Below are 72,089 nucleotides of genomic sequence, written 5' to 3'. Positions count from 1 at the left end.
AAAACCTTGACTCATATGACCTGATGGAAAGTGAAAGTGAAGTGAGCAGAAACAGGAGAACATTGCATACAGTAACACCAATATTATAATGATGATGGATTGTGAAGATCTCAGTTGTTGTCATCAAGACAATGATTCAAGACAGTTCCAAAGGACCCATGATAAAAAATGGAATTTGCCTCCAGAGAAAGAATTGATAAACTTTGAGTGCAGGATGAAATACATTTTTTCATTTTATTTTTCTTAGGACATGTGTGTTAAGGGAGAGCTTGATATATGGTTTGGGAGGGTGCCCACTTAAAAAATTACCAGGCTCTGATGAATCTTTTAAAAATAGAGGGATTTATTGAGTGACTGGCCAGGAGCCAGGTTCAGATGAAATCTTCCCCTTGGGGAGAAGGGGTTCAGGATTTTTATACCTTAAAGGAACAGAGACTACATGATCCAGAAAGGAAGGTGGGGAAGGGGACCAACAAAGATTAGGTGATATTCTCATGTGAAATGCCTTGGTGTCTGGGATAGAAGCATAGGCGCATGTCATTTGTGACATATTAAGTGCTGATCATAAAGGAGGGTTGCATATCTCAGAGAATCTAATGATATTTGAGAGGCAAACAGAAGGTACACATCCATGCTAAAACCCTCATTATAAAACTAGGGGAAATTCAACTAAAACAGATGGAAATGTATCTTTTGGAGAATTCTTTGTTTATGCAGTTGTCTCTTTGGTTGCACTCAGTCCACTTTCTCCCGCCACTAGCATTCCTGGGGTCCAGTGCGGAATTCCTCATTTTTTAGAGACTTGGGGTCCCCCATGGGACCCTGCACCCCTGTTCTACTTGTAAGTTTTTTTTGCAACATAACTAATATGTAAATATGCTTTGCATAGCTTTACAAGTGTAGTCAGTATCTTATCACTTGCCTTCTCAAGGATTGAGGGTGAAGTTAGAGGTAGGGAGGAAATTTAGAACTCAGAAAAAATGAATGTTAAAAATATATTTAAGAAAACTCCAAGGATCCTGTGAGGTAAGGATTACATGCATTATTATTCCCATTTTGATGAAGGCTGGTCATGAGCAACGAGGAGCAATAATAAGAATAGGTCCCTCATACTCTGAAATCTTGCATTTCCTACCAGTTATCATTAGTTAAACACTTAGTCAATTAGCATTAGTCAAGCATAAATTGCAACATCAATCATTAGTTCAGTAGTGTACCATGCTGGACCATCAGCCTTGTGCCTAATCTGATTTATTAATCTCTTGTATTGTTCTATATTTACTTTAGTTCTGAACTGTTAGACATAATTAATAACCAGTAATGGTCCTCTAATGTGCTGTATCCCTCTCCCTGCTCCCATCATTGAAGAAAACATTCCAGAAGGGTAGCTAGAACTCTCCCACGATAATCTCCCATGATTAACAATAACAAGGTGGACAACGGGAGCACATGGGATATGTGCACCAAGGACTCTGATATTCCAGAAGGATCCCCCAACCCTGGGGGATTAACTCCTTTTTCCTAGGTATGTGTCAAACCCCAAAACACTTCCACCTGGATTTGATCATGCTCGTTTTCCAGGTTTTTTGGGAAAGGAGAAGACTTCTCTGGAATGGACCCTTATCAGTATGCAAACCTTGATCCAAACCTGGGGTTGCTACTCCATAGTTGGGATTGCAATTACACATCTAGGCCAATAAATCAATGGCTCAGTTTTTTTAGGTTTGTTAATCTCTCCAACCTTGTGCCACATTCCAAGAATTAGAATTGCCTTGGTCCATATGACTAAACTCCTAATCTATACATTTGTTTTACTAAATAGATTTCTTTTCTTGTTCCTCTTATTACCCTCTCAACTTGTTCTGGACTTTCTCTGGACTTTGGAATCATTTTTCTATTGATACCTTATCCTAGAACACCTTGAGTTATCACTCTACCTGCCTCCCTTCTCCCATTCTGTTTCTTCCTCTTCCTCCCCATCCATCTTTCTGGGTTTCTCTGCTTCTCTCTATCTTTCTCTTAATATGTCTAGAGATACATGGATATATCTGAGTGTATAGATATGTAAAGGTTTAAATAATATCTATCTAGTTCATACTTGTGATTCCAGTAATATGAGGTTAGAAACTCATCTGTAACTTAAGAAATTTAGAGTTGTTGGGGGGCATCAAGAGATTAATTTATTTGCCCATTATTGTGCAACTAATACCAGAGGCAGAATTTGAACTCAGATGTTCCTGACTCTATCTCTGGTCCTCCTATCAGTCATGGCTATGTATATCATATGCCAAAAAGTAGTTTTCATATATATAGTAAGTAATTAAGATGATACAATTAATCTTACAATGCAAATGTGATCTCCTCTGGTAACACTGGAATTTTAAAGAGGGTCTGGGTTGAAGCAATGTGTTATAATGCATAGACAGCTGGTTTTGGGTTATGAAGACATGATTTCAAGTCTTGCTGTGTGACCACGAGCAGTTAACTTCCTTGTACTTCAACTTAATTAGCTGTAAAATGGGGGGCTTAGACTAGATCAACTCAAAGATCTTTTCCAACCCTAAATCTATGATTCTATGAATTTTTTCAGGTTCTTCTTTATCCAGTCTATTCTAATGATGTATGAACTAAATTTGGTATTTTGTTTGGTTTCAGTAGACTAATTATAACCCCCCCACCACATGCTCTTATTGATCCTTGGAATGTGGGTCAGTTTATATTATTGTCAAATTTCTTAAATGTAGTATTAAAGACTCCCTTGATCAATAAATATAGAATATAAGACTGAAAGAGAAATGTAAATTCTCTACTTCTATTTCATGACTACTTAAGCTATTCTATATAAATGAATAACAATTTTAAAAAAATTCTTGCCTTCCATCTTAGAATCAATACTCTGTATTGATTCCAAGGCTGAAGAGCAATAAAAATAATAGACAATGGGGGTTGAGTGACCTGCTCAAGATCATAAATCTAGGAAGTGTCTAAGGCCAGATTTGAACCTAAGACTTCCCATTGCCAGGTCTGGCTCTCTACCCACTGAGTCACCCAGCTGCCCCCTGAATATTAGTTTGATGCTTAAAATAGGACCACAGTCATGCCCTTCATCATACCTTACCTTTTTTCCCTTAAAATGTAACTTTTTCCATCAATTAGCAAGCATTAGTTTTCTTTTTTTCAAACCTTTCCCCCTCTTCTCTTTAACAAATCACCCTCCTTAAAGTTTTTTTATTTTTTTTTTGTTTAGAACTAATTCTCAACTAATCTATCCTTTTGTCTTCTTATTCTTTCTCTTTTCCCCTTTCCTTCTTGTTTCCCTGTTTAATGAGATGTATTTCAATACCTTGTATTTGTGTATCTGTCATTTTCTTTGACCAGTTCAGATGAAAAGGATGTTCAGGTATTGCCTGATCCCCACCTTCCCAAAACTTTTTGTTTGTTTACACATTCTTTTACTTTCTTTTTTTTTTAAAGGAAAGGTTTTTTTTAAAACCCTTATCTTGGGATAAGAACTAGAGAATGGGCGTTAAGTGACTTGCCTAGGGTCTCACAGCTAGGAAGTATCTGAGTCCAAATCTGAACCCAGGACCTCCTGTCTCCAGGCCTGGCTCTCAATTCACTGAGCTGCCCAGCTGCCCAGATTCTTTTACTTTCTAATCCTGATTATGAGACCATTTTTACCACCTTTCTTCTCCCTTTCTGCTACCTCCCACACTTTTCCCCTACTTGTACTTTCTTCTTTTAAGATAAAAAATTTAAGCTAATCTCAAACTCTCTGTCTTATTAGTATCTCTATAATCCTTGATAAGGACAGGTTTCTGAAGATGTAGATGTTTCAACTCCTCATATTGGAATATAAATAGATTATCTATTTAGTTAAACTTTTATCTCCCTCCTTGTATTTTTCTCAGTTTTGCTGGTAAGTTATCTTGGCTATAAGCTTAAATTTTTGCCTTTTGGAATATCCTATTCCAAGATCTCTGTTTTATTTGTAGTGATGGCTGCTAAATCTTGTGTAATACTGAATTTTTTGGACTTGGATTCTTTCTTTCTTTCTGCTTGCCAATAGTTTTTCATTGACTTGCAAGCTCTGGATTTTGGTTGTAATATTCTAGGGAGTTTTCATTTGGGGGTTTCTTTTAGGAGGTGAATAGTGGATTCTACTTTTATTTTGCCCTCTGGTTCTATGAGATCTGGATGGCTTTCTTTTATGATTTCTTGAAATATTATATTTAGATACTTTTCTGTTCATGATTTTCTGATAGTCCATTGATTCTTAAAATATCTTTCTTTAATCTTTTTTTAGGTCAGTGGATTTTATGAAATACCTTATATTTTCTTCTATTTGATTTAGTCTTTTGACTTTTTTTGGGATATTTCTTGTTGTTTCACAGAGTTGTTAACCTCCAGTTAGTTATTTCTAATTTTCAGGCAATATTTCCCCCCTCTGGGTAAGATTTTATGCCTTTTTGAGCCAGGTTGCTAATACTTTTCTCTATTTTTCCTTCTAGCACTTCCATTCCATTTATAAAAATATTTAAAACTATTTTAAAAATCATACTTCATTTCTTCCTGGAATTTTAATTAAGCTTCCACTGAAGCTGTGTTTTTCTTTGAGGCTTTGCTTGTATTTAGCTATTTTGAAGTCATCTTCTTCTTTTGGATTAGTATCTTTGTCCAGGGCAAAATCTGATTACTTCCCTCTTGTTCTGTTCTCTGCAAGGTCCTGACCTGGATTTCAGTCTGAGCCACATACCTGTGGATTTGATCCTGGTTATAGTCCTACTAGATTGCTGCTTAACTCATTCACATCAGCTACCTGGAAATTCTATTGGTTTGGAGTGACTTAACCATCACTTTCTTTCTGGTCTGGGTTTCGTATCTTAGTTATTTTTCTGTAGGTTTTAGACTTCCCTAAAGGCTGAAAATGAGACACTCATACTATTTAAATCCTGGGGTCTGAGTCTCACAGCTGCTGTTTGCTTTGCCTTCAATACATAGCTTAGGGCCAATGATTGCTCATACTTAGGAAAACCACGTCTAGGTATAGGCCCTCTTCCTAGTCAACTCTAAATCTCTTATCCCTAAACAACTAGTTGGCACTTACTTCTACACTCTACATAAAGTCAGACTTCTGTGTATATATGGGAACTCTTCTTACTCGGGTGAACAGTTTTACCATTTGTTCAGTTTCTTGGCTAGACCATGTCTTTCTTCATCATCCACATATTTCTCAGTGTCTCTTTTCTCTATGTTCACCTGGGATGGAAAAATGATTCCTTGTGATTCTTTTCCCTTGGACTCTGTCTGGTATATTTTCTAGATCTTTGTAAAGGAGTTTTGTGATAGAGTTCAACTCTACTTCTCACATCTTACCTCTTCCAAAATCTGTTTCTTACCATATATGTATATTTAAAATCTTCCCTTCTGTCTCTGAATCATTACTAAGTATCAGTTCAAAGGCAGAAGAGTAGTAAGGGCTAGACAACTGGTCACATAGCTAGGAAGTGTCTGAGTCTAAATTTGAACCCAGGCCCTTCTGTCTCCAGGTCTGACTCCCTATCCACCATCTACCTGCCATTACCATATGTTTTAATGTGCTTTCCAGTTGCTTCTATTAGACAGTTTCTTTTTTGAGTACTATTTTGTTTGCTTTCTGTTCTTTTTGTATATAAGCCAGTGTTTCTCTATTCGCAGAAAATTATTTAAGGCACAGTCATGGTCTTTTCTCTCTCTATTCTTTTGTTGTTAAACTATTTTTGTCCCCATCCTTTAGTCATCATTTCTTTGTTCCCAAATGTATATCTCTATCTCTAAACTCCCTCAAGTTCCAGGACTATTACCAACTGAGCACAGAATATCTCACCTTGGGTTTCTTGCCATGACTCAAAACTGTACAGTTCCACCATTGAATTAATCAACTTCCTCTTGACTTCGTTATTTTTGTTAATTGGATGATCAGAATGCCATCTGAAAATTAACATATGAAGCCAGTCATTAGACTTCAATATTCTCTCTTTGAAGGTATCTCAAAGGATATATACAAATAACGTGGATTTATTCCCTGATGTTAACTTCAGTGTTTTAAAAATGCCCCCTCCCAAATCCAATTTCTCTTAGCACATTTTATTTGTTCTAAAATTATTTATCTCAAAGTTTGAGAAAGGAATAACTTAAAAAAAAGACCTATGATTTCATTAGCACAGAAATTTCCTCTACCAAGGAAAATCATTATTCTTTATTACCCTATTTAATGATTTCCATTAATTTTGGTGACCAAAAGAAATCATCACTCAGTAGTCAATCTTTTGTGATAATTTATTCAAACTTGGCTAATTCCTCAAATAAGAGACATTGAATATATTACAAGGCCTCTACTCAAAGCTTTTCCATATTGTTAAGGTTTAAAATATCTTGGCCCCACTAATATAGCCTTTATGAACCCTGGATCCTTGCAATTGCTCAATGAGGCATCAAAGTGAGAATTTAGTAGGGGATCCTTTCTTGTAGAATATTAGGATTTAATAATAATAGTTGACATTTGTATCATACTTCAAGATTCATAAAGCAATTTCATTATAATAACCCCTGGAGGTAGGAACAGGAGGAAGGGAGCAGGCTGGACTGCATTTGGGAAATTATTTGGTAAATTCAATGATTGCAGGCTATTTTCTGACAACAACCACATGTTTTTCATATTAATATTCTTCCAGTGATGCTCTATGGCTACGAATGAATCATTGAACTGTATAATCTCTGAAGAATTACAGTTGAGGCTGAACCAAAGGACAAAGAAGAAATATACAGTGAATGTAAAATGACTGCAACTTATTACTAATAATGATTTTTTAAAAACTAGTACCTTCTATCTTAGTATCAACTAAAAGACATAAGAGTGGCAAAATCTAGGCAATTAGAGTTAAATGACATCTAGAGTCACATAGCGAGGAAGTGTCTGAGGCCAGATATGAACCCAGTTTCTCTTGACTTCAGGCCTGGAGCTCTTATCCATTGTGCTACCTAACTGCACTAATAATGACTTATATTTAAGAAACAGATAAAAAAATTAACCAGGAAATGTATGACTAGTAAAGGACCATTATGCATTGAAAAAAAGGGTTAAGGCACTGTCATTTTTATTATATTGGCTTATCCTACCCATGAGCGATTAATATTTTTTCCCAATGATTTGTTTGTCTTTATTTTTGTGTACAGTTATTTGTAGTTGCATTTAAACAGTCTTTGTATGTATATTATTAGGAAGTAGACTCCCAAGTATTTCATATGTTCTGTAAATATTTTAAATGGAATTTCTCTTTCTATCTCTTCCTGCTGGGTTTTATTAGTGTTATCTAGAAATATTGATGATTTGTGTGGATTTATTTTATATCTTACAAGTTTGCTGAAATTATTGTTTCAATTAATTTTTTATTTGACTGTTTAGGTTCTGTTAAGTGTAGCATCATATCATCTCCAAAAAAGTGCTATTTTTGCTTCTTCTTTACTTGTGGTTATTACCTCATTTTCTTTTTCTTATCTTTTGCTATGCCAAAGGATTACTTTTTCAAACTAAAAAAGTAGTAAATTTCATATGGAAAAAAGTCACTTCTCAATAGACACAATAAAAAGAAATGGGAATAAAGGGACCCTGTTAGTGCCAGATCACAGATTATAATTTAAAGCAGTAATTATCCAAACTCTTTGGTAGTGGTTAAAAAAAAAACAACAGAGATTGATATCAATGTACTAGGTTAGGTACAAAACCTACAGAAGTAAGTGTATCTGTATCCTTATATTCAATAGAAACACTCAAACTATTGGCATAAGGATTCATCATTTGGCAAAAAACTGCCTGGAAAATTGAACAGAAGTATGGAAGAAATGAGATTTAGACCAACATATTATACTTTGTGCCAAAATAAATGCCAAACGGGTCTGAATTCTATATGTAAAATATTACATGACAGACAACCTAGAGAAATATGGAAACAATTATCTATTAGAACGGTGTATAGGAGAGAAGTTCATGACCAACCAGGAGATAGAGAAGATCTTAGAAAATAAAAAAGATATTTTGGATTCCATAAAATTTAAAAAAAATTTTGCACATACTTAATGTTGTCAAGATAAAAAGGGAAACAATTAGCTGGGAAAAATATTTTCAGCATGTTTTCCTGATAGCTATCTCGTTTTAAAAATATATAAGGAACTGATTCAAATTTATAAGAATTTGAGTCAGTCCCTGACTAACCTGCCCAGCAACATCTTGGGGAAACCAGTTTATTTTTTTCCATGAGTCTGTTAATGATCAGGTGCAGCCAGTGCACTTATCAGATATTCTCCTGGGCATAGGAATCTCTGTGTATTTCCTGATTCAGGGCAAAGTCATTTGTGTAGTCACCATCAACAGAGCATCTGATGCAGGTGTTTATTATTATTCTACTTCACGGGTTCCATTATTTTGGCAGAGGAGTAGGTAGACTCCTTTCTTTTAGGTTGTATTTTAAAAAATGTTCATGGCAAAATAACACAAAATGCTCATGGCAAAAATACTTTTAAAAAATGGTCTAAGTGTTAGAGCAGTTCATGCCTGTTTTTTGGGAGCCTTACGACAAAAATGCTTCAAATTACTAATTATTAGAGAATGCTAACTAAAATAATTCTGAGATCTTGCCTCATATGTATCAGCATGGCAAAGATGCCAACAAAGGAAAATTATAAATGTTGGAGGAGTTGTGGGGGGGAAAGGCACTTTGATGCATTGTTAGTGGACCTGTGAAGGAGTATTAGGCATTCTGGAAAGCAATTTGGATTTATACAAAAAGCTATTAAACAATGCATATCCTTTCATCCAGTTATTTCACTGCTAAGCCTATGTCCCAGAGAATTCAAAGAAAGATGAAAAGGTCTTATATGTAGGAAAATATTTCTAGCAATTCTTTTTATAATTGCAAAAAATTAGAAACTAATTATATGACATCACATCAAGAATGGCTAAATAAATTGTGGTGTATACATATAATGGAGCATTATTTTACTATAAGAAATGAGATTATAGATGATTTCAAAGAGATATGGAAATATTTATAATAACCAGCCCAGAGTGGGTAAATAGAACTAGGATAATGATATAATATAATATTAAAATTTTTAAAAAAGAATGGCTGTGGAGACTTTCATAAACTGATGAATAATAAAATGTAAAGAACTAAATAATTTATATAATACAGAACAGATAAAGAACTTTGAAAACTATGATAACTAGGATCAATACAGTATTTCCACAGTTCCAGAGGACTGTTGATTAAATATGCTACTCATTACAGAGAAATGATGGATTTAGGGTACAAATCAAGACAGGGATATTTTTTGTATAAAACCACTGAGAGAATTTGTTCTACTTGACTATATATATATATATATATATATATATTCATTACAAATAATTTATTTTCTTGTCCTTTTTATTTTCCCTCCAATGATACTGGGGATATGTGGAGAGAAAAACAGATGTCTGTTAATTACAAAACATTCAAAACTTGAGAGGTGGGGTGTTGCTCCTGATGTGGAATATTTAAAGAACTTTAAGATGAAGTGACTATATTATTAGTTTTAATTAATTGTTTTACTTTGTTATAAGAAACATCTTTATGGATTAGGGTAATTTGTTAATGTTGGTAATGGGAAAACAAAACCCATCAATAAAATGTTTACTTTTTATTTTTTAAAAGAAAGCAAGTAGAACAAGTAGACAATCTAATTGCTGAACTGGTACTTATGGAATCTTGACTGAGTTTGAGGAAGGCCTTCAGTATGTTTATCATCTATAAAGGATTTATAGGAAGATGTGGACAAGACTGAGAGTGTTGCATGAGTACTACTGCATAAAGTACCCACATCAATGAGATCATGAACCTATTGAAATATTGAAGAATAAGACAGGGTATAGCTAAAGTATGGAGATCTAATTTTTTTTTATGATAAAGACATGATTTCATTGATTTAAGGAGATCCTGTGGAGGAAACTTTGTTGACCAATGCAGATGAACAACTCTTATGACATCCTATGGAGTAGGAGAATTGCCTAGTGCACTGAAACTTACCCAGTGCCATCCAGCCAGCATGTGTCAAAAGTGGGGATGACAAAAAAATTCTTGATTCCAAGACTGGTTTTCTAGATACTGCACTATGCTGCCTGTTTATTAGTGTAATAAAATTATTTTCGCAAATAGCATAACTTAAAAGATTTTATAGAATCTTACATTTTAGAACTCATTTAATCTGACTACTTTATTAAGAAAGAAATTTAGTGATGCTAAAACACAATGTCAAGGTCACACAGATAGCTAATAATGAAAACTTGAACTAGATACCAAGTTTCTTACTTTTAGTCCAATGTTCTTTCTACATATAAAAACTCTCAACATTTATATTATATATGTATTCTAAGAGGGATTTCACATTTTTTTCTTATTTGATCCTCAATTCCATTTCTTTCACTTAGTAATAGCTATCATTTATATAATGTTTAAGATTTATTAGGGGTTTTATATGATTTAATTTGATTCTTATACAGCCCTGTTAAGTAGGTGACATTATTATTCTCATTTTACAGATGAGGAAAATCATGCTCAGAGATGTTATGTGACTTGTTGACAGTCATAAAGCTAGTGTTTGAGGCAGGTTTTAACTGAGGCAGTTTCTTAACTCTCAAATTCTGTGCTCTGTTCATTGTAGCATTTAAGTCACTGGGTACAAGTGATAAAACACATGTGATAAGACACATAAGGGAAGATATATTTTCATAAAAAGCTCATGATATAGTTAGTGGGTTACTTGATTTTTGAGGGGAAATGAGATTTTATCAACTTGGTTTGGGGTGGGAGACAGTCTTCTAGAAGGAAGTAGTGGTAAATTTGCCTTTAAAGAATAAATAAAATCTCTGATATCATCCTTTTAATTGCTTCTCTTGAATAATTCCAGAATCAAATCTCTTTCAAGATTCAAGAGACTTTAAGGCAATAAGAGAACATTCCAGGATTTTTCTGCTTGTGATTTCTGTTGGTTTAGTTACTGATACAGTCAATTATGCTGATGATTTTCCTCATATTAAACCAGCCTTGCAGAGTGCTGGGTTCTCCTTGCTAATATCTTATTTAAATTTTTTTGCATCTATATTCATGAATGAATCTGGTCTATAATTTTCTTTCTCTGCTTTTGCTCTTACTGGTAGGATTCCTTCTCTACCTATTTTCCCAAATATTTTATGTAGTATTGGGATTCATTATTCTTTAAATGATTAATAGAATTTCACTTGTGAATCCATTGGGCCATGGAGATTTTTTCTTAGGAAGTTCATTGATGGTTTATTCAAATTTTTTCTGATATGGGATTATTTAAGGATTCTATTTCCTCTTTTCTTAATCTGGGCAATTTGTATTTTTATAAATATTCATCTGTTTCACTTAGATTGCCAGATTTATTGGCATATAGTTGGTCAAAATAGCTCTTAGTGATTGCTTTAATTTCTTCTTCATTGGTGGTGAGTTTATCCTTTTCATTTTTGATATTGATTATTTGATTTTCTTCTTTCCTTTTTAAAATTAAATTAACCAACACTGTATTTTTTCATAAAACTAACTCCTAATCTTATTTATTAGTTTAATGAGTCTCTTACTTTCAATACTGTTATTTTCTCCTTTGATTTTTAGGATTTCCAGTTTAGTCTTTAAATGTCATTCTCATTAAGGAAATTATTAATTATTTCTATAATTTGTTCATTGACTCACCATTTTGAAGCATTAGGTTATTTAGTTACCAATTAATTTTTATCTTATTTATTTATTTTATTTATAATTTAAATTTTTTATTTTGAATATTTTCCCATAGTTACATGTTTCATGTTCTTTCCCTCTCCCCCCAAACCCCTTCACCCCCCTTTGGCCAATGCATAATTCCACTGGGTTTTACATGTATCATTAAGGCCTAATTCCATATTATTGATACTTGGACTAGAGTTATCATTTAGTATCTACATCCCCAATAATTTCCCCATCAGCTCATGTTTTCAAGCAGTTGTTTTTTCTCTATGTTTCTACTCCCACAATTCTTCCTCTGAATGTGGCTAGTTTTTGTTCTCATAAGTCCCTTAGCATTGCTCTGGATTCTTGCATTGCTGCTAGAGTCCATTATGTTTGTGCCACAGTGTATCAGTCTCTGTGTACAATGTTCTCCTGGATCTGCTCCTTTTACTCTGCATCAGTTCCTGAAGGTCATTCCAGTTCTTGTGGAATTCCTCCAGTTCATTATTCCTTTGAGCAGAATAGTATTCCATCACCAGCAGATACCACAATTTGTTCAGCCATTCCCCAATCGAATGGCATCCTCTCATTTTCCATTTTTTTGCCACCACAAAGAGTGCTGCTATAAATATTTTTGTACAAGTCTTTTTCCTTATTATCTCTTTGGGGGAATAAACCAAGCAGTTCTATGGCTGAATCAAAAGGCAGATAGTCTTTTAAAGCCCTTTGGGAATAGTTCCAAATTGCCATCCAGAATGGTTGGATCAATTCACAACTCCACCAGCAATGGATTAATGTTCTAATTTTGCCTCCAACCATTCACTGCTTTCCTTAGCTGTCATGTTAGCTAATCTGCTAGATGTGAGGTGGTACCTCAGAGTTGTTTTGATTTAAATTTCTCTAAATATAAGAGATTTAGAACACTTTTCATGTGTTTGTTGATAGTTTAGATTTCTTTATCTGAAAATTTCCTATTCATGTCCTTTGCCCATTTATCAATTGGGGAATGGCTTGATTTTTTTGTACAATTGATTTAGCTCCTTATAAATGTGAGTAATTAGACCTTTGTCAGAGTTTTTTATTATAAAGATTTTTTCCCAATTTGTTGATTCCCTTCTAATTTTGGTTGCATTAATTTTGTTTGTACAAAACCTTTTTAATTTAATGTAATCAAAATTATTTATTTTACATTTTGTAATTTTTTCTAATTCTTGCTTTGTTTTAAAATCTTTCCTTTCCCAAAGATCTGACAAGTATATTATTTTGTGTTAACCTAATTTCCTTATATTTTCCTTCTTTATATTCAAGCCATTCACCCATTCTGAATTTATCTTGGTAGAGGGTGTGAGATGTTGATCTAAAACTAATCTATACCATATTTTTTTTCAATTTTTCCCAGCAGTTTTTGTCAAATAGTGGATTTTTGTTCCCAAATCTGGCCTCTTTGGGTTTATCATACACTGCCTTGCTGATGTCACTTACCCCAAGTCTATTCCACTGATCCCCCCTTCTGTCTCTTAGCCAGTACCATATTGTTTTGATGACCACCACTTTATAGTACAGCTTAAGATCTGGTACTGCTAAGCCACATTCCTTCATGTTTTTTTTTTCTTATTATTTCCCTTGATATTCTTGGTCTTTTGTTCTTCCAAATGAACTTTGTTATAGTTTTTTCTAATTCTGTAAAAATTTTTTTTGTAGTTTGATAGGTATGGCACTAAATAAGTAAATTAATTTGGGTAGAATGGTCATTTTTATTATGATAAGTCATCCTACCCATGAGCAATCAATGTTTTTCCAATTGTTTAGATCTAGTTTTAATTGTTTGGAAAGTGTTTCGTAGTTGTGTTTGTATACTTCCTGTGTTTGTTTTGGTAGATATATTCCCAAGTATTTTATATTGTCTAGGGTGATTTTGAATGGTATTTCTCTTTCTAACTCTTGCTGCTGAGATGTGTTCGAAATATATAGAAATGCTGATGATTTATCTCCATTTATTTTTTATCCCGCAACTTTACTAAAGTTGTTGATTATTTCCACTAGTTTTTAAGTTGATTCTCTAGGATTTTTTAAGTAGACCATCATATCATCTGCAAAGAGTGATAGCTTAGTCTCCTCATTGCCTATTTTAATACCTTCAATTTCTTTTTCTTCTCTAATTGCTACTGCTAGTGTTTCTAGTACAATGTTAAATAATAGAGGAGATAATGGGCATCCTTGTTTCATGCCTGATCTTATTGGGAATGCTTCTAATTTGTCCCCATTGCATATGATGCTTGTTGATGGTTTAAGATATATACTGTTTATTATCTTTAGGAAAGGTCCTTCTATTCCTATACTTTCTAGTGTTTTCAGTAGAAATGGGTGTTGTATTTTGTCAAAGGCTTTTTTAGCATCTATTGACATAATCATGTGGTTTTTAATCGTTAGCTTGTTGATATGGTCAATTATGTGGATGGTTTCCCTAATATTGAAACATCCTTGCATTCCTGGTATAAATCCCACCTGGTCATAATGAATAACCCTTGTGATCACTTGCTGGTGTCTTTTTGCTAGTATTCTATTTAAGATTTTTGCATCTATGTTTATTAAAGAGATTGGTCTGTCATTTTCTTTGTTTTTGATTTACCTGGCTTTGGAATCAGTATCATATTTATGTCATAAGAAGAATTTGGTAAAACTCCTTCTTTGCTTATTATGTCAAATAATTTGTATAGTATTGGGATTAGTTGTTCTTTGAATGTTTGATAGAATTCATTTGTGAATCCATCTGGTCCTGGGGAATTTTTCTTAGGGAGTTCTTTGATGATTTGTTCAATTTCTTTTTCTGATATGGGATTATTCAAGTATTCTATTTCTTCTGCTGTTAATCTAGGCAATTTATATTTTTGTAAATATTCATCTATATCATCTAGATTACTATATTTATTGTCATATCATTGGGCAAACTAGTTTTTAATAATTGCCTTAATTTCCTCTTCATTAGAGGTGAGGTCTCCCTTTTCATCTTTGATACTGTTAATTTGGTTTTCTTCTTTCCTTTTTTTTATCAGATTGACCAGTACTTTGTCAATTTTATTTGTTTTTTCAAAGTACCAGCTTCTTGTCTTATTTATTAATTCAATAGTTCTTTTACTTTCAATTTTAGTAATTTCTTCTTTGATTTTTATCTCTAATTTAGTTTTCATTTGAAGATTTTTAATTTGTTTGCTTTCTAGTCTTTTGATTTGCATACCAAATACCAATTCATTGACCTCTGCCCTCCTCAATCTGTTAATATATGCACTCAAGGATATAAATTTCCCCCTAACTACTGCTTTGGTTGTATCCCACAGGTTTTGGTAGGATGTCTCATCATTGTCATTCTCTTCAATGAAATTATTAATTGTTTCTATGATTTGTTCTTTAGTTAACTGATTTTGGAGAATCATATTATTCTATTTCCAATTAGTTTTTGATTTGCCTTTCTCTATGTCCTTACTAATTATAATTTTTATTTCATTATGGTCTGAAAAGGTTGTATTTATTATTTCTGCTCTTTTGCATTTGTTTGCCATATTTCTATGTCCTAGTGCATCATCAATCTTTGAGAATGTACCATGTGCTGCTGAAAATAAAGTGTATTCCTTTTTGTTCCTATTTATTTTTCTCCATATATCTATTAACTCTAATTTTTCTAGGATTTCGTTCACCTCTCTTACCTCTTTCTTATTTATTTTTTGGATTGATTTATCTAGATCTGATAGGGAAAGTTCAGGTCTCCTACTAGTATTGTTTTACTATCTATTTCCTCCTTGAGCTCTGCCAGTTTCTCCTTTAGAAATTTGGATGCTATACCATTTGGTGCAAAAATGTTAAGTACTGATATTTCCTTATTGTCTATACTGCCTTTTATCAGGATGTAATTACCTTCCCTATCTCTGCTGTTATTTTCTTTTTTAACTATTTCCCACTTTTCTTGCCAAATCTCTTCCACCTTTCTCATGATCTCATATGGGAGCTCTTCAAGAGCTTGTGACCAATTTTCATTTTTCTGGGAGGGTTTGGATGTGTTTACATGTTGCCCTCCTCTGCTGTCTGTTCTGTGGTCTGTTTTTTTCTACGTAAAAAATGATCTAGAGTTTAGTGGATTTTTCTTGTTTCTTTTGTTGCTTGGTTTTTCTTGAGGCTTGCTAGCCATTACTCTGTTGTTTTTTGCTTCCCTCAGAAGTCTGGATGAAGAGGGCAGGCTCTCTGTGTATGGAGCTATGGAATAGTTTTTGCCTGAGGCTACTTTTTGAGTCTGCTTGTGATTTCTTCTGTATGCCGCCCCAGCCCCACTCCCCACTCAGTGCCCAAGGTGTGCACTCTTCAGCCTCCTGGGGTTTCAGGTCTAGCTGCTCTTGGGGGGTGCTTTTGATCTGCTGCCAAGAACTTATAGATTGTTCCCCACTGCTTTATTTCTAGGGCACTGGCTATGAATCCTGCCCCATAGGTAGGGTGGGAGTGGAAGCTAATTTACACCCTTATAGCATGGAAATGCCCAAATCCCATGTACCTTCGATGCTGCACCCTATTGTGGAGTCTCTTCACTCATCTGAACTTGGCCTTTTCGTTCTTTTTGAGGTATCATATAGGTTGGTGTTGGGGAGGGTAAAAGTTCTGCAACTACTCTACAGCCACTTTAACCCGGAAGTCTCTGGTTTTTATTTTTTAATAGAGCTTTATTGATTATAATTTTTATTGCATTATGATCTGAAAAGTTTGTGTTTATTATTTCTGCTTTTCTACATTTGGTTGTGACATTTTTATGCCTTAATACATGTTAAATTTTTGTGGAGGAGTCATTTATTGCTGAAAAGAAGGTATATACTTTTCTATTGCCATTCAATTCTCTCTAGAGATCTAATAGTTCTAACTTTTCTAAGATTTTGTTAATTTCCTTTGCTTCTTTCTTATTTTTTTTTGTTTGATTTATCTAGTGTTAAAGGGGAAGTTGAGGCCCCCCACTAGTATAGTTTTACTGTCTATTTCCTCCTGAAGTTCATTTAATTATTTCTTTAAAAATTTAGAGGCTATAGCATTTAGTGCATATATGTTTAGTCTCTATATTACTCATTGTTTACAGTACCTTTTAGCAAGATGTAATTTTCTTCCTTCATTATCTCTTTTAATAAGATCTATTTTTGCTTTTGTTTTGTCTGAGATCATGATTGCTACTCCTGCTTTTTATTAACTTACTCTTTTTTTATTGCTCTATTCCTTACCCTTACTCTGTGTAAGTCATGTTACCTCAAACGTGTTTCTTGTAAACAATATATATAGTAGGATTATGGTTTTTAATCCATTCTGTGCATATCCACTTCCATTTTATGGGTGCGTTGATTACATTCCCATTCATTGTTATTGTTATGAATTGTGTATTCCCCTCCATCTTATTTTCCCCTTTTGATCTTGCTCTTTTTCTTTTTACTCTTTCCCTCCTCATCAGTGTTTTGTGTTTTATCACCCCCTCCCACTTTCCCATCCCTAATATTACCACCTCCTTCCCTTGTCTTATCCTCTCTTACTTCTCTATAGGGTAAGATAGGATTCTATATCCAAGTGAATGTAGTTGTTTTTCCCTTTCTGAGCTAGTTTCCATGAGAGTAAAGTTTAGTCATTGTTGGTCACCACTCTCATCCTCCCTTCCACTGTAATAATGTTTCACACCTCTTTAGGTGAGACAATTTACCCCATTCCATCTCTCCCTTCCCTTTTCTCTCAGGGTAATCCTTTCTCGTCCCTTGATTTTTTTTTCAAATGATATCCTCCTAATCTGTTTACTTCTACACACTTTGCCTCTTTCTAACTGTTCTACTATTGATAAAAATGTCTAATTACAAATATCCTCTTTCTTTGTAGGAATACATATAGTTTTACCTTATTGAGTCCCTTAAATTTTCTCTTTCTTATTTGCCTTTTTAGAATTCTCATGGGCCTTGTGTTTAGACTTCACGTTTTCTCTTTAGTCTTGTCTTTTCACTAGGAATGCTTAGAAAAAATCTATTTTATTGAATGACCATTTCCCCCCCTGAAAGAATATACTCAGTTTTACTGTATATGTGATTCTGAGTTGTGAAGCTGGATCTTTTATCTTCTATAATATCATATTTAAAGCCTTTATATCCTTTAATGTGGAGGCTGCTAAACTCTGTATAATCCTGATGGTAGCTCCAGGGTATTTGAGTTGTTTCTTTCTGGCTGCTTTGAGTACTTTTTCTTTTGCTAGGTGTTCTTGAATTTAGCTATTATGTTCCTAGGAGTTGTCATTTGGGAATGTCTTTGTGGAGGTGCAGATTCTTTCAATTTATATTTTAATCTCTCATTCAAGAATATCAGGGAACTTTTTTTGATAATTTCTTATATTATGATTTCCAGGATTAAAAAAAAATTTTAATCATAGCTTTTAAGTAGTCCCATAATTCTTAAATTATCTCTCCTGGATCTATTTTCCAGGTCAGTTATTTTTTCATTGAGATATTTCATGCTTTCTTCTCTTTTTTTCCATTCATTCATGGTTTATTGTGTAAGAAATAAAATGGATATAAAAGGATAGATTTAAAAATATTAGGGTATTAAATGATTTATTGGTAGCCATTAGAAAATGAAGTCATTAACCTCTAGCTGCCCAATTCTAATTTTTAAGGAATTTTTTTTAGCATGAGCTTTTGAGCTTTCTTTTACATTTGGCCCTTGCATTGTTTTCATTTCTCTTCCCCATTTTTTGAAATCCTTTTTGACATCTTCCAGAATCTGAATCTAATTCATATTTTTCTTTGAAGTTTTTGCATGTGTTTGCTTTGCTTTCATTGTCCCCTTGTGTGTCCTGTACCTTGATCTTTGTTGCCATAAAACTTTTCTATGGTTAATTTTTTTCATGTTACTCATTTCCCCAGCCTTTTTCTTCAGTTTGACTTTCATATTAAAGGTAGACTCTGTGCTCAGGGAGGATAGGACACTCTCTTAAACTTCAGTTCTTCTTGAACTTTCTCCTTATTTCTTTACCCTTCTCCTTATTTCTGGGTTTCTGTAAGTTTCAGATCATCCAAGATGGTATGATTACCTGTGGGCTGGGAGGTCTGGGAGCCACTTCCCAATGCTGATTCAATCACCTCCTGAGACTGCTGATGGCTCAAATTCTAGCCTGAGGCTTGAGTGTAGGCTTTTGGTTTCATTCTAGGCTTGATCAGATCAGGCACACTGCAGAATGCCTTGCCCTTGGCCTCTATCTTGAATTTTGGCAAGGGCCTATCAGGCTTGTGCTTCCCTAAGCCAGTACTCTGGGGAGTACACCTGCTGGGATCCAGGGACCTAACTCTGGATCTATACTCACCTGGAGTGCCACACACTCCAAATTAAGATTCAGGTCCTTACCATAAGCCTGGGCTGGGATTACTGGTCTTACTCTTGGCCCACACAAATGGGGAAAGCAGTACAGACATCCCTGGGCTCAAATTCAGGACCTCGTTGCAGGTTTGCTTCAAACTTTATGGGATGTGTGCTGGGTTGCACTGCTGTTCACTTAGGCAGAGTCTGAGGGTTTGAATGTTGATTTGGACCCAGGTTCAGAACCTGGCACAGTAGATGGTGGGGTGGGGTTTGCTGTTGGCTTGTTCCTTACTCCTCATTGTAGCCTCCTACTCCCTGTGCTCTCCTCTTACTTCAGTAACACAGAACCTCTCTGCCTATCTTTCAAGTTGTTCTCTGCATGAAAATTTCTTTACTTTGTCTCCTAGTTGATTCTTTCATGCCTCACTTTGTGGCATTATTTTAAGATTGTTTGGAGAGGACTGTCCTGGTGATTTCAAGCTTTCCCTGCTTCTACTCTGCCATTTTGGCTCTGCCCTTGTTTTTAATTATTAAACATTCATTTTTTTCCTTCTCACTTTTCCATCCAATGGAAAAAAATGATAGAAAGAAATAATTTCTGAAATCCTGTATCACATGAACATTCTCCTACAATGGTCATGTCCAAAAACTCTTTTCTTATTCTTTTTTTACCCTTACCTTCCATCTTGGAGTCAATTGGCTCCAAGGCAGAAGAGTGGTAAAGGCTAGGCAATAGGGGTTAAGTGACTTTCCCAGGGTCACACAGCTAGGAAGTGTCTGAGGCTAGATTTGAAATTAGGACCTCCCGTGTCAAGGCTTGGCTTTCAATCCACTGAGCTTCCTAGCTGCCCTGCTCTTTTCTTATTCTGAATGCTATTCTATCATCTCTCTGCCAAGAAGCAGGAAGTATGAAAGTTGATCATTTAATTCATAGGAACTCATCTTTCAGAATTGTTCATTTTTACAATATTGATTTTAGAGTATAAATTGTTCTGTTCTGATCTTTTTACTCTGCATCAGTTCAAAAGTCCGTCCTTGACTCTTTGAAATCTTTTCCTTCCTTTCTTATATCATAATGTTCAGGCATTTTTCAATCATGTGTGACTCTCCATGACCCCATTCTTGGCAAATATACTGGACTGGTTTAACATTTCCTTCTCTAGCTCATTTTATGGAAGAACAAACAGAGACTAATAGGGTTAAGTGACTTGTCCATGGTTACCCAGATAGTAAATGTCTGAGGCCAGATTTGAATTCAGGAATATATATTTTCTTGACTCCAGGTAGGTACTATCCACTTTGCCTCTTGGCAGTCTATTATAACATAACAAAGTTATATTATATTCACAATTTGTCCAGCCATTCCCTAATTGATGAGAAATCACTTCGTTTTAATTTTTTTCCCCATCATGAAAGATCTGCTAGGAAATTTTTTATGTATAGTATTTTTTCCACTTTCTCTGAATTCTCTGGGATATAGGACTAGCAGTATTACAACTGGGTCAAAAGGAATTTTAGAATTATAATTTTTGTCTGTTTTGTATTCTGTGAGCTTCTCTAATATTTGTTTTATCAGGAATTCTTCCTCTATCCAAAGAGTTGATTGACAATATTTTCCTTCTTTCCCTAATTTATTTATTTTTTATACAATTAGAACTTATCTGGGTATAAAATGTGGTGTTGGTTTAAAGCTAATTTCTTCACTGTTGTCTAGTTTCCTAAACAGCAATTTAAAAAAATCAAATAGATGGTCTTTGTTCTTATAGAACATAGGTTAATTTTGTTTGTGTTTATAGAATATGGCATAAAGAACAAAACTATTATGTTAATTTATTTCTGTAAATTGTATATCTCATTTGTTCACTGCTTGATATCTTTATTTTTTAACAAGAACTAATTGTGTTGAGAATTACTGGTTTGTAGCATTGTTTGAGTATATAGGGACAGCAAAGTGGCTCAGTGGATAGAAAGTCTAGGCTGGAGTCAGGTAGAACCAAGTTCAAATCCAGCCTCAGACACTGACTTGCATTGTGATCTTAACCCTGTTTGCTTCCATTTCTTCATTTGTAAAATGAGCTCAGAGGATGATTTTAAGGCAGAAATTGTGGTTCTTTAGTAATCATGTCTCATACTTGTTTTCAGGGCTGTATTTGCAGAACCAATAAAGCCATTGCCTTCCTGGTCTCCCATAACCTAACAAAAATAATCAAATTACAATTTGATATTTCTGTTTGTATGAATCTAGATTTTTTTTCAAGGCAACTAAGTGCAAAGAGGATAGAGTTCCAGACCTGTCATCAAGAGGATCTGAGTTAAATCAGATGCTAGCTGTGTGACCCTGAGTAAGTCACTTAACTCTGTTGGCTTCAGTTTTCTCATCTGTAAAAAGAACTGGAGACAGAAATGCCAAACCTCTCCAGTGTCTTTGTTTGGAAAACCCAAAGAGGTTTACAAAAAATCTGAAATGATTGAACAACAGCGACAAAAACAAAGATTTTTTTAGTGAACTTGAGTAGTCTTTTTTTAAAACCAGTACCTTATTTTGACTGCAGTGACCTCCTTCATAGTTTGAATTTCTAACTGAAGAAATGAGGTTGTTAGATACAGATTGTATTATTGTTATTTTCATTATTATTGTTGTTGTTTTTGCTATATTTATTGGCTACTAAAACTGCAGTGCAACCTCTGTTTTGGGAAATTCCCTTCATAAGTATAAGGAGCTTTTGTGTTAAATGTGGTTTATTATAATCCTTTTTTTGCTTAGCAAGTTAATAATTTTCTTTGAAGCATTGCCTCTTCTAGCCTAATAAATCTGCATGCTAAAAATTCAGTTGGTTATTTTTTTTTCTATAACTTCTACAAAAGACCCATCAAATCTTTGGTCTAGGTCATTCTCAGGATATTTATTAGCTTTTAAGTGGAGAAATTCAAGAACTAGATTTATGTAATCAGGAAAATTATCACTCAGATAGTCTTTTCATGAATTTAGGGTCAACTGATGTACCAAGATCTTCAAAAATACTTGAATAATGGAGACCTTATAAAGTCTAACACAGAGCTTTTTTTCCCTTTCCTTACATAAATAGAATAATACAGCCTCAAATTACGCTGCTTCCATAGACTCATACTATGATATTAATAGATATTGGTGTTTGTATAGATATGAAGAAGACTGGCCAAAGAACATCAATTCAATTGGCCTCTCAGGACATATCCTTTCTCTGGTATAAGATTAAAAATTAATATCCAACACTCCAAGTATTATATATTTAATAAGACTTATTAATAATCACTAAAGTAAAGGAATAAAAAAGTAATTATCTAACAAAATAAAACCATGTGCCCAAGCTAATCTACCAGCTCAAAAAGCCTGCTCCATCAAAGCTGCAACAGGAAGACAAGTGGAAGAGAGGCTGAAAAAGGGAGAATTTATATCTTGACTACGCCAGCACATAATGACAGGAGAGTGGGATGCTGGAAAATGGAGTTCAAGGGTAAAAGATTTCTAATTACACATTGGTATTATCATGGTGACTCTAGCACCATTCATGCTTCCTATATATGCTTTGGTTCATTTTGAAGAGTAATCTTGTATATGCTAAAAGCCAAAAAAAACTCCTTTGACATCCTTCTTGTCCTCATCATAAACAACATTTATAGAGTACTTTAGTAGGTACCAGGCATTGTATTAAATCACTTTAAAATTATTATATCATTTGAGCCTCACAACAACCCAGGAAAGAAGGTGCAATTATCCCTGTTTTATAGATGAGGAACTTGAGGCAAACAGAGGTTAAGTGACTTGCCCAAGGTTACACAGGGTGTGATGTGAAATTTGAACTCAGATCTTTCTGACTCCAGGCCTGGTGCTCTATTTATTGTATCACCTAGCTACCTAATATAATAATTCACAATACTTTCATTGTCAGAAATATCAAGATAGTAAAATAAAAAAAAAGTAATTTGTTTGAATACTTTTATAGCAGCATTGCATGAAATTGTAAAAAAGTGGAAACAATTTATTCAACAATAGGAGAATGACTAAATCCATTCTGATACATTAATGTAAAGGAATACTATTGTAATACATGCTCTAGAAGTACTCTCTTACTGATTGGATGGATTCCCTGAAGCAGAACTACTTGTCATTCTTAGGGTTCTGGGGAATGGTCCTGAGGGACTGGGAAAGAGATGTCTTTCTCTGATTCTGTAGCTCAGGAGCCTCCAGCAATATGCTTTTCTTTCATGGTTATCAACTTAAATTCATTAGTTAGACAGACTTAATTAACTTTTAGAAAAGAAAATTTACTAAAGTTCTATAATAAGAACAGCTGGTATAAAATATTTCCTTCTGCCTCATGTATGATATACTTATATAAGCCCCATAGGGCATGACCAAGTGTCTTAACCAATCTGAATTGGTTTTTCCCAATCTGCTGTCACTAGAAAGGTGCCCTTATTCACAACTAATTCACATCTTTGATTGACTGGTTAAATCCTCAATAGTCTTCCTTGATAGAGGATCAGGCTTAGATTGGCTGGGGAGAATTAATTGGTTCAATTAACCCCATCTTTACATTAAAATAGAATTAAAACCCAGCTATTTAGAATTTTTTAAAAAGTAGGAAAGATATTTATGCAATGACAATGTGAAAAAAAGTTGAGAATGAAGTATATATGAACTATTATCATATGGAGGAAAGGGAATGAATATAAATATACAAAAATGTCCTGATTGGAATTTGGACCTAATGACTCCATGATACTTTTGAATTAATGTTTATTAATATATGTATATAATACTAAGAAATTTCAGTTTTATGGAGTTCAATATTGAAAAACACAATTTTCAAGCTTAAAATGCTTCCAGAAGCCTTTCAGTTACAAATCTACATATTTGAATGAATGAATAAATCAACATTTATTAAATACTTACTATTGTTCTAGGCTCTGTGGACCTAAATACAAATTCAATGACAGTTTCTGTCCTTAAGGAGCTTCTAGTCTAATTTGCAGAGATAAAACATAGAAGGGAATTTCTGACAGATAGGTAATTAATTTGTTTTGGGAAATTCCAGAGATGGTAAATGGGTCATTAAATGGGTCATACTGCAGTAGATTCATATACTTTTTTTCAGAGAGTATTTATTTGATTATGGTTCCAGAACTGGAAAGCTGATGGAGGAAGGGAGTAGGGTATGTAGTCTGAAGCCAGTCTAGCCATAAGGATGCCAGTGAAGGACTCATCAACCAGAACAGCCTGAGCCTCATGGGAGTCTGGAGCTAAAGGTTTTAAAGGTTGATATATGAAAATATAACATTCTTTATGTAAATTTATGCAAGGAACTAGTTTCCTGTATATTCAGAGCACATAATGAGATTCAATTTCTTTTAGCAAGTGAAACAATTTTTGTTTCATAATCAACTTAAAATATTTTGATCATTGTTTGCAGTTTTTCTTCCTATTTGATTTTTTGGGTAAAATTTATACATATGTGATCTAGATGAAAATTTATTAGTCAGCTCATATCCACCCTTGACAATTATTTCAGGTAGCTGTGTGGTGGAAATGGTGAAATAGTATTTGGCTTATGAAGTAACCTTCAGTGGATATTTCAAAGATAATTCTTAGCAAATTAGATTTTGAAAACAGGTAATAGAGATTACCATCTGAAAACAGCCATCAAACCATAACATGCTTGTGTGATGAAAAAGCTGAGCAAAGGACTACAATTTTACCTGAGAAAATCAAAGTTGCATAAATCAAAAGGCAACTCATAGGTAAAGCTGTCTGGTCATAAATATTAGTAGTTCTTTAAAAAAATTGAAAAGAGCTAGTCATTCTGTCTCAGGAGTTATATTGATTGACTTTAGTGGAGGGCATCTTACACTCAAATCATCAGAAGCATTCTATTCAAAATTACTTGAAAGACTATTCATTCTCAGGCAATGCACACCCTCTCCTCATTTAGTTCAGATAACAAAATCCATTTCTCTCATTAAGAAAGAGAAAGTAAAAAAAAATACAATATTTACAAGGATGAATATAATCCATACTGTGTCTGAACCACTTTTAGGGTAAGATCGACAAATAATTTTAAAATATATCTGGAACCTGTCAAAATATCATCTTCTTTTATTTCAAATAAATCTTTGTGGATTTAAGAAAATATTACCTTATTTTCTCAATGTCTCCTTCCCCAATCCTGACCAATGAACTATACCTTATGAAACACTATATAGAGGTTCTTAACCTAGAGTCCATAAACTTAAAAAAAATTATACTTTGATATGTAAGTGTTAAAATGAATGGTTTGGCTAAATATATGAAAATTATACATCTTTTATTTACAAAAAAGGTGGAAAGAGTAAAAGCAGAGGAATATAAAAGGGTAGAGAAGACATTAACCTATCTAACTAAATATTGTTCCAGTGCTTGGCTCAGCTAGGACTTGTTAATCTTCAACTGGAATTAAACTCTCTCCAGAAGACAGGAAGGAAAAGCCAGTTTATCCACTCATCCAAGTTCCATCCAAGAGGCAAGTCAAGACAATGACTTGAGCACAAGGTGACTCCTGAGGCCAACTTTCTTCTTTGAGCCAACCTTCTTCTTGAAGCCGACTTCCTTCTTGGGGTCGACCCTCTTCTTGGAGTCCACTCCCTTAGCCTCAGAAGTTCAGGGCCTTTTATAGTGGCTTCTTGTCTCCTCCCCTCTTCACAGGGGCCAATCACAGCTTTCAAATAGTCTAGCACTGCCCAGCGGCCAGTGTTTGTGGTAAACAGTTCTGTAACTTCTGGAGGGATGAATAGTCATTGAAAGGCTTCACAGTTTCTGAGGGTGTGAACCCTTAAAAGAATTCACAAGTTTCTGACTATTTGAGTTAGGAAAAAGAGTGGAACTCTCCAAGTATCTTGCTGTCTTCTCACTTAGTACTAGGTAGGGTGTGAATTCACTAAGTGGTTTGTGAGCTCTTCCACCTAGTTCAAACTTGTACTTAAATTAGTGTTAACCAAGATTAGCTCCAACTAGGCAAAGAGAATAAAGGATTCCCTTTCACAAGTGTGAACTCCAAGAGAACCAAGAATTCCCTTTTACAGACATAATTAGTTTTCTTTGTAATCCTATGTATTTTGCTTTATACATTTAAAAACATTATTCTGACAGGGGTCTGTAGCCTTTACCAAACTGGCAAAGGATCTATGACATAAACCAAGGGAAGAATTCCTGCTTAATAATGAAGAAAAAGAAAGAGAGAGATGAGTAAAATATTAATTGCTTACACTATATCAGACATTATGTTAAGTATTAGAAACACAAATAGAAGTAAGCAAGACAGTTTTTGCCCTCAGAGGGCTTGCATTTGATTGACATAAAAGAGAGCTAGAAGAAGTGAGGAATCTGAATTTGGTGATATGATGTGGAGAGGGCCAGATTCAAAGTTCTAGTTCCTAGTAGGGTAAGGTAAAAACTTGCCTTTCAGAGCTGAGAGACTGAGGGTCCATATTCAGGGTTGTAGTGTGAAGTAGATGAAGATGATACCTGAAGTTCAGATGGCAGAATACTCAGCAAACTAAATGTATTAATCAAGTTTAATAGTAAATGAACTTTTACATTCATAATTCACACCTTTGCAAAGAAGAGAGGGAAATATGCTCTCATATCTTTTCTTTGATCGTCTCAAGTTTAATCATTATAATTACATAGCATTAAGCTTTGGCTATTTTTTCTGTTTATATCATTATTATTGTGAATAGTCTATTGAGTTATCTTTATTTAACTTTGTATCTGTTTATCTAAGTTTTCCCATGCTTTCACATATGCTTTACATTCATCGTTTCTTACCAAAATAATGTCTTAAAGAACAAATGAAATTTAAATAATCTTCATTTAGAACCTTAATATATGAGTATCAAATTAGCTCCTTCAGTGATTCTTGAGAGTTTTCTTGAAGAATCACAAAGCCAGAAAGAGCTATGAAGGAGTCATCTAACCCAGCCCATTATTATTATCAAGGGCTGACAGCATTTCAAGCTGGAAGAGCCTTTCTAGGTCATCTACTACAACTGACTTTACTTACATTACCCAAGGTCATACTTTATTTGAATCAACACTCTGGTCTATTTGAGAAACTGTTTTTTTCGCATGTTGATTTTATTAGTCTTGCTTGCACAAGTGTTCTCTGTCAATCTTTTTCATTAACCAAACTTTTCACATACTAAAGGGATAGGATCTTATAAAAGAGGGTTGATTTTTAAATTTTTTTTTGTTTGTTTTTTAGCATTAGTAGGTTTGGGATCAGGAAAGACCACTTAGATAGTACCATTTTAGCTGAGTTTTGAAAGAACCTAGAAATTTTAACAGGTAAATGATGAGAGAATGCATTCCACACATAGGGGATATTATGCACAAAGGTTCAAGAAAAGGAGATGGAGTGCTATATATGAAAAACAGTCAGATTGGAGACTTCCTACACCTGAAGAATGGACTTCATGCAGGGAAAAATGTTGGAAAGATAAAAGGGATATCTTTGAAAAAAATGTCAACATAGAGAATTAGAACATTTAGTATTTAGTGAATGCTGTGTGCCCAGCACTGAGCACAGGATACAGATATAAAGTAACAATTTTGACATCTATGTCCCTATCCCAAAGAGCTTACATTAAATGAGAACAAAAGTGGTGGAAGTGAGAAGGTGGGTCCACACAAAGAAGCTAGTGAAGAGGCAGAATAGTCCAAAGAGTGAATTGAGTGAAATTAAAGAGACAAGAAAGGAATGATTAATTTGATTAGTTTGGTAGAAATATGCTAGGGTTTCTTTGTAGAAATCTGAAAATTTTTGAAAAAAAAAGACACAAGATACTGTGATAATATCTAAAAGAGCTTTAGTCTGGGTTCTTGTCTTAGTTTTGCCACTAAACTACTGTGAGGCCTCAGTCAACTCACAAGAGCTCTGTACCTCAGTTTCCCATCCTTAAAATTAGGTCTTCAACCTGGATAACCTCTAAGATATTTTTGGGGTCCAAGACCTTATTTGTTTAATTTGTCTACTTGTCTTTGGAATAATGTCAAATAATTGTAGCAATAGTATAGTACTGAAAACCAAAATAGTTGAAGATTCATATGAATATTTAGGTCCTTTAACTGAGTTTTAGTTCTCTGGCCCAGATTAAGTACATTCTATCTGAAGTTATCAGTAATTCTTGAGGCATCATGTGGAATAGGAGAGGTACTAGAAGTCTGGAGAAGAGTCTTGGTTTGAATTAGTGGGCAAGTCCTTTAAAGACTCTGACCTCAGTTTCCTCATTTGCAAAATAAGGGGTGTTTGACTAGATGATCTCTAATACCTTTTTTGAACCCTAAATCTTAAATCCTAAAATTATACAAAAAGAAATACATTAAAAGACACATATTGTGTTACTTATAGGAATCACAATGAACACTTGAACATACATATAGGTTTTTAGATGATAGGATAGACATGACTTTACTATGCTTTAGTGAACTCTTCCAAATCCTGTTTCAGTGATTATTTGATAAAATTAAATGTAAACTAGAACTCGGCAAATTGTATCAAGTTTAATGGTACCTTTGACAACTAGGGAATAGTAATATTTGACACATACGTACCTATGGGAAAGCAACTAAATAATAATAATAGCTAAAATTTATGTAATGATAACTATGTGCTATGCACTCTGCTAAATGTCTTATTACCTCATTTGATCCTCACATCAACCCTGGAAAGTAGAGTGCTATTATTATCACTGTTTAACAGATGAAGAAATCAAAGTAAACAAAGGTTAAGTGACAGGCCAAAGTTCACATGGCTAGTAAGTGTCTGAGACTAGATTTGAACTCAAGTCTTCATCACTCTAGTTCTATAGCTCTATCCACTGTGCCCCATCTAGCTACTCCTATCTGCTAATTTCTAAACAAAAATCTAACCAAATTGTAAAAAAATATTCTAGAAAATCAATAGTAAAAGGAAATGTAAACAGCTTACCATGAGAATATGACAAGGCAAACACAAAGATAAACAAGAAAGAAGTCATATACCAGTGGAATGCTGATGAAGCTAGTCTTGATAGTTATTTGAAAAGAATTCAATAAAAAAATAGAAATATCCTTTTCCCCCCCAAGTACAAATGGAACATTTACAAAAATTGATCATGTTCTGGGGCATAAGTTCATAGTCAGGCATTTTCAAAACTAAATTTAAAGATGATAATACAGCCAAACAAAAGGGAACAAAGAAAGTATCTTTAAAAGATACTTTATATGGAAAGTATATATGGAAAATAAAATCCCTGATGTAATAAATTATAAAAACATCACCTTATGTTAAAGATAATATAAAAATGTATGAAATGCAAAGTGGTATTCACTTGAATGCTTTGCTTATACCAAAAGGAGAAAAAGAAGATAAGTTCCTTTCAAATAGAGATTGTTTTATTTTTTGTATTTTTGCACCTTGGGACACAAAAGACAATAAATGCTTGTTAATCATTGATTAATTGGCGATGGCTGAATTTTGAAGAAAAACCGATTCTAAGAGATAGAAGTAAGGAAGGAAGCCCAAGGATGGAACATTTTCTAATAAAAATAAAGAAACAATTGGATGGATAAAAACAGAGTTGCTTTTCAAAATAATAATACAAGAGACAAATGGCCAGGCTGAGAGACCTGGGAATTTAGTAGACTAGATGATTGTCCAAAGTTGTAAAGTTTTTGTTGTGGCAGAAGTGCTTATGTTTGTCTCCTGTATGGGAGGCTGATCAAAACAGGAAGATGGTGAGAATAAGGATGCTGACTCAGGAGAGGTAAGCAGGAAGCACATTGGGATACCTGTCTTTTATAAGAAGGCCAAGAACCAAAGCAAACAGAATCAGGTAGGATGAGAAAGGATACAGTTTGGAAATAATATTATAAATTCAATTATGTAGCAACTTAGAGAGTGGTTTTATTTTAATAAGTACAAAAATTAGTAATGTAATTCTTACCATCTCCACTATACAAATTAGAAAATCAGAAAGCATGGCTATTAAATGAGCTGTTCAGGTTCACATAGCTAATAAATATTGGAACTTGGACTAAAATTCAGGTCTTTTGACTAAGAATAGTTTTCTTTCTAGGGCAGGTAGGCAGTACAGTGGTTAGAGTGACCTGCCTGGAGTCAGGAAGACTCATATTCTTGAGTTAAAATCTGGCTTCAGACACTTACTAGCTATGTGGCTCTGGCTAAGTCATTCAACCCACTGTATCTCATCTGTAAAATGAGCTAGAGAAGGAATTGGGAAACCATTCCAGTTTTTCTTTGCCAAGAAAACCCCAAATAGGGTCAGGAAGAATCAGGCATGACTGAAAAATGACTGAACAATAACAAAATACTTTTTCTACTATGTCATCTCTGGGAGATTTTATGGTTCCAAGATAAAAGCTAATATGAAACTAGGAAATGCATGGATGTGTATGTGTGGTGGGGATGAAGAGGAGGAGAGGAGAGTAACAATGAGTGAAACAAATTGTCTTCTGTCAGCCTTTTGACCTGTGGTTTTGGCTGCCATGCTTGTTTCAGTGTTTCAAAGTACCAGAGTGGTTGAAGGTTGAAGGACCTGAGGGATATTTGCCCTAGAGAAGAAAAGACTTGGACACATGATAGCAATCTTCAAATAATGAATACACTGTCATTTGGAAGATAGACTAGAGTCCCGACATGGGATTCCAGAGAGAAGTATAACAAATAGTAGGGAATGACAGGAAGGAAGATTTTAACTCAGTACAAAAAACACTGTTTTCACAATCAGAATTGTCAAACAATGGGACAGGTTGCCTTGAACAGCAGTGAACTACTTGTCATTAGATAGCTTCAAATGTTATTTAGATGTCTATCTGTTAAAGATGCTTGAAAATCAATTCTTCAATTGGGTGGAAAGTTTGACTAGATGATCTCTAATACCCCTTCTACCTTTAAAATGCTATTATACATACTTTTCAATTATTTTTCTCTTCTTTCTTTTTTATTATGAACTTAAGAGTCAATAATAAACATTTCTGTATTTTAAAAAAGCAAGAAAGAGATTATAAAAGAAACTAGGAACTTCTAGGTACAGTTTTAAAAGAAATATATGTACAACTGTATATGAGATATGTGTGATATTACATATATAATATGTACATATGTATATGTGCACATGAACACATATATTCATTTAAATTCTTGGTACTACATAGTGCTTTAAGATTATAAATTACCAAGAAAGTGTTGCCTGCATTGGCAGATGATTTTTCTTCATCCAGGGAGATACCTATCCCATTGAAATTACAGGTTTGGTTATTATCCATATGCATTTGTGTATGTATACAGTATTCTATTATATTTTAGTTTAAAAAAAAAACCACAAAGACTGATTTTTCATGTAACATTTGTTCCAGAGAATGAAGATGCTTATTTTACAAGAATAAAAGCAGATAAAAATATTTGTAGAGATGACATGGAAAAAATACTTAGGGCTATTGTGAATCTATGAAAAGGAAAATGGGAAATATTGAGTCAAATGCCAAAAATATTACTGGAGGAAACTCTGAAACTCCCTTTCCCCTTCAAAAGGTGGATCTATTAAAAAATAGGTCATGTGGTTCTATAGTGGGCTTTGGTATTGTGTTTTCCCTTTTGAGATTTTGTCTGAGTTTGGATAATGTGATTGTCTAATAAAGGTTTCAGCTTCTAGGATGCTAACAATAGATTTTGTTCCACAATAAGAGTGTTTGTTATGAAACAAACAAACAAACAAAAAGGGCCAACTCTTTGTGTTAGGGGTAGCTGGGTAGGGGGAAGCCAATCATTCTAGTTTTAGGCTTTCTGAGCTCTTTGTTTGCAGGCAGCCAGGCAGAAATGAGCATTTGCCATTCTACTCTTCTAGAATTATACTAGCACACTGTGCTGTGGACATGACACATCAGAGTGTGGGATTTATCTTTTATTACCTGCCAGGACCTTCTGGTGAGAGCCACCATTGAATTCCCTAACAATCTTTGTTGTCTGGATGGATATAAATATTGTGCTCATTTGACCACAGCCTTTGTGATTTTTGAGGCTGACTTAAAACAGAATGCGCTGAGATGAATGATGAAGGGGAGCCTTTGCAGAAGGTAAGATGTTAATTATTAATAATGCTATTTACTACAAGAATGAGAAGGGTCTTTTGGTATTCTGAGTCAACATGATATTTGAGTGCCAGTATGAATAAAAGCAGAACTATCCTATTTCATGTGTGTCTGCATTGGAAAAGTTTATGAACATTCTCTCAACTCACATTATGAAAATTTAGATATTAAAAACAAAACAAAACAAAGCAATATTCATAGGTTCAGGAATTTAGACCTGAAAGCAACTTGAGAGGTCATCTAGTCCAACTCCAGTTCAAGAACTACCTTCTACAAGCAGATTAGACTAATTCCTCCTTCCGAGTTTTTGGCACATCCCCATATACCAGTTTTATTTGTATTATTTATGTGTTGTTTCCTCCTTGAAAGCAAGCTCAATAAGGGCAGGAAGGGACTGTTTTCATTTTTGCCTTTGTTTCCTTAGTGCCTAGCACATAATAGTTGCTTAATAAATGTCAACTTCCATCTAATTAAAACGATAAATTATTTGCAAGTTACTTAACAGTAGTAGCTAAGACACTAGACTGGTAGTCAGAAAGACTTGGATTTAAAGATAGTCTAAAGCACTACTTGCATGACCTCAGGTAAATCGCGCAGCCTCTCTGGTTCTCAGATACTTCATCTGTGCAAGAAAATAGTTGGACTCAATGGCTTCTAAGGCCCATTCTACTTCTAGGTGTATTGTCTTGTGATTTAAATCTGCATTGGTAGAAGGACCCACCACACTGGATAAGTGCTGGACTTGGAAATAAAATTATTTATTTGTATAGGCAGTTAGATGGCATAGTGGGTAGAACAGTGGGCCTGGGGTCAGGAAGAACTGCTTTCAGATCTTACCTTAGATATTTGCTAGCTGTGACATTGGGCAAGCCATTTAACCTTTGTTTGCCTCAGATTCCTTAACTATAAAAACAGAAATAACAATAGCATCTACCTCCCAGAGTTGTTGAAAGGATCAAATGAAATAACATTTTAAAATGCTTGTCCTAGTATTTGGCACATAGTAGGTAATATATAAATGTAAGTTATTATTATTAGTAGTAAAATAATATTATGGGGGTAAGTACTTCTTCACCCCTAGAACAAGCCCTTAAAGTTGCCTTTATACTTCTAGTATTAAATAAATATTATTATTGAGATATAACTCTTTCTGATCTTACCTCTTATTTCCAACTCTGTTTGTCATGGACAATATTGTTATGGTTCTTAGGGAACTTGGTGAGTCAGCCATAGTCCTCAAATACTGACATTTGAAAATGTATCCTACATCCCATCAAGTCAATGAATTGATCAAATGTGGCTAATCTGATTCATCTTTCATCCCTGAAAAGTTCATCTAGAATGTATGTTCAGTTTTTTCATTGACACCTCTAACAATTCCCCTCCAATAGAAAGAATAGCCCACAATGCCAGCAGATACATTTGTACAGGGATCAGACCTACTAGAAATTTAGAGGAATTATTTTGTTTTTCCTGGAAATAGAATATATGGACATATTAACTACACTACTAGCTCACTGAATCAAGTCTATTCACCATGATAATACCACTGAACCATGGGCATAATTATAAAAAGGGGAGGAATTAAGCTGGAAGAATTTATAGCATCATAGATTGAGAAATGAAAGGGACCTCAGAAATCATCTAGTTCAACTCTCCCCATTTGAAAGATGTGGAAACTGGGGCCTCCACAGAAGTTAAGTCATTTGGGAAAATCCAAAGGCTGGGAATAAAATGACCAAGGGCAACATTGAAAACACCAGATCTAGGTTTTCTTTTGTAAACAGATACTTAATTTGCTTCCTTATCTATTATCTATGGATGAAAAATCATCTACTAGAGATAAAATAAGAACCTTGTTGAGTAGTTTTCACCATTTTTTAATCCTTACCCAAATAACTCTTATGCCACCCAGTTCCCCTGTAAAGCTATGCATCTTAAGGCAAAATATGAGGGAAGAAGGATTGTGTATCACTGGAAGGAAAGTGTATAGCATGGCTTTTTTCCAAGTAGGTAGCACAGTGGATAGAGTGCCAGGCCTTGTCAGGAAGACTCATCTTCATGAGTTCAAATCTTCCCTCAAATGCTTAATAGCTGTGTGACCCTGGGCAAGGTACTTAACCCTGTTTGTCTCAGTTTTCTCATTTGTAAAATGAATAGGAGAAGAAAATGGCAAACCACTCCAATATATTTGTTAAGAAAACCCCAAAAGATTTCAGGAAAAGTTCGGCATGACTGAAATGGCTGAACAACAACAATAAATGTTAGGAAGAATGATTAAGAGACTGTTATTCTGCACCAGATGCTCTGGGAATGTCAGCAACAGCAGGGGTTAACTGAAGAGAAATATAGCATAAAAAGATGTGCTCATATAAGGGGGGCAAGTTGGATGAGAAAAACAGGAGGAAGACTTTCCTAAGTCTAATAATTTCTTTGTCTGAATTTTCAGCTCAAAAACGAACAATTATTAATCTTAGATTTAGTAGCTCCCCCTAAGGATATGCTACTGAAATCCTTAATCAAAATAGTGTCATAAAGCAATGTTTTCAGTCAACTTCATCGGACTAGTGCCCAGAAAAAGGATGGAAAGACACATTCAAATTCCTACAAGTAGACCCTAAAGGTATCAGAGACTATGAAACAGAGAAAAGTGATGCTACATAATCACCCTCAAAAATCTATTTTTCATGTCCTGAGCAGCATAGGAAATTGTGCTAGGTGACCTACAGAGCAAATTAAACAAGAAGAAACATTCCAGGCCCTTGATGAGTCATGAAAATGAGACAGAATATTAACTCATGCAGACATAAAGTAAATTTTTTGTTCAGAACTGAAATTTTTATAAATGTATAACCAAACATGATAATCAAGAAGAAATAGCACACTGATGCAGATCAGTGGTTTGTACAGTCCAGCATTCTTTATCTGGCAGGATTATGAAGGAGTACTTGGGGCAGAGTTGCCTCCATAATGTAATATGAAAAATCTAGAGATGTTATTCAATTAGTCAATAGATCAACAAGCATTTGTTAAGCACGTACTATGTGCCAGACCCTATGCTAGGCTCTGAAGATACAAAGATACAGAAACAGAAAACAAAACAGAAAAAAGTCCTGGTCTCAAAGAGCCCAAAGTCTAATGAGGAGACAACATGCAAGCACCTATGTGCAAACCAAACATATGCAGAGAAATTGGAGTGCTACCTCAGAAAGAAGACAGTAAGATTAAAGAGAATTAGGAAAGGCTTTTTGTAGGTAGTGGGACTTTATCCGAGACTGATGGTCAGACTAGGGAAGTTAGGAGGCAGAGATGAGAAGAGAGAGCATTCCAGGAATGAGGAGCAGCCAATGAAAATGCTCATAGTGGAGAGATGGAATGTCTTGGTGTGAAGGACAGCAAGGAAACCAGTGACACTGTATTACACATTGGTGTCACTATAGTGAGAACCACATACAGAGGCATAAGGTATAAGAAGACTAGAAAGGCAGGTAGGGACACTTATAAAGGCCTTCAAAAACCAATCAGAAATTTTTGTATTTGTTTCTGGAAGTAATAGGGAGCCACATGAGTTTATTGAATGGGGATGGGACAGTGAGATCTGTGCTAATTTAAAAAGATCATTTTGGTGTTTGAGTAGGGCATGTACCAGAGAGGGGGAAAGAACTGAGACTTGCAAGTAGGCTGTTCAGGTGATATATGATGGGGACATGTATCTGAGAGGTGGCAGTGTCAGAGGAGGGAAGAGGGACAAGAAGTGTTTTGAAGATAGAAAAAATAGGACTTAACAATTTGATTAATCAATTGACCAGCAAATATTTATGAAGCATTTCAGGTATTGTGCTAGATATTGGGAATACAATAGAAAGAGATTTAAAAAAATATTAAAAAAGGAAAAAAATGTTATACCATCAACTTTAGTAGGGTAAGATGTCAAACTATTTTTGATATCTTACATTTATGATCTCTAGGTGACATGTAGAAATAGAAACAAAGAGAGACAAAGAGACAGAGCTATAAGTGAGAGAACTCTTAAATTCTGTAAAAATCAGTTCATCTTTATGGGAAAAGAATTTATTACAAAAACATAGAAAGTAAATGAGAAAGATTTAAAGAGAACAGGAAACTCCTTAGGTTAAGTGATGCTAGTTCAACAACTAGTGGAGGGTGAGAAAATGGAGAGGGCCCTAATTTGGCAGTAATTCTACCCAGGCAGGTTGCTCTTTACATGGACCAGTGAGTCAGACAAGGATCCAATTACTCATTATTATATTTAGTTTAAGGTAGTCATGCCTAGTCATTTGTAGACTGCTTGCTGCTGGGTCTGCCACCCCTATGGTTCCAAGGTTCCTCAAATTGTTTGCTTTTTTTTCAACCTCCCATTATACTTTAAACTCTTCTTCCTCCCAGGAAAACAATATAAAAATGTATATCAAACCCACCCCACCCTGTTTTAGTCTTGATACCTTAATTAGGTGAGAACCTATCTCAATCAATTACTCATAAGCCTTAGACTAAATGCTAAAGTGTTTTGGAACTGGAATAACTTCAGATAGCCTTGGTTTCAGGTGCCCCAGGGAATATCTATAAATTATTAAGTGAATTGAAAAGGAATTTATTTCAGAAATTTCTTTAATAAAGACTTTCTTTTTGAGTTCCTTGATAAGGAACCACTTAGGGGAAGAGAGGCCTTGATTTTGGTCTTGACCCTTTTTTTCCCTTTCCCTCTCCCTCCACTTTGGTCTAAGACTTTGAATTTCTCATCTTCCCATCAGTGTCTTAGCTGAATCCTCAGATAACCTGATTGTACTGTCAGCCTTGGGAGGAAAAAACAGATGAATGTAGATTATCCAGTTTCCTTATTGATGTGGGACTACATAAGAGCCAAAATACATTTTGAGGAGCGGCCCAATGAACTAATGGATAGAGCAACAAGATAGCCCATTCTGAGGGCAGCTGGGTAGCTCAGTGGATTGAGAGCCGGGCCTAGAGATGGGAGGTCCTAGGTTCAAATCTGGCCTCAGACACTTCCCAGCTGTGTGACCCTGGGCAAGTCACTTGACCCCCATTGCCTACCCTTACCACTCTTCCACCTATAAGTCAATACACAGAAGTTAAGGGTTTAAAATAAAAAAAAAAGAAAAAAGAAAAAAAAAAAGATAGCCCATTCTGCCTCAGATGTAGTGTTTACCACAAAGCTATTTTAATTTTCCTGTTTTCCATTCCTTCTTTCACACCCCTGCCCAACAAATATATAGGCTTTCCTCTATTTGTAATTTTTTTTGATGGAAGATTGTAAATCTCAGAGGTGGCTTACAGATTTGGAAGAAAACACCAAGACCAAAAAGCCCTTGTACTGGCTGTCTCCCATGCCTAGAATCTATTCCTTCCTCTCTCTCCCATATCTTAAAATCCTTTGTTTCCTTCAGAACATACTTCAAACACCACCACCTGCATGAAACCTTTCTTGATTCTTGCCTCCTCAACTACTAGTATACTTTTCTATCAAATTATTTTTTATGCTTACATATGTAAATGTTGTCCACCTTCCTCCTCTACTCTAATAGAATATGAGCTTCCTGAGGGCTTTCATTTTTCTATTCTAAAGCATAAAAGCTGGTACATAATGGGGACTTATTTATAGCATGTTTATTGGTTAATTGATGACAGTAATAAATATGACTTGAATTAAATGATGGCAAGGACAAAAGTTAAACAATACAATTTCAATAAAAATTAGATAGCACTTGTATTTTAATTCATTTTTTTTCATATATCATTCAGAAGGCAGCATGGCTTAATAGAAAGAGCACCAAATTTGGAGAAAGTTAGAGCACCCGGGTTCAAATTCTGCCCTTGCTACTTCTCATTCAGTTTGAGGCAGACCACTTATTTATCCTTTTTGACCCTTCATTTACTTATCTATAAAAAATACTTATCTATAAAAAAAAAGAGACTACAGTCTCTTCTAACTCTAGATTTTGTTTTTATCATTTGGTATCTCTCCTCAAAGTAATACTTTTCATTTCCAAAATATTATTTGACATCGAGTCTGTAAACATAATTTTGTAGCCAAGTATTACTTTTTCCATCGATAATTATAAGTCACTATGCAGACTTTTTGGAGTGTTTCAAATTAAATATGATATTGACTATTGAGTTTTATGGAAATTAGAAAACATTTGAACAAAATATATAGTGCCTGAGTAATTGAAAATGACAAACATAAGTTAAAGTCATTAAAAATAATTTCATCGTTACAAAATATGATCCTCTATGTTTCTGTATTGGTTAGGAACATCATCAATACCTTGAATCAGATGTTAAAAACAAATCTATTTGATGTTGCATAGATATAGAATGTCTGGACTAAAATAATGGGAAAAGTGATTTTCATTTAACTATTTTGTTTTATGTTGTTTTTAAGCTTGCTTGGCAAGCTATAGTTCACCTTAAAATCACTGTCTTGTAAAATTGAAGTAATTCCACTAAAGCAATGATCCTTTACTCTAAATATTCAATAATGTCTTTTATATAGTCTGTCTAGGTCTGTAGAACTCTTAAGTATCACCTTTTTCCACTCAAAGATCCACTAATAGATCTAACTTTGGAAGATTAATGGGGACAAATTTAAAATCTATATCAGTGATATAAATTTAGATTGTGGGTCCTTAACTAAAATCCTTTACTGCTTCAGAAATAAGATAGAGAGAACCTAGGTTCCATCAGATCTGCTTGGGTAGTAGCTATATATCTTTGCTCTTATATTGTAAAGTTAAGGAATTAGATTCTCTCCAGCTCCTGGATTTTAGCTAGGTGTGTGGTCAATAGAATACTGGGGGAGTCAGCAAGACCCAAATTAAAATTTAGCTTCAGACACTAGCCCTGAGCAAGTCATTTCTCTCAGACTCAGTTTCTTTATCTGTAAAAAGGGGAAAATAATAGCACCTACCTTCCAAAGTTGCTGTGAGGGCTGAATGAGATAAGATACAAACATTAAACCACTGTTTAAATGTTAGTGATCATTGTTATTTAGTCATAGGACTTTGGTTCAAACACTGCCAGTAGCATCTAATAATTATGTGACCTTGGGCAAGTAATTTCACCCATTGAGGTCTCTATTTCCTCAGGTTGACTAGATGACTTACAAGGATTCTTCTAGCTTTAAGTCTATGATCCATGACTCTTCAACAGAGTAAGGCATTTTTATCTGAGGAAACATACATGTGCCATAGAGTTCTATGACTGAAGGTGAAGGTGCTCACTCTTTTCAACATTGATAGTTGTATTTCATAGTTCTTTGTGAATAATTTTAGCTCCAAGTGTAGTCAGGTGAAGATGTTGCTCATTTTTGGCTACTTTACTAGTATCTAATGTAACCTCCATTTTTTAAAACCCCTAACTTCTGTGTATTGGCTCCTTGGTGGAAGAGTGGTAAGGGTGGGCAATGGGGGTCAAGTGACTTGCCCAGGGTCATATAGCTGGGAAGTGTCTGAGGTCGGATTTGAACCTAGGATCTCCCATCTCTAGGCCTGACTCTCAATCCACTGAGCTACCCAGCTGCACCGTAACCTCCATTTTTGGCAGTAATTGTGGAGTACTGTCAAAGGCAGACAACTTTAGGCAGTGCCATTGATTCCCTGATCATTTTAGTGATTAAACATGGTTTCCATGTTGAAACATGAGTAGATCCATTTCTTAAAATTTTCAATTGTATTTACTTCTATAAATAAATATATATTAAAGTCCAACTACCATTTTAGGTACTGGGGACATAAAAGTAGTTGGAACAGAGGCTTGGCATTCAAGGAGCTGATAAGCAGAAAGAGCATTTGGAGTTACATCACCTGATTTTGAAAGGCCAGTTCTGTTATTGCTTATATGATTTAAGAAAGTCATGAACTTCTCTTAATTTTGCTTTCCTCAGTCAAACAATTAGACACAGACCTCAGATGATCGTTAGTCCATTCATGTTATTGGTAAAAACATATGGTTTTATAGTCTATTGTTGGTATAAAAAAGTGTGGAAGATAGGTACCATATAGTTATGATACAAGGAGAGTCTGGTAAGTACAAAAAGATAGTTCTAAGCAATGTCATGAGAAATATGAGGAAGCAGAAAAAAAATCACTGTCATTGGCAGGGTTAGTGGTGAGGGAAGGGTTTGCTGAGTAGGCAACATCCAAGTTGTTTAACAAAGGAAGTAAAAGTCTTGAAAAGATGGAAGTTGTCAGAGTTCATTCCAAATGTGGGGATTAGAATGAGCAAAGACGTGGGCACTGGAGAGGATTAGAGCAGAATAAAGGATGAAAAGTAGTATCATTCTGATAGAACATAAAATTTGTAGAGGAAAATAATATGTAATAAGATTGTCAATGAAGGCTAGAAGAAGGAAGGAAGAAAAGAAGGAAATAACAAAGGAAGGAAAGAAGGAAATGCTTAAGTGTCTATGATATTCCAGACACTCTACTAAGAACTTTACAGAATAGCAAGGGGACCAGTGTCATTGATTCATAGAGTATAAAGGTCAATTTGACACCTGAAGGTTTTTTGCAAACTTTAAACTTCTTGAAAACAGGAACTATGTTTTTGTCTTTCTTTGCTTTTCCAGATCTTAGTACAAGTAACTGGCACATGGTAAGGACTTGCTGTTGATTATGGTGAAAATGGTAAGGACATGCTACTTTGAGAAAGCATTCTCAAATTCAAAATTCAATTCTAATTCAAATCTGTCAGTAGAAAGCTCAAAAACTATCATGACAGTTCCCATCACTTGGCATCATATCAGATTTCATTTAAATGGTAGTGATTACTAGGAATATCATATTGATATTTCTCATATTGATTTATCGATGGCACAATGTCTCAGAATGTTTCAGCATTTGAAACAATATACATAACTAACCATAAGGATGAGATAGAAGTTAATCCCATTTGTTCTGTATTAATAATTTATGAAAGACAGCATGCTGTAGAAGGTAGAACATGAGGAAATCAGGAAGTCCTTGGAGTTCAGAAGAATGGGATCAGGTTCTGCTTCTGATACATACTGGCTTTGTGACCCTAGGCAAGTCATTTAATGTCTCAGTGCCCCAGGGAGCTCTCTAAAATTTTAAGTTGCAGAGAAAGTAATGCATCAGTTGAGGTAGTTTTTCATAGGGATTGACATCAACTCAATCTTATGGTAAATGCTATGTTCCATACCCATATGGTATGAAACTCTGCAAAGGAGTAAGAGAGGTATATTTTCTCACATTTTCTTTCTCATGTTCTAAGACTGGAAGGTTGCAGTCTTAATTTGACCTAGAAAAGAGAATCAGAAATTATAGGTAGCACTCATAAAGAAGAAAGTTTAAGGTTGATGGAGGGAGGGAGATTATGGGCAGGAGCAGGGTCTTTTTCACAATTAGATCTACTCTAAATTGGAATTGACTGTCTTGAGAGGTGATGAATTCCTTCTCTTTGGAGGTCTCCAAGTGGAAGTTGAATGAATACTTGTCAGCTATGTTACTGTGGGAATTCCTTTCATGTAAGGGGGAGGGGGAAAAGGTAGCCGCTGAGATCCTTTCAAATTTTCCATTTCTGAGATTATAAGTTTCTTATACCAGTGAAGTCGTAGGATGCCAAAACCAAACAAAAACCATATACATCTATAATAGTCCAGGCCTTACTGAGACTGGTTTAATATATTAGATTCAAGATTGGAACAACATGAGACATGTAGTCAGTTTAAAAGTTAATAAAGAGAGATTTACTTAGAGAAGAGACATATTCAGTGGGAATACAGTGTTGATTTAGTTGACTATAGTTTTCCTATGCCAGAGTTGCTCATGCTATTCATCTCTTTCTCAAAAGACTCTGAGAGGAGCTCTTCATATCATGGCTCCTTTGTACTTATGAAACAAGAAAGTTACATCAGTGACCCAAGGCTTTATAAAGTCTCTTGAGTCAATTAGGTTTTGAGATAATGCTTTAAATACCTATTAAGGAAAAGAAAAATAGCCTTGCCCATATGACAGGGTAGATATCCAGTCACTACATTACACCTTTTGATATTCTAAAGGACTTTTTATCAGTTAGATGTTTTTGAGCTGTTATTGGACAACCATAACTCCAGGATATGAGGAGCCTGACAATGAATGAACATTAGCTGTTATGCTGGTAGCATAATCAATTCCAGATTACAATGAGTAAAAGGCTACATTGGGCCTTCTTTTGCCTTTGCTCTTGCCAGAGATGGAACCCATGTCTTTGTCTGCTGCTAATGGGCCTGTGAGGATAAGAAAAGTAGCATCAAAATTCTCGTGTCAATAACATAAGAAAATACATATGAAACAAATATTATAGGTTCATTTCTGTTTTTCAAATCATTCAAAAATTAAAGTTCATTTAGCAGTCATATTATTGTCTTTTGTTTTTATTCCATAGTAATTTTACATCAAACATTTTTTCCCTTTCTCTCTCCTACAAATTGTACTCTTCCTTGTTACACAGAAAAATATTTAAGGAAAATCACCTGATACAGAGACTATATCTGTCAGTGTATACCGTATTCCAGAATGGGGATTTCCTGCCTCTCTCCTGAGAAGAGGAAAGTGTGTTTTGTAATCAATTTTTTAAAGGAGTTCATTTTTAAATCAGAGATTTCCAAGGGGGAATTTCTAAAAGATAACATTTTTGTTATGGCTTGTTCTTTTGAAAACTATTCAATGAATGGTTTGATATTTCTTGTTTTTCCCCCCTCCTTTTTCTTTGAACAATACCCTTTAAAGAAATTCAAAGCCACATTTCTTTTCTTATTGATTGGTTCTTCCAAATTTGGTATACATTGATCCCATTTTCTCCCAGAATTTCCACCAGAGGTTAGAATTGATATATGCTTTTGGTTTACTTTCTTGCTTAGGTACCAAAAATCATTAATAATAACAAGAAAGCTTGGGGAAATGAAAATAACAGTCCCAGCTGTGGCATAGCCTTGACCTCTTATAATATTTATTCAAGAGGTCAAAGAAATAGTTGGGGTTTTTTTGGTCCAGTTCTTAAAAATGCAGCTATTAGAGGAAATGAACATCAAAATGAATATAGTCAGTGATATTTAGGGTTTAAATAACAACTACCCACTATACTACAGAAAATTAAAAAGGCCAAAGGTAAGTTCAAATTTTATGCCTGGGAGAATTCCTTTAATGAAAGCCATTTGTATTACAGCAAATGAGATAATGATAAAAAGAAGGCACGTGCATGGCAAATAGTATAAATAGATTTCAAAAGAAATCCTGTAATGAGAAAGAAATCATAAATTATGAAAATTTATTGAAATATAAGTAAGTCTTTCTTTGAGAACTCTTCTAGTATGAGACAAAGGAATCATCTAATGGAACTGGTGTAGAATCATTCTAAAGAGCTAAATATGTCTCCAGGGTAGAAATGATTGCCACAAGAAATGAGAACCAACATGTTACCACTGAATTTTAATATATTCTATGGCATTCACATTAATTAAATTCAGATATTTTATTCAACTTGCTTTTCAGATCTCAAACTGATAGTTCCCTTTTTGACAACCTCATGTGCTTCCACCTTTCCACCTCTATCACGCCTCTATTTATATTTCTCTTCTTTGATTCCTCCCTATCTCTCAGGTTATCATCCCATTTATGCTTGATCTCCTTGCCTAGCCAGCCCAGAACACTGTGATTGGCTATTTTAAAAATATTTTATGAGTTGCCTAGAATTCTTTGCTTGACTGATCTTAAATTGTCCTCCTCTTGCCAATCTGCAACCTGAGATGAATACAACTGTCTGCTGTTTCAACTTCCCTTCCTTGGCTGCTGGAGAATGTAATGAAGCTTTAATGATTGTTTTCACTACAAACATATATCATCTTGTTTATCTAACTTCGCTTTAACAACCAGCAGGCAATTCAACAAGTATTTATTTAGTATTTACCTATTATATGCCAGTCATTGTGCTAGAGATACAAAAACAAAACAAAAAGAAAAGTTATATATCTATTTTCCCTCCCACTTCGGTGCAGTGCTTTATTTTTAAGGCATTATCTACTTGGGTGGAGGAGACAACATGTGAACATATAAATACATACAAAATATGTAATTTTGAGGAGGAAGAAACAAGTCTAAGATGTAGATTTTTCAGAAGGCACAGTGGAATAGTAGAGAAGAGTGGGATAGGAACAAGGGAAGTGATGTAGCTGATATGGAAAGATATTAGTGCATAGGGAGTGATGATAAAGAAGGGAGTTTGGACTTAGACAACCTATAAGTAAAAATTATGGTGGAGCCATAGGGCAGTTGATTTTCATCTCCTTTACAGTTGCAAAGATATTATTGATTTGATTATTAGTCCCTAAAATAAAGATCAAAAGGGAGAGGTGTATGTGTGGTAGATAGCAAGGCAAGATGTCTGATATTGCCTAATAGTCAAGTCAATGGTCAGTAGAGTCCTAGGAACAGCTAAGAATAGAAGGATGAAATCTCTTGCCCTTAGCCAGGTTAAGTTTGCTGCAGGAATTGCTCCATTGTTAAATATGTAGTATCATTATTGTCTACCAAACCTTTTCTAGTTGACTCCCTTTCACAGCTTACATATCAGCTATATAAAACCCATCTTATTTCTTGTATATTCTATACCACTTCTGTCCTCTTTAGACTAAATATATTATCTCACCTCCAAATTTACTGAGAAAAGTTAAGTCCAGAATATTAGAACTGGAAAGGATCTTAGAAAACATACTCATTCTTAAAAATAATAAATATCCAATGTTTTCATAATGCTTACTACATGACAAAGACTATATAATTATATTATCAAAATATAATTATTATCTCATTGGATGCTCACAATAACACTGAGAAGTAGGTGTCATTATTATCCTTATTTTAGAGTTGAGGAAATTGAGGCAAATGACTTATCCAGTATCATGCAATTAGTATGTATATTAAGCTGGACTTGAATTCAGGTCTTCCTGATTCCAGGCCTGGTGATCTATCCATTTGTTATGATTAAAATTCTCTGGAAATTGTACGTTAATTTATAAATATTAAGTAGTAAAGATTAGAGGGGGGAAATCACATGATCACCTGACCACATTTAATTAATTTCAGTTCATCCACCAAAATTGGCTACCACCAGCAAGACTCTCCAGACCTACCTGACAAGAGTTAAACCACCCCCCCCCAAATAGGAGAAAATGACAAGTGCCCAGCAAGAGAGGGAGAGAGAGGCATGAATCCCTCCAAAAAAGAAAATGAGTGTCCCCTTTCTTATATTTTTCACCACTCCTCCTGGGATTCTCTGGTTGGATAGACTTAACGTTGGTCTGGGTCTGAACCTTGTCTTTTTGACATGCCACCAGTCAAGCAGAGACTTTAGCCAGTCTTTTCTGGGTGGCCAGGTCACCACTCCATGCCCAGTCAAAAGGTGAGGATGATACTGACCAAAAATGGGTTTTTAAGTGGAATAAGGGGATATAATTTATGTTAAATTCACACACGTTATGCTACCCACTGCTCCATATTTGAAATATTCCCCACTGTAGCATACCCCACAAGTATTATTTTAGGTAACACAAAGCAAAGAGATACAGCTAACATACTGGATGACAGAATTAGATTGCCAAAGATCTTTACAAGACAGAATATTGAGTTGTAGGAGTAAGGTATTCATTATTTAAGTGAGTAATTATAGTAAACCAACCCAAACATAAATTCCTGGAAATATTCATGGTTATATCCACTGCTTGTGAATCTCCATGTTCCTCTGAATCCCCAACCAATCAGAATGAAACATGCAACATCATAGTGAGGCAAAATCAAAATCAAGGTAAAAAAGAAAGATTTAAATCAAGCAGCAGGTGTTCTCAACATTTGAGGCAGCTAGGTGGTGCAGAGAAGAGAATGCTGGGTATTGGATTTAGGAAGACTGTGTTCAAATCCAACCTCCATCTTTTACAAATTATGTGAGTTAGTATCTTCAAGTAGATCCTTTGGATAACTGGCAGAGTAGATAATATTATTCTGCTACTCTTGACCATTCCTCTCTGCCTGGTATCTGCTCCCATGTTCTTGTTTGCTTGTCTTCATTTGCTCAAAGTAGGATTTTAGATTGGTGTCCATAAACTATAATCTGGGAGTTGCTACATTGGAAGTGCTGAAGTCTCAATTGTGTAGAAACATCATTTCTCAATCTTTGAACATTAGCTGCTTGAAAGACGATAGAGACAGCATGGCTTTCTCTTAGGAGGAAGGAAGCAAGCGATTACTATTAGTAGAGTTAAGAATAAGATGTAATCCAGGGAATGCCTCCTGGCTCCATCTCCATTTTACTTCCTTTGCTTTCCATTTTTTGCCTCCCACCTCACCCATCTGTGCTATTTGAAATTACCTATTTACTGGCAGTATGCACTTGTGAAACTACTAGAGCAGGGTAGGTGTCTTCATGGTAAGAACCTATAATGCAGGCTTGTGGGAAATGTGGTTTCCAAGGAGCTCAAAGCATTATGGCTTGCCCTAGTCTTTCTGACACCTACATGTGATTTGAAGACCTTTGTGGGTGCTCTATAGATGTTCCTTATATAAAACCACACACCAGATCTGGTGATAAATATGCATGCCAGGAGAGGGCTAATACATAGAGTAAATAAGACAGAATGAAAAGCCCTAAGGTCATGATGAGGGACCAAAAGAGGTTTAAGAGAAGTAGGCAGGTATGAACCTGGAGGTTTTGTTCAGAAAGGAGAATTTCAATGTTATGGATCTTAGCGTGAGAGGACTGTATGATGATCATGGTAGGAAATTGAAGATGAAAGTCTAAATGTTGTTGAGTTGAATATTTGAACCATGTGACTAAAATAAAATTTTGTTACATCAAATTATGTGATGCTACCCCAAATCAGTTCAAGACTTTTAATATATAAGGAGGGAGCAGCTACATAGCACAGTGGAAAAGCACTAGCCCGGAGTTGGGAGGATAAGGGTTCAAATCTGGCTCAAACACTTCCTAGTTGTGTTACTGTAGGCAAATCACTTAATTGCAATTGCCTAGCCCTTACCTTAATCAATATTCTAAGACAGAAGTACAGGTTTAAAAAATACATATGATATAATGTAAATGTTATGGAGCAAATCAAAGAACATAGTATTTTTCAAGTATAAAGAGAATTGTTCTAAGAATTAGCAACCTAGGCCTAGACATGCATTTGGACCCTTTTGTTGGCTCTGACATTGTGTGTTGTATACATTTCTTTTTCTTCTGACTGCAGAAATTCTAGATCAGAAGTTTAGAGTTGAAAGAGATCTCAAAGTCAATAAGTATTTATTAAGCATCTATTATGGGTAAAGCATTGTGCTAGATAATGACCTTAGGGGCCATTGAGTCCAATATGCCCATTTTACAGATAAGGAAACTGAGCCTAAGTGACTTGCCTTAGAGTCACAAAGCTAGTAATTGTCCAAGGCAAGATTTAACCTTCAATCTTCTTGACTTCAGCTTCAAAGTTTTATCTACTACACTGCCAAGTTATCTCATGCGGCAGAGCAAAACATTTTAAAACAATGTTGAAAAGCCTATACTCCAAGAGTGTTATAACCAGACTAACAAATAGGACTTGATTTAAATAAGCTTCAATCTTTCAAAGCACTGTATGTGTGTTTTTCCTTGGTAGCTACACCTTCCTTGGAATTGTATCTGATTCCTTCATGATGTTAGTAGGTGTAAATAAACACAATACAATGCACAAAAGAGACCAAAGTCCTACATAACAGACAAATATGCTGCTGTTTCAGCTAGCAGAGATTGTTGTAAAAAGGACCTATCCTATGGCTAATCATCATAAGACAGAAAATAAAATAACATAAGTTCAGCAGTACTGAAATAAATCCCTCCTTATAAATTCAACCTCTGTAATAGGATTTGTGGCAAAATTTGTGGCAAAAAAAAATCTCTCTAGTGCTGCACTAATAAAATCCAATTCTAAGGATTTATTGGAGAATGGTGAGAGTACAGGAATAGGTTTGGAAGTGTTGTTTCTCTTGAAGCAAATATCCACTTTAGCTCATTTTATACAATCTCAGATGAATTATGTAGAATTAATTTGTTGAATGAATATTAGATAAATGAATGAATTTAAATAAAAAAAAACCCACAGAAAAATAACCTTTTCCCTACTGTCAAAAATCTTTTATTGAAGTATGATATTCCTCTAAACATAAGTCCTCAAAAACAGGATTCAATATTCAAATAATAGAAATTCTTAAAATTATGAAATCTTGATAAAAGTATGAATAGATACCTTTTACCTTTACATTTTTCTATTTTAAAGTTGGAATTTAGTGATTGGAATCATAATATAAATATGTCTATAAATGGAGTTTTAAAGTAGTTTTTTGCCACATTTTCCCAACCTTTCATTTTGTTCTTCAAAGTAATCTACTTCCCCTTTCAAAAGAGGCCTAGACTTTTCAAGTATTCTTCATCACTCAAAGTCCTTTACAGAAAGAAATGGCTCTCTTTTCACCTTTAGAACTATGCAGAGAGAATCCAGGTCTGTCATCTGTGGCAGAGGCATTAAATCCTGGTCCTTTGGGCAGCCATGTGTTTACCAAACCAGATTAAAATGTAATTAGGAAATATTTAATAAAACTTATAAAATATATTAAAATGTAGAAAGCATTATATATTTAAAAACATCAATATGTGACCCTTTCTAATTACAGATAAAGAAATTTGTTCTAATGCCATGAATAAAAGAAGAGTAGTTGGGGGTTTCAGACTCTGATGTACATGAATTTCTATTTAATTATTCTATTCCCTTTCCTTTCTTCTTTCTCTTCCCCTTCTCCTTTCCCTTTATATTTCCTTCCCTTTCTCCCATTTCCTATCAGAATATCAGTTTATGGTGGTTCTTAAACTGTTTCAGTCTAAATAAGTTAAAAAGGAGATAATTTATAAATTATAATCAACATTGGAAAACCAAAGGATCAGATACACAGCATTAAAAGGGATTTAAGATGCCTAATTGTCACGATAAACATCAAACATTCAAGGTTACTGTAGTCATACTAATGTTTTGGATATGATATACATATTTTTAAATGCTTCAAGGATCTGTGATTGTTTTAGTGTAGATACTTGTTTTACTGGACAATATTGCAACCTGACTATAATTTAGTAGCTAAATAGTTGCCGTGACTGAATAATTCATCAAAGTAGATTTCATTTGGTGATGAACCATTGAACCCTCCAAGCCATTGTCAGAGGAAAGATATAACTTTGGTTAGTTAGCTCATAATCAAAGCCTTTTCATTTCATTATGGCCAGTCAGAGCTTAGTTTCTATCTTCAACTCTCATTAGAATACAGGATCACCTTTGCAATACATGGAGACATCAAGAGAAAAACTGTAGTGGAAGGTTTAAATATGAATTAAATAAAATACACTATAGCAAAAGTACAGATAACAAATAAACTTTTTTTCTTGATGTCATTTCTTTAATCTTCTTGAAAAAAATAGTTATTTAACAAACATTTATCAAATATTTATGTAAACCAGGCATTGTGCTGAATTTTGGGAATATAAAGAAAGGGGATGTGTTGGGGGGAAGGGACATATGAATAGATAAAATAGCTTGATATTGGACTGAATACCTTTAAGGAGTAATGTAAGTAATGTCTATTTTTTATACTCTAACTTTCCAATTTCAGTTATGTTTCTGCATTTATGTCTATTTTCTATGCAATGTGCTGGCTCTGTTTTGTTGATTACAGGGCACAGCAAGAGGTGAAAGAGATGAAGTTGATATCAGCTGGATATCCAAAATAAGAGGAAAAGGAAATAAAGTTAGAGAAAAGTTCATTTCTTCATCAGAATTAGGAGAAATGGATATATCTTGCTCAGAAGGTATCTTAGACTATTATGATCTTCCAATAGCATGTGGTCAGTTACCAACCCAAGTTGGTCCATCTCTTCAAAAAGCATCTTTCATTCCTCCTGAACAGCAGGAACCAAAAGAAGAAAGAAATAAAAATTATTCCCAAGTAGTATGTCTGAAAAATGGCAAACCTACGGTTATCAAAGAAATACCTGAAAACAATCAACTAAGGCAGACAGAGACTAGTGTCAAAGGGGATAAATGTGGGCTAATTGAAGCAACAATGAAAGAGGATAATAAACCTGAAGGAGTGAGAGGTGACAAGGAGCATGATTCACAGAGAATGGAGTCAGAGATAAGCAAGCATTTGGGAAACCATGATAAAAGTAAAAAACAAACATCTACTTTCTACCTTGGAACGTCCAGATCAAGTCATCAAGAGCATGAAACCTTTCTACCAGAGTGCTCACTAGACCTTAATGTAAACAGAAATGAAAGCAAGCCCAGGGACACACCATCTTCCCAAGCATTCCTACTCAAACCTTGCAAGCAAACAACAACAACAAAGTCAAAACAATGGCAAACATTCAAGGCATTTTGCCCTCAACATAAAGAAGACCCAAAACTAGACTATGTACAAAAAGATATAACAGGGATGCCAAACAAACCAATCTTAAGACCCATTTTTGTGGGGTTGGAGGAACAGCAAACAGATGGCCCAAAGGAGCCGCCGAGTGGAATAAAAGTAACAAATCCTGGGACAACTGGTGGTAACCCAGATCGTGAATTTGACCCCAACACCAGTCATGTTGGTAAGAATACAGAATTTTCATTTTGGCCATTCTTTTCATAGTCCTTGTTAAAATTATGTCTCCTTAATTTGGTGGTGGTATGGTGTGATGTAAAGAGTACTTGACTAAGAATCAGGAAGCCTAAGTTCTGAACTTGGTTCTGCTGCTAACTAGCTGTAGGACTTTTGTTATATATTAAGTACTCATCAGGATCTCAGTTTTCTGACCTGCAAAGTAAAGTGATAGACTTAATTGATATCTAAGGTCCTATCCAGCTCTAAAATTCTGAGATTCTAAGTATAATCACGGTTGATAATAAGGTTTGTTACCTACTTGTACTCTCAAAACTGTACTTGTTCTCTTTTTGTGGTAGCAGGTGCTTATGAAGTTCAACCACCTGTCCCCTAAATAGCCATTTACAAGTAGCCATGTCTTTTTTGCTATAACTGAAATATTTTCTTATTTTAACTGAATAAAGGCAACATGTCTCTGAGGTCTTCCAATTGCTATAAAGCTTTGTGTGTGTGTGTATGTTTTTTTTATATTTCCTTTTCTTCCCCTTAAACATTTCCAGCAGTAAAACTACTCCCATGAAGGCACATTGATTTAATTTATTAGCCCTGTGAGGTGGTTGGAATGCAAGAACATTGAATATGAACAGCACTGTAAAGAAAACAAATGAACCACAAAGCTTGCAATTACCTTCATGCTATTCATCATGTCCATTTGGGATGTGTTGACCAAAGGGCTTAATTGTTACTAACAGGTATGATTTATTTGAAACAAAGGAATTTAAACAAGGATGCAGCCCAATCAGTTGATGCTATAAAAATGAAAATAGATTGGAAAAGGTTTCAATATTTGATGAAAAAGCTTCAGATCAGAGCATTAACTTAGTAATGGACACATATTCCAGACAAGATATCTAATGGTGATTCTTACTTGTTAGTTAGACAAGGTCAGTGCACACAGGACAAGATGTACTCTATCAGTGGGAGCTCATAAAACAAACAAAGTTATGATCTTGTATGTGTAGATAACTATCGTACACTATTCATCTTTTAGAGAATTAGTAGTCTAGATGATACTTAATTTCAAAGATCTGTGATTTCACTCACTTGAGTACTTCCTCCCCTGTTGTAGTATCATAAGATCATAGATTTCAAGCTGAAAGAGACCTTAGCGTCTGACTACAACCCTTTCATTTTATAGATAAGCATATTGAGACAGAGAGTTAAGTGATTTGCCTGGGTATCATAGCTAATAGAAGTGTCAGAGGCAAGGTTTGCACTCAGATATTCATGATTTTTGTATTTATTATCTTCTATACTACACTGGCTTTCATTGTAACCCCAGTATGATCTTCATAATTCATTAGTTGATGTCATTATATTCCACTTCCACTCAGGACCCATTTATTAGTCAACAAGCATTTATCAGTCAGTAGTCAGCATTATGGTGATGACTCCTTATAATACATTTGTTTTAGACTCTAAGTAATAAAGTGTTCTGTTTCTACTTCTATATGCATATATACCAAAAATCACCCATTGGTGTAGCTGAAAGGATACTAGATAGACATAGTCTAAAGGTCTATACTCCATAGTATACACTGTATATTAAATGTGTTAACTATATTGTATACATTAAAATTTATTCTCAGCTTATACTTGAAATCCTGACATCCTGGTGATGCTTTTCTTCTTTGAGAACCCAGAATTTGCTCCATATCATGGTCAAGCATTGAAGTTGTACTTTAGTATAAGATACTAAGTAGTACTTTCAGAAAACGAAATAATACTCTTAGAAAAATGGTAAAATATATTTAATATACTTATTACTTAATATACTGAATTACTTAATATTACTTAATATACTTAAATGGTAAAATATACTTAATACTGTTTAAGACATTTTGGAAATTGGTTACCTGAAAACAAAAATTTAACAACTGAAACTATTTTACAGATGTCAGGAGTATCTGATGCTATCTCCTTCCATTTTTTTCAATGGATTTTTCCTACTATCATCCTCTTTTTCTAATCATTCACCTTCCCTCCCATCATCCCCCATCTCTAATATATTCGCTCATTTCTAGATTCCAACAAATATATTCAAGTTTACCTGATCCTTAAAAACCCTAAATCTTACCCTCTCTGCTAACTATGAGTCTTTCTTTCTAAGCCTAACTCCTTGAGGCCATAATATTCCTACTTTCTCTTCTTTTAAACTTCATCAATGTAACTTCCAACCTTATCACACAACTGAAACTAGTCTCTCCAAAGTTCTCAGTGTTCTCTTAGTTGCTAAATCTATAGACCTCTTCTCAGTTCTTAACCTTCTTAATTTCTCTGCAGCATTTGACTCTCCTAGATACTATCACCCCTTAGAGTTTTCACGATCCCTCTCTCTCCTACTTTTCCTTCTGCCTACCTGTATGATCTTTCTTTTCATAGGTTCATCATCCATATTTAGTGCAATAGCTTTGAAAGTACCAAAGACAGAATCATCTACAGATTATGCCACATGAGGATCATCTGAAGAAAATGAGGGCGTTTGCCTTGATATAGAGAAAACTTAAGAGGAAGATGATCATTATCTTTAAGTATTTCACTATGTTTTTGATCCTATAATGTAGAATTAGGAGAAATAGATTCAATCTTCCATGAGAAGAATTTAATCCTGATGTAAGGAAAAATTTGCTACTATTTAGGGCTGGTGAAGAATGGAAAGGCACTGTCTTTAGCTCTTTTCCTTTTTTTCCTCCCTACACTCTGGCACTTGGTGATTTCACTTATTCCTGTGAGATCAAATATCTTTATAAACTCTCAATATAAGTTCTATAGACTTCTAAAACTTAACCAGTCATAACTGTTCTCCTAAACTCCAATCCTAAATCATGAACTGAGTTTTAAAAATTGGATGTCCTATAAGCATTTCTAATTCAACATACTCAAAGAAGAGCTCATTTTCTATCCCACCTCCTATACACAGACTTCTCATCGATTTCCCTTTTTATTTTCTTCCAATCGTGCTGGTTTAATCACTTGCACATACCCTACAATGTAATCTCATAATTTCTATCTCCTCAATACCGATTATTTAACTTATTTCAATTCCCAAAGCTTCCACCCTAGTTCAGGCCCTTACCACTTCTTGCCAGAAACTTGCAAAGCACTCCTACTTGTTTTGTTTTCAATTCTTCCTCTCTAATTTATTATCTACAGAACTAAAAAAGTGATCTATCTGAATAAAAATATTTCTCTGGCCACTCAACAAATTATATTCCCTATTACCTTGAGAATTAAGTGCACACTCCTAAGTTTTGTACTTATGATCTTTCTAAATTTGGATCCTTCCTACTTTTCTAGTAGTTATACATTATTACCTTCCTTGGTCTCTATAGTCTAGCTAGACTGGCCAACTTGGCCTTTTTTAAATACATGGTATTCTATCTTTTGTCCCTAGTTTCCTTCAAAGCACTGTGCAGTGCCACTTCCTAATAAGTATTTTCTTTCTATTTTTTAAACTCTTACTTTCTCTCTTAGTAGCAACTCTAAGACAGAAGGGCAAGGTCTAGTCAGAATTAAGTGTCTGAGGCCAAATTCAAACCCAGGTCCTCTTGTCCCCAGCCCTGGTACTCTACCTACTGTGCCATCTAACTGCTCCAGTAAGACTTTTCTTGATTTACAACCCCTCCTCCAGATACTGGGATTCTCTTCCTCTTATAAACTTTTTTTGTGTACTTTATTTTTATTTATTTGTACATATTTTATCTTCCCAAGAAAATGTAGCTCCTTGAGGGCAAATAGCATTTTGTTTTGTTGATGTATTACTATATCCTTGCACAGTTCCTTAAATATAGTGTTTAATCGGTATTTACTGTATTGAATAAATAATGAGCATAAATAGCTTGCTTATTATAGCACATTATAAATGATGAATTATATGTATGAAACAGTGTAAAATATACCATCAGCTACAGTAACTAGAGTGCTGGGCCAGGAATCAGAATAACTTGAGCTCAAATACTTTCTCAGAAACTTAGTAGATATGTGATCCTGGGCAAGTTACTTAACATCTGCCTGCCTCAGTTTTCTCAACTGAAAAGTAGCAACAATGGTAACACTTGTCTCTCAGGTTTACTGTAAGAATCAAATGGGATAATATCTGTAAAATGATTAGCATAGTGCCTGACACAAAATAGATGCTTAATAAATACTTGTTCAATTCCATTGCTTGCCATTAAAGAGATATATGACCCAAAAAGCACAAAGGCAGTTCATGTAGCAAGAACAAAGCATGAGATAGATAGTTCTGTTATATTAATATTCATGTTATGTTGGGAGATCTATAAGAAGGAACTCAGAATGTTGGGTGGATTTATTAAAGAGCATAGATGGGAGTCACACAGGATGAGAAGGGATACATGGGGTAATACTTAACACTATTTGGAGAGACTGCCAATATTAATAAGATCACAAATGTTTTAAAATAAAGATATTCAAGCATTGAAGAAATTCATATTTTTAAAAGAATTACTGACTAGTAATTGTTGATTGCATTAGCTATATGATCATAAGCAATATATTTAAGATATTTGGGCATTGTTTTCCTCATTGCAAGATTAGTTTTATAGATCTAGAGAAGGTCAACCAAGACAGAATCATCTACAGATTATTCCACATGAGGATCAGCTGAAGAAAATGAGGATGTTTGGCTTGAAATAGAGAAAACTTAAGAGTAAGATGATTATTATCTTTAAGTATTTCACTATGCTTTTGGTCTTACAAAGTAGAATTAGGAGAAATAGATTCAATCTCCCAAGAGAAGAATTTAATCCTAATATAAGGAAAAATTTGCTACTATTTAGGGCTGGCAAAGAATGGAATGGATTGCCTTGGGAAGTTTCTTAGAGATTTTCAATAAAAAGGTTAGAGGAGGGGGCAGCTGGGTAGCTCAGTGGATTGAGAGCCAGGCCTAGAGATGGGAGGTCTTAGGTTCAAGTCTGCCCTCAGACACTTCCCAGCTCTTTGACCCTGGGCAAGTCACTTGATCCCCAAAGCCTACCCTTACCACTCTTCTGCCTTGGAGCCAATACACAGCATTGACTTCAAGACAGAAGGTAAGGGTTTAAGAAAAAAAAAAAGGTTAGATGATAGAAGGGTTTTTGTTCAGGTGGTGTTTAAATTAGATGGCTTGTGGATTATAAAATGTCAGAAAACAATTATTAAAATTCTGTCATGCAATCTTAAAAAAAGTTTAAAGGAAAAAAATAAACTAGATGACTCAGAATCCAATATAAAATTGTATGATTCTGATTTTGAAATCATTTTGGCTTTAAAACATTATAATTTATAGCATATTTATTGATTCCTCTCAAGGTACTGATACACTAACGTTTATTATTTTAAATGCATTTATTATTCTCTATTTTGTCTTTTACAGTATTTCCTTCTTGAAATCATGTTTTTTAACCTATTTAAAAATGTAAAAATATGTATTCAAACCTTTTGTTTTTATATCATAGTTATATATGAAATTAGCCCTTTACTCCCCTATCTAGTGAGTTTTTCCACATGACACAGAAGAAAAAAATGAACCAAAATAGCCAACACAATGACTACTTTTGATATTATATAATGTTTAATATTCATAATCTCCAATTTTTAAAATTAAAAGTGGGAAGTGCCTTTCCTCATCTCTTCTCCAAGGCAAAGATTGTTCACTATAACTACTCCAGAATTCAGTTTTGTTTTATTGCAGACTTTTTGTTTATCATCTTCCTAGTTCTACTTATTTTATTCTTCACTAATTTTTGTAAGTCATAAGATCATACATTAAGAACTGGAAGGTAACATAGAAGTCATCTAGCTTAAGTCCCTCATTTTATAGATGAGGAAACTGAGGCATAGAGAGGATAAGTAACTTGACCAGGATTATAAATGGAAGTAAATAGCAGTTCTTGAACTTATCTTATTTCTACGAATTCTTATTTTCTTCCTAGTAATAATAAAATTTCATCATGTTAATTAGGTGTGATAATTAGATGGGCGCCAACTTTATTTCAAGTTTCTTGCTACTATGAAGAGTACTTCAATGATTATTTTCCTCTTGACCTCCTTAGAGGTGTAGACCTAGAAGCAGGATTTCTGAGTCAAAGGATATTGACATTGTAATATGTCTGCCTTTTATTTTTTCCATCTCTGTTTCTGTCTCTCTTGGCTTTGTAAGTCAAATATTAAACTCATCTTCATTTTTTAATTGTTATTTCTTTGTTTTTTTTTTGTTTTGTTTTCAAGTGATTTCTTCAAATGATTTTCTTTTTTCAAAGGTCTAATTTTATTTCAAAGATGGCTAGGCTTGGTTTTGTGGATATATTATTTTGTGGATGCATTTTTAGGTCCTTGACTTTTTGTAATATTCTATTGAGTTGTTTATTCTAATTTCTCATGGTTGTTGAGTTATACTGAACTTTTTGAATTGAAGTTTCTTCATACTCCAAAAGCTTGAAAAATTCATTATTTTGGAATCTTAATTTTGAAATATAACCACTATATACTTCAGAGTTTTAATTGTTGAACTTTCTTTGGAATCATGATTTGGAATCTGTGGGTTCTATTAATCAGTACTTTGCTGTTTGTATTATGAAGTTCTGGATATGTTCTTGTATTATTTCCTAAAGCATGATATTTAAAGTTTTAAAATTCATCATATTTTTATCTTTTATTTCTCTACATCCTGCTTTTGTGATCAATTGCTTTGATTAACAGAGAATTTAAAAAATTGTGGTCTTTTACTTATCTTGTGCCAATTTTTCTTCTATTCCAATATTCTAAATGTTTAAGTCTGCAATTCTTTTAAGAGCTTTTTTTGTACTTTGGTACTTCTCATAATTATATGTTATAAGTTGCTTGTATTCATTAATTTTTTTTAAACCCTTGTACTTCGGTGTATTGTCTCATAGGTGGAAGATTGGTAAGGGTGGGCAATGGGGGTCAAGTGACTTGCCCAGGGTCACACAGCTGGGAAGTGGCTGAGGCCGGGTTTGAACCTAGGACCTCCTGTCTCTAGGCCTGACTCTCACTCCACTGAGCTACCCAGCTGCCCCTCATTAATTTTGTTTTGAGATTTCTGATTACTAATCTAATATCCCTCTTAAATATCTTTAAAAAAATAATTATTTTCTATCTTAGTAACAACTCTAAGACATAAGGGCCAGGGCTAGGTAGAGTTAAATAACTTGCCCATGGTCATATAGCTAGGAAATGTCTGAGGCCAGATTTGAACCAGATCTTCCCAACTCTAGGCCTGGTACTCTATCCATTATGCCCTTTCCCTCCCTCCCACCCCCATCTTATTATCTTTTAAAAGTATATCTATTTTAAATAGTCTGGAATTTCTTGCAATTGTTCCTTGACCTCAAGAGTCCCTCTTCTTTTTTTGTGGGGGGGAGGGAGTGTTTGTTTCATTTCCCATTATAGTCTTACACTTTTTCAATGTGTTATGACATCAGTTTTGATTTTTTACTTATGTTTTTTTTAAATCTTTCTGTTTATTTACTTGAATTCTAAGTTTATATGTAGCCTTTTTCTTTTGGGATTTTTGTTTTCACTCTTTTTCTTATAATCTTAGCAGTTTTTTTCTAACTTTCCTCCTTACTCTTTGATCTTTTCTCCTTCTACTACTCTTGTGTGCACTCTTTTTTTTTTTTAAACAGATACCCCAAAGCAGTGTCCTTAAATCTTAAAGACTTGGAGGATATGAATTAAATTGGTTCCCTTTCCAGAATAAATTCCATGGGTAAGAAATGAATAAAGATAGGTTTCTAGGTCCCTTTTTCTTCTTTGGGTCATCATGTCTTTGGTCCCCACATTTCCAAATACTTTCCTTTTCCTTCATTAATATGTCTAGATTCATTGTTTTTGACTTTTGAGAAAGGAAGGTGTTCAGATTGAGTCGTAGCTTTGAGAGAACTAGACAGGGACCCAAGTGCAAGGACTCTTTGAAAACAAGACTGTGACATTGTTTCCATAAGTTTAACTAGAGCACAAGCTGGACTGGGGTTGAGGAAAGTGAGTCAGATCTTTACACAAATATGATAAGAAGCTTTTGCCTAGAGCAGTATTTCTGTCTTTAGGATTCAGCCTTAACTTCAGTAGAGTTGACATTCATTTCCTTCTTTTGAGGCTTTTAGTGGTAGTCAGTGTTATTTAATAAATAGTCTTCTCCTTGAAATCATTTTCTTATTTAAAGTACTTTTGATATCACATATGTAGAAGGTGGAAGGAGGCTTTGTACAGTGTGATCTCACCAAAGAAAAAGAAGCAAATCCAACTCCACTCTGAAGCACAAAAGAACTTTTAGTAAGAAGCTCAACATCTTTTAAAAGATATTCATCATAGTAGAGACATGCAAAGTGTCAAGGTTGTGTTTTTATGCAAATTTATTCTCATTTACATAAACAAGGACATTTGTGTAAGCACCTACATATGGTAATGGTATGTACTTATGCAAATAGTGTTAACTCCCAACTAGGCAAAAGTGATAAAAAGCCTCTTAGGCTGCTCTGAGACCTCACAGTTGGGAAGATGAATGGGGCTGTGGGGGCAAGAAGAAAGGCCTCTGATTACTGGGAAATGAAATAATGAATCCACACTCAATAGCTATCTTCTGGATGTCTTAGATTAAAATGGTCATAATGACTACATTTATGTTGCTCAGGTTCCTTATTCACAATAAAGTATTCATGGACAAAATCTTTTATCACTCAATAACATGAACTCCATTTTTTTAAAAATAGGTGGTGCCAAAGATCATGATATCAACAATCCTAGATTTCACATCCCACTCCCCTTGTTCACCAGAGTGGAGCACATTAAACAAGAGATGGCTAGAGACAATATACATTTTGTCCGATTTGAAGCAACAGACCTACATGGAGTGTCCAGGTCCAAGAGCATTCCAGTCCGTTTTTTTACAGTAAGTTTTATATAAAAATTATGATTTCACATAATTCCATGACCATTAGTAGGTAAACCACAATTATATCCATTTCCTGGAATTTCTAAAGCAGCTCAAGCTTGAATTCAAGCATTCACTCAATTTCTTTCCTCAACCTTCCCCCAAGCTCATAAATGTTTTGCCAGGATCTAAATATATCCCCTTAATTTAAAATGCCTCTTCTTCGGCCTGGCAGAAGTACAAAGGAAAATAGGAGGGGAATTTTAGTTCTTTTGCCTTGAATAATTTCTCTTTACAGAATTATATTTCCTAGCTCACCACAATCATGATTATATTTTAACTGATATGAGTAAATTACAAGGGGAGACCCAAGAGCAAATATCAAAAGAAATAAGAATGATGAAATAGTTTTTTAAGAATAAAAGTATGCCTTTACAGCTACTAATTATGATTAAAAATATATTCCTGTTTCTAGATGAGTTTAAAAATATGTGGAGCCATTAAGTACTAGGAAACAAATATTTATACTCCCCCTTCCCCCATCAAGACATGATGTTGAGATTAAGTTGAAATATGATTTCTGCCATATCTGTTTTATTTTGCTGAAGTAGTAATAATGTTAAACAAACCATGAAGTGACTCACATATTTTCTTACCCACCCTCCAACTCTAATCATACAATAATATTTGAATTAAATTAGGAGTCAAGTATTTCTGAAGTTCAAATTGGTCTTTTTTTCTTGTCCCATAGGATATCACTCTAATAATGTGACATATAAAAGATCTAATATAGGGATAATGGAAAATATTATAATATATTTATTTTTAATTATTGATAAAAGGCCTTCAACAAAGTCTAGCACAGTATAGAAGACACATCTCTGTTGTCAGAGGACCTAAATTAAAACTGTGTGATCCTTGAAGTAAGTCAATTACCCTCTTTGGTTTTTATATTTCTCATTTGTAAGATAAAAGATTTGATTTAGATAATTTCTAAGATACTTTCTAGCTCTAAATCATGCTCCTTTGATCCCACGATCTTTATACCAATAACTTATTGCTGTGTGTTTCCAAGTGTGGGCTGGAAAATGTTTAAAAACTACCTCTCTGAAAAAAATGCCCACCCTATACGCTTTTATGCATTATTAGCATTTTCTCTTTGACTTTCTTAAATCTAAACAGTTAACAACAAAATAAATCAACACCTCTTTTGTTGTATTTGCTGACTTGTGAGATGAAAATTTAACAATCATCTACTGGGAGCTTGTCCAAACTGGCTGCATCAAACCCCTATTTGTTGCTGAAGTGGAAGATAAGCTCTGGCAGGTCTTACTAAATTAGAAAGTCTTTGAGCTTGGGTGGTGTGACCTTTGCATAATCTGTTGTCTGAGAACCAGCTTCACTGAATTTGGGGAGGCATAATGCCAGAAAACTAGCCATAGGATGATTTTTTTCAGGGAACCATAGCTTTTCTTGAAAAATGCTAACATTTGAAGAGGCAGTGCTTTGCATCTGCTTTGATAAAGTGAATACCTATACCTAAGAAAATCCTTTTAATAAAGAACTTCTTTGATTTTTTTTTAAAGGAGTTATATAAAGTAAGGATGTAGCCTGACATAAACTGATGGCAATGAGACTACTAATAAGGAGATGGACATAAAGGTTTTATACCTATGAAATCACAGATCCAAATCTTATCCTATTTAAAAATTATCCTATATTGTTAAAATGTCCTGAATCAAAGGTAGACTAAGTCAATAAAAGTATTTCATATATAACAACTGATAGATGATATCAGATTATTTGCAGATAGATTTAGGACTAATCAACCTTATCCAAATTTAGTGAAACATTAAGGGTAATTTAAATCCAGTGGATATATCAATAATCTTTCAATCTGTTTTAATCTTGAGATACAATAAACAAAGTCATATCTACCACTAGAAGCCACTTGTGAAAAATTCATGCTTTGAGACATGCTTCATCCCTTAAGAAAGACAAGGAAAAAATTTCTTAACTAGAAATGTTATTGAATTAAAAATCTTATTTATGTGAAGTCAATATAAAAAAAGTCTCAATAATTTTGAAAAGATAAATCATAGGATCATAATTACAGAGCTGGAAGGGAACTCAAGGCCATTAACCTAATTTTATCACTCTAGAGATGAGCAAACTGATATTCAGATGAAATAACTTGTATGAGGTTACAGGTAGTAAGTGGTAGATCAGAATTAGAACTTGGTTTTCTTGATTCTAGAACTGTTTTCACAACATTCTGATGAACCAGGGTAAGGACTATGGCTGGAGTATTATAATATAGTCCCAGAAAGACCCATTTTAACATTGTATTGTGTGTGTATATCTGTATATTTATGTGTGTTAACCATGGTAATAGATTTTAAAAATTCAAATTGCTTTTTGAAGGATATATCAAACTACTCTGTTAGCTTTTATATTTCATTATCAAATTTCTTTCATAACTCTTAATTGTTCAGCTTCCAAGTCTCTAATCAGACTGCTCCATCACATTTCCTCTTACATAGGAAAAAGCAATCCATGGTATTTCCATGCCCAGAAGTTATCTTGAACTGACTCTGAATCCTAAAGACAGTGAAGTGGATCATCTAAGCGTAGCCAGTTTTAATAGTGACATCATCCTGATCCCAGAGTTATCAACCTTTAGACTTCTCCCATGGGCCGAGAGAACAGCAAGAGTGATATGTGATCCCTTTACCATAATGGGCAACCCTCTATTGACTTCTCCCAGGCACATTGCCAAACGACAGCTGAACCACCTGCGGGACAATGGTTTTTCTCTGTTTTCTGCATTCACCTATGAATTCTGCATTTATGGTGTTGCTGAAGTCATAGATTCAAAGACAATATCCTTTCCCATGGGAATGTTACTAAGCAGTCATGACCAGCTCTTCATTCAGGAGCTTGTTGAGGGAATGTATCACATGGGCGTCAATATTGAGAGCTTTTCTTCTTCCATTGGGCCTGGGCAGATGGAAGTAACTTTTTGGCCAGAATTTGGCATCGCTGCAGCAGATAATGCCTTTACCTTCAGGACAGGTAGCAAAGAAGTAGCAAAAAAGCACAATTATCTAGCCAGCTTTTTTACTGAGACAGGATTTTACAATTCAGGAATTCTGGCCCATAGTCTGTGGGATACCAGTGGGAGGAAAAACATGTTTTCTACTGGCTCCAGGGCACAACAGCTCACAGACATTGGGAAGAAATGGTTATCAGGGCTCTTAAAGCATTCTGCTGCTCTCAGCTGCCTAATGGCACCTGCTGTCAGCTGCAGAAAGCGTTATTCTATGGATTGCAAAGAACCAAAGGAATGCGTGGCCCCAACATGGGGATATAATGATAACAGCTGTTCTTATAATATCAAGTGTCATGGTGAGAAAGGTGCTCAAATAGAAAATAAACTGGGTTCAGCCACAGCAAACCCTTACCTTGTACTTGCTGCTACTGTTGCTGCTGGTTTAGATGGAATTCAAAATGGGAATAGCCTCTTGGATGATCCAGAAGACAGTGAAAACCTTGTTCAAAAAAAAGCTTCAGAAATCCCTCTAAAACTGGAAGATGCTTTAGTGGCACTTGGAGAAGATAAATGTTTGCGGGAAGCTCTGGGAGATGCCTTTATACATTATTTTATTGCCATGAAGCAGTATGAATTGGAAAATGAAGAAAGTGAGTCAGAGAGAAATAAATTCCTAGAGTATTTTATTTAGAAGGCTCTACCCTCCTCTTCCAAATACATTATGAGTGCTTAACTACCTGAAGATTCAGGTTAATTCAATTTAGCAAATATTTATTAAAGTACTTAATATTTATAAGATCTATGCTAGATCTGGAGTAATCAGGGGCAAAAGCAATATATTCAAAGAATATAGGTCCTAATGGGAGGAAGGTGATGTTTTGAGGGTATAACATATGGACAAATAAGTGAAAACCATTATATAAAGTCATTGCAAGAAGGAGAAAACATTAACATGTGCTGTAGGGGTAAGGGATGGAGACCAAAAGAGGTCTTATGGGCCTCTAGGTAAGTTACTAAAGCTCCTTTGTATTAAGAGAAAGTAAAGATCATGCATAAAATGCAGTTAGTTTAGTGTGAGAATCAGAACCAATCAGATTTTAACTTGAGAGCACAGACACTATTTTGTGCTGCCACATGTACCTTTTTCTATTAGTTTTTCTGTTATTCACTCATGAGAAACTAGATTGTATAAATCATCTTTTATTCCATATGTACAAGTGGTTATAATCAATCAGCACCTTTTCATTTTAAGAATAGAAGAGCTTGAAATTTACTCATCTCCCTCCCAGTTGGGCTGAAAACTACTCCTTTACCTACATCTCCCAACTTGGAAAGCCCTTAAACTTTCCTTCAATTAGAAATTAGATTACTTAATTTTGTGCCTTGAATTGTATCCCGGTCAATTGTTATTTTTATACTTAATTGATCCATTGGACATATTTGATTAATTGTTTTTTGGGTATAATAATTTGCTTTACTCTGTATTTGGGGTCTTTGGTTTAACTGGGGAGTCCATTGATTGTTACTTTTATCTGCCTGGCCAATAAATCATTCATAACCAAATTGTTCCTCAGTTATTGTGGAAATTTTAATTACACTGGATTTTCTTTTAAGTAAAATGAGAGAGCTAGAGCTGGATCAAATGAATTTTGAGGTCTCTCCTCCTTCTAAATCTATGATCACAGCATCCTATGATCTTTCATAAATAAAAGGCCAGAAATGGGTGACCAATAGCAAAAAAAAAAAGAATCCAAATACTTTTCATTCCTGGCCCTGCATGGTTGCTGTAGGTGTATTGTAAAGGGATTACACATAAGAAGGGATATGGACAAGATGACCTCTGATGTTCCTTCCAGCTCTAGGAGTCTATAATTCTCTGATCAGTAACTTCTTAAACATGGCAGTATTTGATTTTATACAGACTGAAATGAATGGTATGTTTGGTTAGGAAAAAGGCAAAAAACCCAACCTTTTAATAACAAACTTACTGAAAATGCAAGATAAAGTTAAAGGGAAGAGGATTAAATTCTAGAAGATAAGTTTGCATACTTTCCTTGTGCTATCAGAAAAGCAAAAACATTTATTGATTTTGTTCCCTGTGAATTGAACTCTATTAAACACTTAACTGAGAGGGAAAACTTAATCTTTTAAAAGTCTAAATACAGTAAACACATATATGAGAGGACAAAAACATTCAATAAACAACATATAGAAAAATAGAAATTAATGCATAAATATATAAATGTATGTATATATTTGTCATATCTATTACATGGAATAGAGGAAGAGAGGGAATGAGATTTGGAAGGTCCACATAAACCTGAAAAAGCCTCATGTTTTGGACCACCATTAATGTAAGCACATTATGAGAGGACCTTACTAAAAATCTTGTGCCTAAAGGATGGTCACACATACATTGTTGGCATGGAAGACAGAGATATAAAGGCATACTGTCACCTAGGTATAATGAAAGTAAAAGCTTTTGGTTATATGGTATACTAGAAACATTTTCTCATTTAACCTCTGAAATAATCCCAGGAAGAAGTTACTGCAAATATTAATATCCCAGTTTTTCAGATGAGAAGACGGATGCTCCAAAATGTTAAGGACTACCAATGATGAAAGTGGTCCTTAAGGCTAGATCACATGACTTGATTACCAGTGTTCTTTGAACTATGCAAGATATTTATAACATCTGTATGTATGTATGCTTATTCATTTTCAATTATTTTCTTATTGCTTTGTAATTGTTCTTAAGTCTCATGAGTGCCTGGACTGCTTATTCTTTTTGAGAAAGTTATACTACTGATAAAACAATTGATGAAATTTGTAAGGACTCATAGAATACAACAATCCATCTGGGTAATATAAGTAAGTGTATAGAAGATAGCCCGTAGAGCAGGGGTCAGCAACGTATGGCTCTTTCTGCAGGAGCCATAAAGTCAATTTTTTTTTAGGCACTGTTACAGGAGTGTGCACTGTGAGCACTGTACGGCTCTCACGAAATTACATTTTAAAAAATGTGGCGTTTATGGCTCTCATGGCCAAAAAGGTTGCCGACCCCTGCCCTAGAGTAAGGAAGTCCCCTGTAAATGTATTTCTGAGTTTGAGGCTTGGAGTAGTAAGGTCAATCTGAAAAATGCAGATGACTAGTTTAGATATTGTTCTTTCAAGGAAGAAAAAGCTAATATTTATTATTAAACCTATTTTAGTTAAGTAAAAACCTTCAGAGTATTTGATTCATTCAATGAATAACTATTTAATGAGCACCATCAGTACACAAAGCAGTATTCCAAAATCTGGAATACAAAGTCAGAGAAGAAACAGTCTAAAGCTAAAATGCATCAGAAAGAAAATTTCTACTGTCAAGCCAAATGGAACCATTAAAAATCTTTGGACACTTCCTTATTTCATCAATCTGTTCATGCTCCTCAAATCAATCACTCATCAAGCAGTTAATAAATACCATATGCTGGATACTATGTTAGGCATTGGGGATACAAACTTACATTTCCTTTAGCAAATAGATTTATGATTTGCTGTAAACAAAAAAAAATCATTATTTGGTGATTTGTTGATTATGAGGCACTGTTGATTCAAATAGCTAGTTGTAGTAGTCCATATAATGAAGGAATAAAAAAAAAAGGAAATTTAGGCAGGGGTTGTTAGATTTCATTTCTACCAAATCTCTCTCTCTCTCTCTCTCTCTCTCTCTCTCTCTCTCTCTCTCTCTCTCTCTCTCTCTCTCTCTCTCTCTGTCTCTTTCTCTCTCTCTCTCCACACCCCCCATTCTTTTATCTATATGGCTATATCAAAATATCAAAAACTTTCAAACATTCAAAAATACAACAAATCAAAAGAAAAAAGATACTTTTTGTTTATCACTTGTTCTTTGAAGCAGAATCTATTTTAAATTCATAGAATTATAGAAATTTGGAAATGGAAGGCACCTTAGAAACTATGAACTGGAATGTGAATATCTTTGAAGAAGTGAATGAATCAATGAATGATTGAATGAAAAAAAAGTACTTATTAAATTCTGACTCTGTACCAAACACTGAGCTAAGCATTGGGAATAAGAAAAATGAAAAAAAAATGACTCAGCCCTTATTATCATGGAACTTGCACTCTAATTGAAGGAAATGATATCAAAGAAAATGCAACTAGAGCAGATCGAAATGCCTAGAAATCCTAGTGATTTATCAGTAGGGCTGATGACAAGGCCCGGTGGATCCTTGGGTTTGTCACTAGGTCAGACGACAATGTATAAGGATTAGAGGACAGAGGTGGGACAGTGGTAATGCTCAGTGATACTCTATCTAATGGGAAAGCATAGAGTTAGTTACCCCATTTGGGCATCTTCAGTAAGGGGAGGTGACAAGGTGAGAAGGCAAGATGGGCTGGGTAAACTTGTGATGGGTCTTCCCTAAGATTTTGTTCTGGGCCAGCTGGGAGCAAAGAGAAAATATAAGGAAGGAAGGCAAAGAAGGGAGAGTGCATCCAGTTGTGGCAGATGGATAGATGAAAAATCATTTATTAGGGACTTAATATATGCCAAGCACTGTGGGGAAAGGGAGTGTGTGGTGTAATATTTTATACTTTATGTCTCCAACGCCTTGCCTATGGTCAGCTCTTAATGAGTATCTGTTGAATGAATGCATGAACTTAGTCAAACCCTCAATTGACAGATGAGGAAATTGAAACTCAGAGCCTGTGTATTTCTATATAAATGGACACAGACTGAAAGCAATATAGAGCATATTGTGTATATTATGTTCATATTATGCTAAAATCTTATTTTAATTTTCTGCTCATCTGTAAGTTGTAACAGTTCATTGTCAGTGCCTGTGTTGCTATTTGGAAATAAAAACCTCTTCTATTGGCATATGACTACTGATGCATGCCTTTTTGTTCTTACAGGGCTACTCTAATCCCATTACCAATGTTTTTAGGGTCACTTGTCATCCACCAAAGCTGAGGCATAGCAAATTCTTTTCAATGTCATTGTAAAAGGATATCAGACAACCATTTTTAATTTTGCCAGTTTTTTTCATTAGAGGTCTAAATGAAATAGTTAGATAAATAAATAGATGAATACATAAAATAGGTTTCAGGATTTCATTACTTTCTCTGGCAAAATATTGTTTTCAGATTTGGCTATAGTTAGCTTTATTCCTTCTGACTCAATAGTATTGCAATAAGCACTTATAATGAAAGTTTTTACTAGCTCCTAACTCTCAGTAGCAGTGTGACCAGAGGTCCCTGTGTCACTTCTCCCCTTTGATTCTCAGTTTTCTCATCTGTAAAATGGAAATAATATTTCCATTAGCTACCACATAAATTTATTGTGAGGAAGGTGTTTATAAATTTTAAAGCATTCAGAAATATGAGTTTATTATTATTATTATCAACCAAATTGGCCAATTTTCTCTTCATATGAACATGTATGTCATCCTTATTTCAGACATATCTGTGTAATGAAAGACCTATGTTTCCCTCTCCTAGCTCAAGCTTTCTCTGGATAGCCTAGTAGAGTAGTATCAAATTCCCAACTTCCAAGCAAAAGGATCTGAGGGAAGTTTTGGCAAAAAAGAAATGAAAATACTAAACATTGGTTATTCTGCATTAGACAAATTCTAGTAACTAAAGTCCTGTGTCAGGTATATTGAGGGTGACTATAGCTTGCTTTTAGCTCTTGAGATATTATTAGAGGGCTTAGTGAAAGACCTCAGTTGTACCCCTTTCCTGATCTGGCTAGTGATTATAGTGTCAGTTCTGGAAGTCTGAGTAGATACTTATGTCCAGAGAACAATAAAGGTACCTTAGAGATTAACTAGTCCAACCCTGTCATTTAACAGATGTGGTAATTGAGCTCTAGAGAAGGAAAATGACTTACCCAAGGTGCCACAGTTAGTTAATTGCCCAAAGAGGCCTCTATATATTTTAATTGCTGTGGGTGATTTTTGTGAGCCTGCTGGTTTTTGAAAACTATTTGGAGGGCTGTTTTATGGCTTGAAAATAATCTTTTATGAATCTCTTTTCGGAAATTGCTTTCTTATTTTGCTTTCCTCTAATTGTTCTAATCAAAGCTTAAGGGGAAATGTGATTACTGAATTTAGAGTTGCTTATTAAATGAGTACATATACTATGTATAAATTAAAAAAGTATGATGACTTGAAACCAGCAACTAAAACATTAGTACCACAGTAAGGGGTGTCTATTTTCAAAGACATTTTATTATCCCAAATCTCATTTGACTGTGTCTGAAACTGCTATATAATAACAGACAAGTCTGAAATGATGATTTGAATGAAATGGAAGATTTAAGCACTTTAATATGAATACAAATTGAAAGCACACTTTGAAGTCTGCACTTATCAGCAGCATAGCCCACCCCCTGACATCTCTCCAGTCACTTGTTTGATGAAACTGACTCACAAAGATGTTTACAATGTAGTGTGGAATTATTAAGTGAGGGAATACATTTTCTTTTGGGTTGCCTATTAAAAATGTTGGAAATTGTGTTTCTATTTATACAAGATATGCATGCACATGCTAGAGATATAATCCAACATTAGTGTGTACAAAGAAAATCATTATAAATAATTATTTTGGCCCTAAACAGCTTCCCAAACAACATGCCACTGAGCCCGAAATCCCCAGGGTTAGAGCTAGTCTCTAAATTGAAGGCATTGTGACTCCAGAAGGTCTCTGTCAAAATGCAAATGTGTTATTTGGGAGAAGTAAAAATTCTGAGTCATGGAATAATTTTTTAGATGTGACTTTGGAAAGCAAAGATCAAAGCTCTGGGGATCTAGAACACAAGACAGGTAAATCTGTAATAGAAGAAAGCAATCTCAGATCGTCTTTTATCAAGAAGACTGGAGGGTTACAAGGACAGTATGAATCTATAGTCTTGCTCTATACAAAAGTGAAGACAATAATAGAAGCAATGGTCCTTTAGAAAGTTAAGGAGAAATAGTATAAGACAGTGATGGGCAAACTTTTTAAAGAGGGGCCCAAACAAAAGGAAATTCTCATCTGTCAGTCTGTTTCTAAGGCAACTCTTTTGAAGTTTCATTGTATTGTATTCTACTCAATGTATTCATCAGATTAGGAATAATGTTGTGGGCCCCATGTGGTCCACTGGCTGTAGTTTGCCCATCACTGGTATAAACTATCTGTATTCTGGGAGGATTATCAAAATTCATTTTCAGATAAATAACAACTGATTTTTAAAATAGTTTATGGTTTATAAAGTATTTTGCATGTATGATCTTATTTTTGCCTTTTAAGAAACCTATGGCATCCTTTTCATATCATAGCAAAATAAAAATTATAATCCATAAAACTCCATGGAAAGATAAGCCAAAAATTAGAGACTAAGTAATCTAATGCTGAAAAAAGTGTGGGTCAAAGAAAAAATTATAGAACAATCAATAATTTTATTAATGAGAATGACAATGAGGAGGCAACATATTGAAATTTATGGGTTAGAGTGAAAGTAGTACTTAAGGGAACATTTATATCTCTAAACGCTTATATCTGTAAAATAGAGAAAATGCAGATCAATTAATTGGGCATAAAACTAAAAAATCCCCAAGAAAAATAAAAAATTAAAAATCATCATTAAAAGACTAACTAGGAAATCCTAAAAATTAAAGGAGAAATTAATAATTGAAAGTACCATTGAACTAATAAATAAGATTAGGAATTGGTTTTACGAAAAACTAAATAAAATAGAGAGACCATTGGCTAATTTGATTTAAAAAAAGGAAAGAAGAAAATAAAATAATCAGTATCAAAAATGAAAAGGATGAACTCACCACTAATGAGGAAGAAATTTAAGAAATCATTAGGAGTTATTTTGCCCAATTAAATGCAATAAATCTGACAACCTAAATTAAATGGATGAATGTTTACAAAAATACAAATTGCCCAGATTAGAAAAAGAGGAAATAGAATCCTTAAATAATCCCATATTAGAAAAAGAAATTGAATGGAACAAGTGATCAATGAACTCCTTAAGAAAAAATCCCCAGGGCAAGATGGATTCACAACTGAACTCTATCAGACATTTAAAGAACAATTAACCCCAATACTACATAAACTATTTGGGAAAATAGAGAAGGAATCCTACTAAATTCTTTTTATGAAATAAATATGATACTCTTTCCTAAGCCAGAAAGAACAAAAACAGAGAAAATTATAGGCCAATTTCACTAATGAATACAGAGGAAACATTTTCAAATAAGATACTATCAAAGAGAATATAGCAATATATCACAACGATTATTCACTGTGACCAGGTAGGATTTACACCAGGAATGCAGGACTGGTTGAATATTAGGAAAACTATCAGCATGATTGACCATATCAATAATAAAACTAACAGAAATCACATGATTATCTCAAGAGATGCAAAAAAACCTTCAACAAAATAAAATGTCCATTCCTATTAAAAACTCTAGAAAGCATAGGAATAAATGGGTCTTTCCTTAAAATGATAAAAAACATATACCTAAAATCTTCAGTCAATATCACCTGAAATGGGGATAAGTTAGAAGCCTTTCCAATAATATCAGGCATGAAGTAAGAATTCCTATTATCACCACTATTATTTAATATTGTATAGAAATACTAGCTTTAGCAAAAAGGAAAGAAAAAGAAATTGAAAGCAATGAGGAAACTAAACTATCACTCTTTGGAGATGATGTCATGGTATACTTAGAGAATCCTAGAGAATCAACTAAAAAACTAGTTGAAATAATTAATAACTTTGTTAAAATTTCATGATACAAAATAAATCCACATAAATCATCAGCATTTCTATATATTACCAACAAAGTCCAATAGCAAGAGTTAGAAAGAGAAATTCCATTTAAAAGCACTCTAAACAATATAAAATTCCTGGTAATCTACTTGCCATAGCAAATAGGAATTATATGAACACAATTACAAAACAATTATCACACAAATAAAGTCAGATCTAAACAACTGGAAAAACATTAATTGTTAATGAGCTAATATAGTAAAAAAGACAATTTTACCTAAATTAATTTATTCTGTGCCATACCAATCA

General features: G+C 34.4%; 1 protein-coding gene across 1 annotated transcript; it reads left to right on the top strand.

The window, feature by feature from the left end:
• The first annotated feature begins 32,271 nt into the window (after positions 1 to 32,271).
• LGSN (lengsin, lens protein with glutamine synthetase domain) lies at positions 32,272 to 63,698 on the top strand. Its single transcript, XM_044675356.1, has 4 exons — positions 32,272 to 32,301; positions 50,097 to 51,012; positions 59,795 to 59,973; positions 62,499 to 63,698. The coding sequence occupies exons 1-4, from the start codon at positions 32,272 to 32,274 to the stop codon at positions 63,696 to 63,698; spliced, it is 2,325 nt and encodes a 774-aa protein (XP_044531291.1).
• The last annotated feature ends 8,391 nt before the right edge of the window (positions 63,699 to 72,089 follow it).

Source organism: Gracilinanus agilis, chromosome 4 (genome assembly GCF_016433145.1).
Source record: "Gracilinanus agilis isolate LMUSP501 chromosome 4, AgileGrace, whole genome shotgun sequence".
Lineage (NCBI taxonomy): Eukaryota > Metazoa > Chordata > Mammalia > Didelphimorphia > Didelphidae > Gracilinanus > Gracilinanus agilis.
The sequence above is the reverse complement of the archived record's forward strand: the minus strand, read 5'-3'. Positions and strand labels throughout refer to the sequence as shown.

Excerpts from the sequence above, each read along its gene's own strand:
- LGSN (XM_044675356.1), top strand. The coding sequence starts at position 32,272 with ATGAATGATGAAGGGGAGCCTTTGCAGAAG. Across the intron at positions 51,013-59,794 it reads CCCCAACACCAGTCATGTTG|GTGGTGCCAAAGATCATGAT; the intron begins GTAAGAATACAG and ends TTTTAAAAATAG. Across the intron at positions 59,974-62,498 it reads TTCCAGTCCGTTTTTTTACA|GAAAAAGCAATCCATGGTAT; the intron begins GTAAGTTTTATA and ends CCTCTTACATAG.